General features: G+C 36.1%; 1 protein-coding gene and 1 long non-coding RNA gene across 2 annotated transcripts; both read right to left on the reverse strand.

The window, feature by feature from the left end:
* Positions 1–3,218: 3,218 nt before the first annotated feature.
* Positions 3,219–7,585, reverse strand: LOC124161127. The gene is made up of 2 exons (XR_006865320.1): positions 7,374–7,585; positions 3,219–4,137 (listed from the first exon to the last, which is right to left on the reverse strand). It is a non-coding gene; the product is annotated as an uncharacterized LOC124161127 (long non-coding RNA).
* Positions 7,586–36,694: 29,109 nt separating this feature from the next.
* On the reverse strand, positions 36,695–46,833 carry LOC124160292. The gene is made up of 3 exons (XM_046536123.1): positions 46,667–46,833; positions 39,079–39,457; positions 36,695–37,110 (listed from the first exon to the last, which is right to left on the reverse strand). The coding sequence occupies exons 1-3, from the start codon at positions 46,691–46,693 to the stop codon at positions 37,016–37,018; spliced, it is 501 nt and encodes a 166-aa protein (XP_046392079.1). The 5' UTR covers positions 46,694–46,833; the 3' UTR covers positions 36,695–37,015.
* Positions 46,834–60,036: the final 13,203 nt, after the last annotated feature.

Below are 60,036 nucleotides of genomic sequence, written 5' to 3' on the forward strand. Positions count from 1 at the left end.
GTGGTCTCGCTATATTTCAAACCCTTATCGTAATTGAAAATTATATACATTAGGTGGCCATTAATGAGGTGATTCCAATGCCTTCACAGTGTCATTCAAGGTCATCCGCCTGTCGTACTGGTCTCTGCGAGTGGTAGGATGAGACTATCGCCAGAGGATATGCAGCCCCCATATGCATTAACGCATTACAGTAGACTAGTCTCCTGTTTACGTGTTTCAGCCCTCATTTCGAAAGTTACTGACCTGAGTAACGGTGAGTGTTTCACCTTCCCCCACCCCAACACCTCGTGTTTCGGTGACCTCTCTCTTGACCTTGAAGTAAAATTTTCCGGTCTATTTAGTCTTACCATTCGCAATCTCATCATGTCTTCAAGTGGGAAGATGTTTTTAGCAATTATTCAGTGTGTAAGGCCTTTTGAGTGTTCTTAACTAATATTTTTCTTATTTTATCTCTCTACCTCTCGCAAGTTGTTTGTATTTTTCGCTATGCACTTCTATATGCTTCTTCTTCTGCCATATTTCGCTATCAATAATTTTGTGGCGATATATTGTAACGATAGTACGGTGGTTTCATGCAGTCCGGAAGAACGGGCGTGAGTCATCTTGACCAATAAAGTTTTTTACCTTCATACACATTTTCGTCATTAATTTGTCCAGTTCTATGGCATTTCGTGATGATGAGTTAATGAGTCCATGATAGATGGGAAATAACTTGGTATCAATTTATATCTGAGAAAAATGAAATATTTAATTGAACCCAATAAACGTGGTAAATATTGCCATCTAGGCTACCCAAAAAACAGTCCAAGCCCATGTGCCAAAGAATAAAATTTAAATGGAATACGGAGATTCCACATATGCCAATATATTTTTTAATTTTTATTTCACCTATAGATAAATATCCCAGGTGTGCAGGAGAAGAAGATGAAAAGAAAACCTGACCTCTATGAGAGATTACAGTTGAGGACCAGTCAGGGGCAAAAAAGATGAGCAGTAGCCATCAATTTAGGCATAACATCCATTTGAATACTTTCTTTGAAAACTTGCGAATTTTTCATTCTACACTACCGCGTGCGGTACGGGTAAGTACCTATGTAAGATTTCACAAATTTTAGAAGGAAAATATAGAAAATGAGTTTTTAAATTTCATTTTACCATGGCTATGGGAAAAAAGGACCCATCTCGTACTCTTAACTGTTAATATTAAAGCAACATACCTAGTAATAGGGCAAGTATTTGTAAATTTTATGTTCTGAAAAACTTAGTCCCGGAACCTTTATACTAAATGTTGTTTCCCTCTCTACATTGAACTGTAAAACGTAGATTAGTTATTGCGATTTTGTAAAGAACTATTTTATAATCAGGGGGACCAGTGGCGTAACTGGGAGTATGCTTTGGGGGGAATGAGGGAGCGTGGGAGGGGCGATCCCTCCCCCCCCAGGCAGGTTCAGGAAAATTTTTGAAAAATGACATGTCTGGAAATACATTTTACGTCATTATGGCACTTTAAATGTAATTTTATGGAGATACAGTTATATTGTGTCAAAACTAGACAATAGTTTTAAATATTGTTTTTATTTCTCTCAGGCTTTGGGGGGAGATCCATCCCCTCATCTCCGCCCCCATAGTTACGCCACTAAGGTGGACTATTTATCGTAAATTGTTTTTCTAAGTCTAATTTATTTCAAGCTATTTTAGCTAACTGGAACGCCATTACCATGTAACGAATGTGATATGACTTGAATTACAACTTTTATTTGCTAAAAACACATAAAAGTAGATCGACCCTAACGCTCTTTTTCGCATTATTCTCATGGTGCCCCGAACTATATATCAGCTTATTTCCAAAGTGAAGATTGATTTCCAACATTAATTGCCATTTTACCGTTGTCTGGATAAGTTCCATCATTGGGTCTTGCATGTAAATGTGGATTTTCAATTGCGATATCCACAATCAATAACGCGGAGAGCTTATTTTTGATTATCAGTCAATGAGTTGAGCATATTTCGAAACTTTAGTGGAAATAGCATGCTCTCCGATGTCTGCCCTTAACATCATACCGCTTTATATGCTTTGATTTCTCTAGTAAGGCACGAAATTAGTTCCGGAAAAAATTTGATGGACTTGTCCAATATTATTCTTTTTTACCTCCGTCAAAATCTGCTGCAAAGCAATTCTATTTTGCGATTTGCGAATAACTCCTATTATCGCCTTTTTTATTTGGTGAATCTATAATTTTATATACTAACTCAAGTGTGCACGAATTAATTTATCCTTCCACATATCCTTCGATAGTTTAGATTGGTAATAAATTGTGACGAACGTCGTCCAAAATGACATCCGTACTCAGCTCCAATTGTTTGTCTGCTTGTAACATATTTCCCATTCCACGTTCTCACGGAGAAATGGACGAATTCACCTCACGTTCGCATGTACATGAAGTTGGTTCTTTATTGGGCTTTCATTCGTCTTCTCGAATTTTGTGTATTCTATTATGAAAAGTTACTCCGCTCTTTTCCTTGTACATGTTTCTAAGGATTTCAGCTTAACTTTTTTTAAATAACTGCGGTTTCTGTATTGCTCATTGGATTCTCTCCTTTTATGGCCGGTATCAAGTTAAACGATCGCAATTTGCTTTCGCGGTGCAATTTCTTGCTTTATTCACTTGCCTATTTTTGTACAAAACACTATTATCTAATACTTTCCGAGATTATGGACCAGATATTTGACGATACCTCTGTACTTCAAATAACACCATAAAGCTTCTGAGAAAAAAAACCTCGGCAAATTTTCAAATTTGTTAGAAAATGCTGAAATGGTCATCTACCCTGAAAATTCAAGATATTCGGGTAAGAATCAAACGGGTAAGACAGAAGAATAGATACTAGTCTCAACGTTCTGATTATGGAAACTTATGCTACAAATTTACTTAATCAAATTACGAAAGATGGCAATATGGTTAGTATCGAAGACGTAAATGGATGTAGACGAGCTGAGACATATGTTGAGAGATACGGGGCACTTGCTCCCTTCACTTGAGATTAAATGAGACATTTGAATACAATGCAATTGAATTACACTGCAGTTATAATATACCTTAGGTTTCGGTTGCAAAGGAGATGGTTTTATTGACTGATTAATTGGTGAATAGCAAATTGGGTGCAATGATTATATATGTTGCTTCATATTACCATGAAAAATAATAAAGAGCAGTCCATATCTTTTGACATCCCGATGTAGCAGTTAAACCAGCAATTCCATTTATTTATCTTCCATTGATGAATAGGTACATCAATTCATCACACAAGTATCACAAATCATTCAAAAGAATTTAACACATCTGACTTAGGTATAAAAATACAAAAGCACTTTTTCCTTGTTTTCTGTGCTATCCCACCCAGTGGGTAAAAAGTAATGTTCTTATTTGATTAACCAAAGAGGGCTTTCCATTATTCTCACCGTATGTATTTCACTCCACTTTTGCTTACAAGTCCTGTTGAGGATTAAAAGGTTCGTATCATTATGACAATCCTACGTCTCATCATGATATCCACTAATACTTTTGTTTTCCTTTTGAAGTTCTCAGGAAAAGTTTTTAAACTGAGATTTTTATATCAGTGAGTTTGGAGCCGTATTAAATGTTCAGTTACTTCTTACTGACATATCGGTGTTGTTTTCGAATTTTCCTTCGTCAATTTATTGATTGTAACTCAGAACATTTATTTATCATCACCCCAGTTTCGTGCATGATTGGCCACTACCGAAAACCCACCACCAAGACGTGAACTATAGAATATTTTCGCCACGCTTATTGAATCCGTTTATATTGTCATGGAGAGAGATTCTACTCTTATGGGGTGGATTTTCCAGGTTTTGTTGGGAAATTCTCTTGATCTAGTGTTGTGAGTCTATATCATAAGTGACATCATGGTGTTCATATTTCGGACGGTGCACGTGGCAGGTGATCTCCGGTAGCCCTGAAGCCGAACTCATCGGCTTGGTAAGAGAGGCTCACTGGTTTCCCTTCAGGACTGGTGTAAGCGAAGAATCCTCTCTTGACGGGCACTTTTGTGTCACCAATTGACTTAAGGAAGCCTTCTTCACGTTGTCGAAGACCGATTGCCGGGGCCGTGTAGCTGAAAAGATGAGAGAGGAAATCAATATACGTATTAGAAGTAGGTCACTGCGGTTGAGACGTAAAAGAAGAGAATTTGAAACATAAAAAAATGAATGTTGTAGCGGAGAGCTAGAGACGAGAGGAAATAAGGGTATGTTGGCAGTGATTAGGAAGTAACGAATTTGTGAAATATCCACATTTCGTTTTTACAAATGGTGCGTTATCTTCATTAGGAAACTCTAAGGAGGGAATCTTTTTATCAAGTTTGAAAATACCTCAGCCAACTCGCTCTGCGGCGATTTTTTGGAGGTTTAGTTAGAATAAAGGACATTTTTAATGGTGAAAATAGGCAATAGGGGTAAGTAGGCAGTGATGAGGAAGGAGCTAATTTGTGAAATATCCTTGTTTAGTTTAACAAATCGTGCGTTACCTTCATTAGGAAACTCTAAATAGGGAATGCTTTCTTCAAGTTTGAAGATTCTTCAGTCAACTTATTTTGCGGCGATTTTTGGATGTTTAGTTAGAATAAAGGACATTTATAATGGTAAAAATAATGATATTCTCGATTCATTTTTTAAATAGTTTATATCATGTATGCATGTATTTCAAATAATACAACCATATGTTTGATTATTATGTAGGCTAGAAACACCCAGGATAGATTACCATACCTATGAGTCGAAACTTCAGGTAGTACTGTGGTTAGGATAGTTTAAATGGAATATTTTCTTGCCTCTCCTCACATTGAATTTCATTCGGCCCGGCATACGGCTTAGTATTCTTTAGTAAATATATGGACCCTTTTATTTTTCCTCCCCTTTCCGCACGTTATCTTTCATTAAAATTGGGTTTTGATAATATCAATACAGCATTAACTCCATCCACATCCTTCTCCTCCTTATCTCCTCTGAAAATTTCCTCTGTTCGCCGATCATCTCTTGGCCTTACTAATTCTTTTTTTGTCCACCTCATCTCACCTTTTCCATTCTCCTTCTTAGGCACTGTTTGAAAAACCCCAGCCTATTATTGTCCTCATTCCTCAGCGTCCATGATCCCACCTATAAGGTTCTGCTCTCCGAATCAGACTGTTTCACACTGTGATCCTCTCCTCAGCTCTTATTTATCTATGCACTGCAAAACCCTCTTCCAACCACTGACTGACTGATTTATACAAATCTTTGAGGTGAATGAGACGATATACGACAAAAATTAAATCAAAAGTCATATCGTTTGAAATCCTAGGAAAAATTGTCTCGACCCCAAATTTTCTATTTCAATTCGTTATTGTTTATTACATATGAGCCTCACAGAGTCGATTTTTCAAAAGTGTCATTTCAAGAGTCTAGACCACACGATATATCCAATTTGAAAATAACTTTCAGGCCGATCGGGTTACTTTTTTATCGGATTTTGGCCAAATTGAGTAATCTCAATATTTCTTGAATGATTACATCAACAACGGAAGAAGACACGGCCTTGTGTCTTGGGATTCAGCTAAATTTGTAAGAACTGCTAGATTGACCAGAAAAGGCTACAGGCATATCTGAAGCCTGCGAAAGTCTATCCATATACGCCTACACACATCTCAAATTTGATATTCTCAACACCGCGCCTGTTTTCATATTAAAAAGTTCCACCTGCTCAATTCTGTGCAAGTCGATCTTTAAGACTCAAGCTCTTTGCTCTCTGGGCTTTCATTGCTTAGCAAACTCCAGGTCTATAGTAGGTAAGTAAGAAATGCTTTGAAATCATAATTCTTACAGTTCATTTGGTTCTAATCCGCCCCAAAATCGTGCAGTGAACTATGACGCCTGATCCATGTATGCTAAACACGTGCTTGAGAATGGCTATCGCAGCCCTCCGGAAATTGCAGCCCTCAAATTTCAATAGACAATAACAATGATTCTAAAGTTGATTTATTTGAGAGTCGAGAAAAATTGAAATAGTTAAAGAGTAGCATCTCACTATTTCGCATCCATCCGATATCATTTGACTATTGTGGCCAAATTTCAATATTTAAGGCTGTCCTCCTTTGCCTGTATCTCTTTGTTTCTTTCCTCGTCCTATCATATGGCCTTACGTCTTCCCAGCCGAGAGAATGCTTTTAAACTTGTTAACTACGTTTGTAACTAATCCTTCATAATTTATCTTTGTGATATGAACCTGAAATGTAAGTTCTCTGAGGGTCCCTGGTGTTTGAGATTCCACGTTTTTCCTTCAATTCATTGCTATATCCTATTATCCTCCAATTTCTATTCTCTTTAAAGATTGTCTTAGCTTCATTTTTTGGTATCTGACAGTAAACAATGGTGTGTGCTTAATTTTATTGTGTGGACATTTGGACAGATTGGATTTATGTTACTGACGCACTCTTTATGTGTAGTGTATACCTCGTATAGACGATATCTTGCTTCGGCTAACAATGACATCATTTTTTTCTTCTCCCCTCTCCAAAGGGCAGTTACTAAGGCTACCTTCATATTACGTTTTATCATGGCAATAATGCGTCTTGCGATGCAAATTTTTTCACATAAATGGTAATGAAATGTTTAAATTATCCATATAAAAGACTGAAAATTTTCACAAAATGAATTTGATTTCCAACCGGCTTCGATACAGTTCGCATTATCATAAGGTATCCAGATTACCTCATGTTGATCATAGGAGCAGTTTTGGCAGAGGAAAACCTTGATTATTTGTAAATTAAATTATTTTTTGTTGTGACTTTCGTTAGTCTCTTGATCAATATGTTATGTCTCCACCATGTTAACATTACGAAGGTGAAAACACTTCGTTGTATTCCAAGAATATATTTGTAACACTAAACCGGTTTCAGTCGCGTCGGGCCATTTCCAAGAGCACCATATCCTTTTTATTGCACTTCTGAACATGTGAGGTATCAACCATAAGCAGTATAGTGTATTGAATATGTTTTTCTGTGTGTTTTTTTTGCTACTTTGTCGTAACTATTCCGCAATTGGGGCATGGTGGCACAATATTTGTTACCGACGTATTAGTGAGGTTTTACTTCCCATAAGCGTTAGTTGAGAACAATATACTACGCTGAAAGTTATTATAAGGAAGTATCAGTGGAAATAGTCATGGTGCCATGCATTTTTTTAGGAAAGATGAGACACAGCACCCAAGTCAGAAACCACGGTTTAGGGGATTACCTTATTAACAGGTTCTACTGTAAAAGGTTTAAAAGTCATGGATTTATACTCCATAACTAACTACCAGATTAAAATGGCTCACTCGAATAAGTAGGATCCGTCATCAGTCATCTTGAAGACGGTGAACACCGTATCCGTGGCACCACTGCTCCCGGAATTGCTTCCTCCAGTAGCCGTAAGCGCTGCGGGTTCCACCGGCGTGCTATCCGTTGTAGTCGTGATCGGAGCCGGCGTTGTCGTCTTAGTTGGTCTCGGTCGCGGTCGGACTGGGGGCGGCGGCGTGGGTCTCGTAGGGGGCGGAAGCGTTGGGGTTGGAGGAGGAGGCGGTGGAGGCGGAGTTGTAGGCCTGGTAACCACTGGAGTTGGCTTGGAGGCCACTGGTGTTGGCTTGGAAGCTACGAGTGTCGGCCTGGAGGCCACCGGCTTGGGTTTGGTGGTCGATATGGGCCTCGAGGGCCTCACGGGGAATGGTGGTGGCTTTGGGGCCGTAGGCAGGGGCCTGGCGCCCCCTCCGCCGCCCCCAAGAAGCGAGGCTGTGGACACGGGTCTCTTTGGGGAGCTTGGACGTGGCGTGATCGATTGCGGCCTGTTCAGGGACGGCCTCAGGGTGGACAGACCAGCGGGCAAAGGGATGACCGGTAGGGGAGACAACTGCGCCTTCACCGCGACCCTCGGCTCGTCGAATTGTGTGAAGGTGTACTGAGCAGATGTGTGGTCGAAGGCCCCAACAATCAGAAGCAGCGCCTGGAAGACGAGACAATATCTATATACTATTCGGCATTATCATCATCATCATTAGTCAACAATGCTAGGATTGGTTTGAAGCAGCTATCTATTCCTCCCTCCTTTCCACTATCCGTTTCATAGCGACGAATTACAGTGGTCTAAGGCTCCAACAATCAGAAGCAGCGCCTGGAAGACGAGACAGAATATCTAGATACTATTCCGCTTTATCATCATCATCATTAGTCAATGATCCTAAGATTGGTTTGACGCAGCTCTCCATTCTTCCCTCTTATCCGCTATCCGCTACATAGTGACGCATTTCTTCTCTTCTACACCCTTTATAAACTGTCCAATGTAACTCATTCGGGGCTGTCCCTTGCCCTTATTTCCTTCCATCTGTTCCCCTACGATTGTTTTCATCAGGCCATCATGTCTGATAATGCGGCCAAATAAGCTCTCCCATCATCTACTTAAGGTTATTAGAAGATTTCTCTTCTATCCCACTCGTCATGGCGCTTCCTCATGTCTTACATGGTCGATCCATTTTATCTTCATCATTTTTCGGTAGCATATAATTTTGAATGCTTCCACTTTTGACGTCTCTACTGTTTTTTACATCTAAGCCTCACTTACAAGAGAAAAATGCTCCAAGTGATACCAAGCTATTCCGCAAGACGCCTAAAAAGGCTTGTGGAAGGGGGTATTAGGACACCAGCCATCGACATATAAGATGCAAATGCTCAAGCAAAATTTCGATTAGCATTTATTTAAGTTCTTTATGGTTCGGGGGAAAAATGAATTTCCATATCTATCCGTTCGGGAAAATATCTCTCTAAATACCGAGTCCGTTGGACCTGGAAATATAGTGGGGCTCTTATGATGTTCTTCGCGCTGCTCTTAAAGATATCTATACTCAATTGTCCAAGCAATCGAAGCCTAGCATGCAGCTTTGAAACTGTAACTTTACGCTCGTATCAGTTTATGGCGAATCGCGCAGCTGTCCTTTGTATTTTATTCACTTCACTGATTAAGTCTTTTTGCACCGAATCCCATATGCTCGCTGTATACTACAGGTGTGGTCGGACTATATTATATATCTAGGTGTGGTCGGTCAATAGCAGGGAGAGGTAGAATATGGGGTTATCGTATAAAAATTGTGCGGTTTTGAAGATGTTTTAAATGAAAACAGATTTACTTACAGTTTATATTTTTCATTTTTCGAATTTGTCGTCTCAAGCAGCTTTTCATATAATTATTTAATTTTAATATGTGCGCCCTTAGTCGCTCGGCAAGTGATACATTTTCTCGGGCTCGTTATTAGTCTGCTTCTAAAGAGAGGTGTCAAGGGGACTACAGCTTAAATTCCCTTCCGACGGACGGAGTGTTGCACTTCTACAGTCCTCAAGGCACTTAAGCCGCGATCGGATTTCCTCTGAAAAATTCTTACACCGTATTCCTACTATTTTTCTATGAATTACTGCAACCGCAACATTCTTTTCGATGCCTCTACTACAAAAACGCTCAATAATGGCCCACCGAATCAAATCAGCTCATCTAGTAGCCCAACAATACGAATCCGCTCATCTAGCATTGTCCGGAGCATCAACGCTCACCTCCAAGCTTGGAGAATAGGAAATGATTCGTATTGTTGGGCTACTAGATGAGCTGATTTGATTCGGTGGGCGATTGTTGAGCGTTTTTTCAGTGGAGGTATCGTTTTACGATAATCCTGTTTTTTTTCATGTTTCCAACACTCCTGGGCAGCAGTGCTGAAACAAATGATTAACAGTGCATGAAGTTGATAAATGATTTCCTGAACTAACCTAGGCTCTAGCGTCATTTTTACCATAACTTTTAATGCTCATAATTATTTAAATCATACTTGTATAAATAACTCTAAGCTATCTTTCATCACTATCAACCGCCAGCAATCTGAAAATGTATGTGCCGTAGCTCACCACTCCTTTCTCGTATCACTTTATCTTTTATTACTTAAGTTCCTCTTGAATTCTCATAAAATTTAATTCGATTTTTCTACATTTTTACGTTTGCTTGGGTCCTCTGTAGTGATTGTAAGTCAATCACTCAGTGATTCAGTCCAAAGATTGCTAAGTATATGTTATAGTAGAGCTCACCCAAGTATAGCGTAGGAATTTTCACTTCATCACGGTCTAGCGACAGGATCCTTTACTATTATGCAAAGTACTCAAAGCAAACTCCGAGTCAACTTGCAGTTCGAGTATTTCGACTGCTAGATTGACTGCTCATTTTAATCACAAAATATTAATACGTGACTTATTAATTTTTAGGGGCACAACTTATTCACATTTCAATTTATTTGGAATATAGTTGAAAGTATTTGCATGGCTTACGTCATACTTTTTGCATAATAGTACAGGTTTGGAGTTTCAATTTTTGTGTTACCTATCAGGCGTCAACGCCAGTAGGGTGAACCCCACACTCCCGTTCCGTTCATATGACCCGACTCATTTAAAGATATCGAATGATGTCCAAGGCTATGTATTTTCTCAGTCCGATGTTTTGGAATTAGCTTGACATGGGTTTATCTTCCCAGGAATAATAAGTCAGCATTTCTTGTCGAGTAGTTTCATTTTACTCTGTTATTACATTATACAATTAGTTGCAGTGTAAATGATTATTCGCGTTACTTGAATTTTTATGATGTAAGTATTTTATTATTTCGCTTTATTCTTGCTTATATTTTCATATTTATACCTATTTATACATGTGCATGAACCAAAAATGTCTGATATACAGTAATAAAAAAACAATCTCTAATACTCAGTGTATATATGTTTCATAGAGATCTTAATGGAGAATACATCACTGAGAAAGCAGTAAAAAATGTAATTTACACCTTAACGACATCTATTGCATGTTTGAGGAAGTTTTTTCCATATTATACGGTATTTAATACCATTGTTTAATGTAACATCAGCTTTTCAATGAAAAATTAATGCTATCCTTGAAGATTACGTAGCCGTAGATATTGAATATCTTCGAATGATCAGAATTCATACCAAGTGGTTGTCAATCAGCTAAATGACAACTCCGCAAGTTTACCTCGTTAAATTCATCGAAATACTTATATATACCTTCTGAGTTAAACGCTGAAGTACAATTTCTCCGTTCTTTATGTCTCTATTTCTCACTCTCTAGCATTTGGCTCTGTTTAATTCTTTAACTTGGCTTTGCTCATTCCATCCTGAGTCCTTCTTGCCTAATCCCACGAGCTCGTCCCTTAGTCTTTCTCTAGGGATTCTTTCCCAACCTCCTTTCCACTATACTTCTATCGCAATTTATGTGTCCGATAACATGCTAACCTTGATCATCTTTAATGAATAGTAATCCACATTTCGAATTATTATTTACATATTCTTTATAAATCTTCTGGTCGCTCATTCTCTTTCATTCTTGCGTATTTTCTGCATTATTTTCCAGTAACATTTTTCACATTCTTCCATACTTTTCGACCAGCTCTTCTCATTGTGCATGCTTCTTGTCCATCGATATCCATTGCCCGTTTCTGTCAATTTGATGATCTCTAAACAAAGTAGCGACATTTTATGTTGGATTACATTTTATATATGGCAAGTGTTGCACGCTCTCATTGGATAGAAAATTCCTCTTTTTTATATGACTGCCAGGTAATGTCTCTCCCAAGAGAAGTTAATTATTCTACGTCCTCCATAACATTTATTTGAGGTGGACGTTGGTCGCTGTTTAATTTCGTTGGCATTTAGTCCATCGATGCATGTGATCTGTTCTTTTTTCTACACTTATTTCAGGGAAAAGTTTAAATTCAATATTGATTATATTCTTATAGTTAAGTAGTATTTCTATTTATAGCATATTTTGCTATTAAAAATTCTTTATGTATGCATTAAGTTTGATTGCATGTAGTACTTTATGCCTATTTCAATGAAGTTGTTTACTTCGTAGGTCTCCTTTCCTGACCAGTGAGGGGAAGATCTAGTTTCGAACCTAAAAATTCCTCTACATTCTATGGATAAGGATTCATATCTAAACTAATTTCTCACTGAGCCATTGGCATGGGGATGTCTTTAGGAGAGTGGTCAAATAGTAGAAGTGAGTATATAACGCAGTAGTAATAGATAGATGTGTATTCACCTTTTACGTATTCCATTTTCCTGTTACCCATCTAGTATCCATAAGTGATGGTGGAGCACAGGTCTATATGTACCTTCCTTGAATGAGAAGGCTAGACAATCAAATGGCGTCAGAAAATTAAACATTATCAATTCTTGCTTATTTCTGAAACCAATCGATCGGTATATTCGCTCATATATTTGGAATTAATTTTTTATCACGTAACTCTATTTCGTCGTCTTCTATTGTCATATAAAATCGATGCTTTGTATTTCGGTTGTCAAAACGTATTTCAGTACCTAATGTTAAACTCAAAATCTCGAGTTATGTGTATTTTTTTAATTTTAATACTCTTGAAACTTCTAGCATTCAATTTTATCTTTTCCATTGTTTTCTTACATCAAATTCTTAGTTATTTGATCATCTATTGTCTCTTTTTTTGGCATTTCTCCTATAATCCGAGAGTCAGCACTTCTTATAAAAATAGAGAGAGAAAAGGTTGTATTTCTTCTTTTTTCATGTCCGTATTAAAAGCGAAAGGAGTTTTTCTCGAAGAACTCTCTACTTTGGCTCACATATTATATTCTATATGAAGCTTTATTGCGGCATCTCCGTCTCCCCTAGTGGTATCAGAGAGTGTCCCCTTATCCTTGGAGTTATAAAATGATGATCCTAATTCTCTCTTAATCTCATCCTTAACGATCGCAACCTCACATGCCTCTCTAAATTCATTGTCTTTCTTGAAGAAAGTTGTTTCGATTCCAATTAGAATTTATCAATTTTGATACATGAGAACAGAAATTATAAAGTAAATAAATTTTTAAAATAATTTATCACAATTCACACCATCTATAATTGAACCTGAGGACTTGTCCAATACCCGACGTCTCAAAGTTTTCATCAAACCTAAATTCATTGGTTCGCAATATGGTCTTGAAAATAAATTATTTCTCAAAAAATTTGCAAAAGGACGATGATTTGTATTATAAAATTGTATCTTAAAATCATATTGGTCAATAGGCTCATCAATCGAACTCATGAGCTATAAAGCAGTCACTATCATATGCGTCGCTAACCAACGATCTTTGATCATTTTCCATTGTTCTAATTCCGCCATTGGCGCTTTAATTAGTGCTTTCTTTTGTTCTAATTCAAACATTAATTCTGGTATGATACTGTTTCCGATACATCAATTCAAGTTGAAGATTTTCTCCAAGCTTTTGTTCTGAAAAATATTCAGCATAGCATCCTTCTACTTCCAAATGAACACCCACCCTTCACAATGACCTGTCCTTTTCATCAACATCCCCTGTTGTTGCAAATGGGAAGATTTATCAGCGGAATATGTTTTATAAAATGAAACACCCTCAAAATGTCATAGAGCTTTCTAAAACCGATTAAAATTTCATTGAATTAATTTAGAGTATTACTAGTGTTTTTTTCAACGTTAATATAAATTTCTTCCACAGATTTGCACCTTAAAGCATATTTTCACATTTTTATCTTTATCCTCCCAAGACTAAAGAATGCGTTCGCCTGTAGTGCAAGGAATTTTTGCGTTGAGTCTCGGTAACTTTAGGGCAGTTAGCCGACGCAACCTGCCGGCTTTTAGATTATTTTTGGTCCCAGTTCTCCTTCTTGGTTTCCATTATTGTTTTTCTCCTATTGTCAATAGGGTAGTTTCCTTTATCAAAGAAAACGAAAAGCATTGATTGCGATTCGTTACCCACCATTAGTGCATTCAAAAAATACAGAAAAGAGACAGAGCGGTTTTAGAAAGAGCGGTTTAGACGAATGGCAATGGTCCATTTTTATCCTCATTTGAAAAGGGCCAGATTGGCGCCCATGCGATGCCACTCCACGTAACGTCACAGGGACCTAGTTTCTATACGAGAAGATAGGAGTTATACATCGTCTGAGGTTACCAATGCATGCATGAGGCGTAGAGCTCAGGGAATCACTTATTAAAACTGGCTAAGGTCGAAAAGTTTTCTTCATTTGATAAGGTATTAATAATCCTTATTTAAGACAAGCGCTACCAGCCAGCTGGGTACTCAGCTACCCGCTAGCAGCCTGCGTCGTATCAGCGCTAAGCCTCGCCTCAAGGTCACCTCACAGGGGGGCAGCGGGAACCAGAAATAAGTCTCACGGAGAGATTTCCCGGCATTCATACTTACGCGTCGCGTTTTCGCGCGCTTGAAAATTTTCACTTTTCATTTAATCGCGAAAAATAGATATCGTCATTTAAAAATCTAAATGCGTGAAATACGTACTCCAGGTGTAATAATCTTTCGTTTTAGGCAATAAAAAAATAATAGGAAACCACCCTATTCATAACCAATCACGAGGTTTATTTTCTCATGGAGACCATTGACTCGAACGCAACCATGTGATGCCGTATATATTTCCGATACCTTATCTAAGCATCATCTTTAAGCACTGAGAAATGTTCTATGGATTTGAGCTGTTAAATGTTGGCCACCATGTGAGAAATGACCAACTGGAGAGCAGCTCGGGATAAATTCCGTAGACATGTAGGCCGGAAAATGCCTGGTGATTATCTCTTTGATTGCTGCTATGTTTCCTTGATACTTGCTGGTCAATGAGGTACTGTGGTGCTAAAAATGAGTGCGAATACAACTATATATCAATTAAATGTATTTTCAAGTAATATGCTGAACATGATCGTAATTAAAGGGCTATAAAATCTACTGGTAGTAGTTTAGAAAAAAGTAGCTTAGGATACTCCGACGGTGGCATAGAAATATTTTTGCGTTAGAAATTATTACCATGTGTTTAAATGATTACTCTCTATAACACATCGTATGCGTCCCAAGAAAAGAGTCGATAACATCGAGAGAGTTGTTAAGTGCACATTTATAAATCTAAAAATTGGAGCCTTGTTATGATAATCATGCGAATTTTCATATGCATATCGTGGCTCCCAGCAGTTTTTTAAGTTTTTTGGGAGGATTATTTGTTTCTAATAATTAATAGAGCGTTAATCTCTCTCTTAAAGTGCCATTTTGATTTGAATGGATGCGATTGCCTTACAAAAGTAAGTTTTATTCTCCGAATGTAAATATTATATTAGTAAATATTTCTCCCAATGTAAAGTAATGTATATATAAAATTGTAAATTAATAATTCCGAAATACAAAAAATGTTGGTAGTTTAGGCTTATATTGTGAATGGATTAAATATTTGTGTGTATTTAGGCCTCAGGTTTGGTCTACTTTCTTCATGTTTAATGCGAAGTCATTTAGTTCTCTCCGTAAGACATTCGAGGTAACGGAAAGCTGTATTCGTCTGAGGTCTCCCGTGCTATTAAATGAATTAAAAAGGGGTCACTAGCTCTGCTAACTCTAGCGGAAATACTAAGAAAATTTAGATGAATAAATGCAGTGGATGATATTTTCAAACCATTGCGTCATTCTTCCTCTGAATAATTATAATTAGGTTTAGCCAAACAAACTAGCCAAAAATCCTGCTTCAATAGAAACTTCATCAGATGACCGTATATTTGAACTCAAGTGCAACTAAAGATCACGCTGCGATAACAATTCCTGATCCTAATCATGTACACCATAGGTTTTGGTGACGTATTCTTCATCTTATAAACCTACGTCCTTATCTTAATATTCTCAATGCATATAATTGAATTTTGCCTAATTAATCCAAAAAAAAAATTATCCAAGCCAACTTAAGGGTTAAACAATTGAGTGGGTGAGAACTCGTTTAAAACTAAATCTATTGCATTGAGATTTTCAGGGTGCATTAAGTATACACAAGTAAACATTTGCTTACATATCGAATTTTAAAAATTTTGCCTCAAAATTCTCTCAAATATAAATTTATAACATCTAGGGGACAGGGAAATCTATGGAAAATTCAACTCTATGCACTTTGAAAACATTAAGATAAGGACAAAAGTTTTAAATAAAAAATACGTCACAAAAAACGAAAATGTGATTGGTTCATTTGTTCAGGAATTGTTGTCGCAGTCAACTCGTAACCTTGAGTTACATTTTATTTCTCATCTGCAGTCATCCAATGAAGTTTCTATGAAATCAGGATTTTAGGCCAGAAATCATTTCAGGTTCACTTCATGAGAAAATGAATATCCGTTGTTTATATTCTTAATTCTTTGAATATACACCTGCTAATTGAGAAATAGAGTTGCTATGGAGCGGTATTTATGTTATTTTAGTGCAAGGTCACCCGCCTAAGGTGAATTTGACGATCTACTAAATTTCCGGGTCATTATGGTGGCTAACGCTTCCACCAAATGGACTCTCGAAGCTAAGTGTCGAGGAACTTTTATCACATTCCGTGATAAGTAATTTATGGCTAAAGAGTCCTTCTCGCCATATGCTTTTACTATTTATAGTGACACTTTTTTCCACTGCGATTCACCCAGAAAGTTTATCATTCCGTAATTTCTCTTTAATTTTAAATATCTATAATTTTAGTACAAGGAGTTGTGAAATAGAATATCAATAGCAGGCATGCAGTGCAGGGTAACTGATATTTGAAGTTCTAATTCAAGCGTGAGCTGTGATGCACTTGGAATAATAACACAAGGTACCTGTAACTAAGCTATTTTTTCAGAAATCAAGGTATCTTTATGCTTTACACGTTTTTTCATAACTGGCTTCGTCTTTTCTTCCGCTTCGTCAATGGAATCTTGTAATTGACTTTTAAACCCACTTTCCATTCTCTAAACGGCTTGAAATTTTCGCGCTTTCTCTTGTCTGATGACAATTTAATATTCATTAATAAGATATATTCCATTTTTTTCTTTGCTCTCCAATTACTTACAAAATTTCCATTGGGGAAAATGTTTTTTTTCTAAATTGGTGGCGCTAGTCATAAATTTTGAAAAGAAATTTATGTAATGAATAAGGTTTAATCGATTTCATTATTCACCATTAAAAAGTATAAAATAAAATATGATAAAGGTTTTTATATAACTAAACTTATGTAAACATTGCATACCAATCCTTATTCTCCTATTAGGTTCATGTGAATACATTTCTATTGAATCTAATCATCACCCTCCAATTGATGTATATATGTTTTTGCTATTTATAGCTTTGTATGCTCTAATTGGAAAAAGCGTGTTAAAAAAAAAACTTTTTTCACTTTTATTGGTTAGTAAGCTCAATAATTTATCAGCTTTTACTCGATTACATATGTTTTAAATTTGTCAAATGGATAATTCCAGTACAACTGCTAATTATAATGGATTTGTGAAGACGGAGTTTTTGAGTTTCGGACTCGGTTAAATTAATTAGATTACTAGGTTGAATTCCATCGATTGATTGGTAAGACTATGTTTTTTATACACAAAATCTAACTGGTTTTGGATTGCAAGGATATAAATAGATGAATTTTTCCTTTTGACATGAAAGTCATCTGAAATTGACGACGACTAAACAGTGATCGTTTCGTGTTTCATCTCATCTTCAAGTTCAAATTATTTATTTAATTTTTGACATACTGGATTCACTGATATTTGGTGAATAATTTATAAATAAGTTTCCCCTAGAATTTTAGCGGAGGTACTTATCTATTAATACTATTTTCATCCATCAGCTTTTTCCAATCTTATCTATATATAGCCTTCTGATGAATTAGTAATTTTAACACCAATGCTATGCATGGTGATAAAATAAAAATGTATTCCCTCTTATAGTTTAAAAGTGCAACGAAAACTTTTTAGACACATATTTTATGACACTCATAAATATAAATCTAGGGTTACATTTTCATTTTTTAGCTTATCGATTCAAGTATCAATTCATGTATCAATTTATTGCTTTTTTTTAGTTTGTTGTATCCTAAAATTACGATTTCCCAGATTATGATGGATGCTTTAACTCCTACCTTATACTTTATAGGTTTGGAATGACCTATATTTTTATTGCATCTCAATATTTTTCTCATGCCTTTTTATTTTTGAGTCGCCCTCCTAACCTTGAAAAATTCTTAGAAAAATACTACCGTTACCGCAGCTGGTGTTTCATTGTCACTTTTTGACTGTTTTTCATGAATAGATATGTACTTTTTACACCTCAATGCTTTTTTTAGGTGATTTAGTAAATGTTGCTAATAATCAAAGTTGTTTAACGCACCCTGAAATTCAGTTTTTTGGCCATCACTTATTTTTTTCACAGTCACTCACCATCGTTATCTCCATGAACGGCGCCATGTTGTCCGGCGATAAGTGGTATTCCTCTTGCTGGAGGAGACTGGAGACGTCTTGTTTTCTTGGGTGTTCTTCCTTTCCGAAACAATCAGAGCAGAAAGTCTATGTAAACATCTCACTTCACAGTCGACAGATATTTGAGACTTTTAAGATCTACTCTCTATATATAGCGGAGTGGTCCATTGGCAGGTGGGGAAGTGTGTCTACTCACCCTCTAAGGGGCGAAGGAGGGGCGGGAAGAAGACACCTAGGCTAGGAGTTAAGCTAGTTGGGAGTGGAATGGGTGGGAAAAATTGGCTTCCTAAAGTTTTCTTTATTGTCACCGTCATGATTGTCATAATCATTATAATCTGATTATGCTGGCCGGAGTGTCCTTCCTCATCTAAACTTCCTTTCTTCTCACCATGTTTGTATCCTTTTATTGTTCCCTAAGAAAAAACATTTTTATGTCGTCAAGGTTTTCCTTCTTTTCTTTGATCTTCCTTTACAAATTTCGTTATGTTTTATTCTGACTTTTTTAGATGTAAATTCTTTATAAGGCCATTAGAAAGTCTTTCAAAAGAATCAATGCAAAGTTATTAATTAAGTAAGATTTAAGTAAGAATTTTGGTCTTTTCCCTCGGATATAAATCTCAGAGAACGTTGCATCTATGGATAAAATACCTGGATAAAATCTAATCCCTCTAATGATCTTATAAAGTTTATGCATTGTTTTTTTTAGGAATTCATTGTAAATTTTGGTAAATATTTTTTATCAAAATCTTTTCGGGAGAAATTTGGATTTGTGTTTTCTAGAAAGGTAGCGAGGTAACAAAGTGGTGAGAGCGCTTTGCTACTGAATGGAAGGTTCGAATCTCGAGCATTGCCTTTGAAGACAAAAGTCCTCGGAGTTTCAGATGGCCCAGGAAAACACCAAGCCCCACGATCCAGAATTTGCGGCATTCACTTGTTGGTAGGCGGGCTCTACCCATGCCTATCCATATCCATCTTCGGGTTCACTGACCGGGCCAGGGAAAGGGTTTTAATGGCGTCCACCCTCAGGATATTATCCTAATGTTATTTCAGTCACCTTCGCCCAAAAATTATTTTTCCTTTAAAACGTCTTCACATTCAGAGCGGGTTTGGACTATGCATTTGGTTATCCCTAGAATTTAACATTGTGATAGCACAAAAATTTTGAACCACAACTCTGCCAAAAAAATTAATATTGATAATCCTGCTAAAGGTAAATTATAATTAATTCTATCGAGCAAACTTTTATGTACTAACCTTACAGCTTTAACTTAACTTTTCCGAAATGCTAACACGCGCTCCCACGTTGCGGATTGATGTATGAATCGCCATCATCACGCAATAGTTGGTCATATTTACTTTCTCCCCTCCATCGAATCCTTCCTCTCTTATTATTGCCTTCATCGACTCTTCGACGCTTCTCAAAACATACTCTGATCTCTTTTCCTTACTTGATTGACTTTCTCCAAACATCTATTCCTTCCGAGATACAAATCTTCTTTCAGTTTACTCTTCCTTCGTCAGGATTAACACCTCAGCCTATGCAACAATCAGAGGGAAAAGATTTGTCAATGATCAATCCATTTCTTCCTAGGCTTCTCTTTAGGATTTGTGAACTTCCCTATTCAAAATATTATGTGCCTATCTATGGGTAAAACCCCCTTGGAGCTCCTTTTAATTCCATTGATCATACCTTTCTTTTATTTTCGTAATGATTTAGTGGTGTTACTATCGTGTGATCTTTAAGGATTATCTAAAAGTAGTTTTCTTATTTTCCGCATCGAAAATCAATTCATGAAGCATAAATACCAGGATAAGGATTTTTTTGCGATTGATTAAGGAATTTTCAATAAATTTGTCGCTCTCATTGATTTCATGCATTTTCAAGCGCTATCCAACTAAAAACTGACAAAGGATATTTTGTGTGTGGTGCAGTTAATGGAACCAACGTTCTTATGCAACAGGATTACTACCGAAATCTACCCCTTAATGTTCAATTTGATTAGTAAACTCACACATCTTTTCACTTCGTGTGTTAAGAATGAAAATTTTATGAGGTAAATACTTCATATTCCTAAGATAGGTGAAAGCATGCTGAATAAAAATGATATGTCTTATTTTCATCCATAAATTTCCTATGAATAGCTCTTAACTAGGTAAAATCATGCATTAACAAATTTATGTGGTGGTGATTATAACTAAGCTGAATTTTTAGAAATTACTCGTCTTTGATATTTAAAAATAATATCATCAATTATTCAATATTTTATTGTTTAAATTTATTTTCTAGAACCGTCGCTACAGGTATTTATTTTTCGGTGCTTAATTGTGACAAATATTTATGATCATGGTGCTGTTACTATAATAATTATTTGAATAATATATTGAAATTCCCTTGATTTCCTTTGAAAGTCTTTACTAACATGCTTTTTTCCAAAGCATTAATTCTTAATAACTTAGTACCTATCTATTGACAATTATCAAAATTGTAGTGAAAGTTTTAAAGGTATGCATAAGATGTGATTCCTTATCATCCACACATGGAATTCATGGTAAGCTTTTGATAGACTGTAATTTTTAAAAATTACTTTACACTCAAGAATGTATAAAATGCAACATTCTGAGTAAATCGTTAATTTTCATGCAGGCCAGCAAAATCGAAATTTGAATGCTGACGTGAAGTTTCCTTGGTGACTCAATAACGCATTGTGCTACTATGAATGAACTATTGTGCAATTATGAGTGAATTTCTTAGTGAGAAATATTGGATTTGAGTAGTTCTTCCACATTCTTCCATGACCTTTTAGCCAAATTGGTTAACGCATAACGTAGAATGTGGCTTATAATTTTTCCCTTAAAATTTTTCCCATTATCGATGTTATTAGGTTCACATTACTCTGTAGTGGATTAGACAAAATAAATTGTAATGACCAGAGTTCTTATCTTGAAAGAAAACTCATCACCATTCGATTAAAATTTGAGTTAAAACTAAAGTTCTGATGTGAGTAAAGAATTAAAACTTTGTCATTTTCTTGCTATTGCTTGCTTTTAATAGCTTTATTAAGAACTTTTCTCATTTTTAGTTGGTAAAAATAATCAAAATCTCTCTAATTGCGTGGCCTGATGGAGCCTATGGGCTAATATCACTCCTCCAGATGTTCTCCGTATGACGTCATTATTGTTTTTCAAGGAAACTCCTCGCTAAAGATTCCAAAACCTCACACATTTTTAAACACCTCTGAAGCAAATTAACTGGAATTCACATCTGGAGATCGTCAAATAGAAAGATTTGATTGAAAGCATTGATTAGACTGGGAAAACTAAATGTTAAGAAATGAAAGTCTTTGATAGAGATTTGGTTGGAGCTTCAGTGATGGGAAATAAATGGAATTTTAAAAAACATCCTACAACGCACACACTTTATAATGAAAATTCTCTATACACTTCACTGATACCTGAGAAAGCACAACTGACGAAATTTTTGATTGATCCCATTGAATTATTGCCCTGATACCATCTGAAAAATTGCGCCTCATTTAGTAATGTGGTCAACAACAACTCTTCTCTCATAGCTCCATACGTATTATAGCAGGTAAAAACCTGACATGTAATCACGTAATTATTTCTCCAAAGATATGTTTAGCGGACCATGCATCCTTTTCATGAATTGAACAGCTCAAACAATGTCATCAAATTTTCTGCATTTATTATGGCATGTCATTTCAGTTTGATAAAATAAGTTTCGCCGGTAAAAACTCGAAGGGTTGGATTATATTTTTTAAATATTTTTGTTTGCTCTTATGAGAGCAATTTTTGCATTGAAAACCTATCAGCTTATAAAGCACCAGCGCTAAAAAGCTATTGGTAAAATACAGCATGATTAGTTACTTAAACATTCTATTATAGCTTGAAATATTGGCGTGACTTGGTGGAATGATGAGATATTCAAGGTGAAGCAAAAACCCAGTACTGTTACACAAAATTTTATTGCTTTCAAATAGAGGTGCAAATCAGCGAATAAATGCATGTGGAAAAATACTCAGTTTTTGATTCACCATGACTATTATAAGTTGTATAAGTAAGCTTATGAAGTTGAAAAACGTTTTGGGGTATTCTCTAGAGGCCTCAAGCTGCAATACGACCAAACATGTAAAAGAAATAAGTATGATACTACGCTGTATTATTTTACAAATTGCTTCCTTGTTTTTTATTTTAATATTGAATAACTTGATGAGAGGAGTTTTCATGGCACATTCAGTCAATCATTGAATGAAGTATTGCCCACCCTACTACCTGATTTCTGTCTGCATTTTTCTCCTAAATTAAAATAATTCAAACCGGTGAATTGGGATGTTCCAAAAATTCAATTGCGAGACAAAATAACGTTTTACAAAGCAAAATTTAGCAAACCTGTGAAGAAATACTTTTGTTTATCATCCTCACCCTCCAAAATGTTTCGTATCCTCCAGCAATGAACGTCTCTGCTTGAAACGTGAGGGAAGAAGTATTTTCGAGGAATTCCCATTTAACGTTGCGGTGATTAGCTAAAACCCTCCGAGTGACATAACGGAGATTTTCTTTGGAGGAAATGTTTAGAAATCGTACTTGGTGTCAAAAGCTCCGGAAAAAGAAGTGATGGCTAGCCGTAGTATCTCACGGTCTGAAGTGGAGTTCAACGTTTTTATGCATCACAAGGACAGGTGTTCATTTCACCAAAATCCAAACATTTAGGATATCCATTTCATCTGTAATCTTTGACCAAAGTCAATTCTGAATGCCAAATCCTGCTTCAGGAACGACATTACTTGTAGTTTTATAGCGTTTTACAAAGCAAAATTTAGCAAACCTGTGATTAGCTAAAATCCTATAAAAAAACCTATAAAAATATTATCATAGTTTTCTTCCGATAAAGGTAGGTTTCCATGGGGAATTAAAGGAGCAATTCGTATCCTCCCTTTCCTTCCAGCACTGCCCTCTTCAATTCACTACAAGGCCTAATCCCTTTCAGTCTATCTAAAAATCCTATTCTCTTCCCTCGTTTACCTAACATTTTACCCTCTAACACCGTGTTAAACTTCCCATCCCCGCCAATTACTCCCTCCATCCATACCTTCTGTTTCCCCCGTAACTCATCTAAAAGCTGACTTTCCTCACCCACTATGTCCAGCCTTTCGTCTTCCTCCTCCTCTCTGTCCATTTCACCTTCTCCATTCTTCTCCATGCCCACATCTCGGATCTCTCAGGAGCGATAGGATACCCAAATATGTATATAATGAGGGAATGATTGAGTTTCTTATAATTTGGCCCATTAATTGATAGATAGCCGCAGCATTTTGATTTCTTATAGCACTGCTATTGTAATGCATGGCCAGATTTTTTCCTTCTAAATTGTTATGTATATGTGTGTTAAGACTGACTACTGTATTTTATGCCCGTATATATCATTCCTTTAATAAGTATTAGAATCATTGGGCATTCAATATAAAAGTAATATGACGGATGTTTTTTTTTCTAATATAAAGGCTCTGTATAAGTCATATTATGATTGTGGTCCTGAAAATATACTTGAAGATGTTTTTAACTTTTAGTTGGTATCAAAATTCATTCGGGTAGTGGCTCCCGAACTGAGAAATCATTTTCATCCTCTGTATTCTTTCTAAAGACTTTTATCTTCGATTTTTCAGCAACTTTTCAAGCCGAAGAAAATTATTTGTTTCATAACTATTTTTTTCAAGTTTCAGATTAAGAAGATTAAGGAAGCGTAAACAAAAAACGGTATTTGGGGAATAGTTATAGGATTCTTGTTCGTGAACAATAATAATTTTTTCGCATTTATGTTGTATATCTGCATATATTTTCGGGCTTTTCTCTGGTTAACACCTATATTTGTACAAATTAACACCTATATTATTATATTTGTACAAATATAGGTGTTAATGTCAAAAATATATCGAGTAAGTGCAGTATAGGATATCTTTGCTTTTCGGGAACCACTACCGCTGTTCTGTGGAGGGTTACCATCAAGGTCGTTGATCTTGCCAGAGTTTCACGGAATTCCTCGAAATTCCCTCTCTTTTCTAAATAAAAGCATAACGTGTTGCGTGAGATTTCTTTTGTTTTGGCTTCTCCTCGGAAAAGGTTACTCTCAGCCTGTGCCATATTGGAAATATATACGTTAAATACATATTTGATAATAAGACATTAGATTATAGTGGCTTTGTTTTCATAATAAGGTGATTATACATATAAAATAAATTTTAAGAACTAAATATTCATTAATTTCGTTAACACTAGGAGGACGGGAGTTTCGCGCTACCTAGAAGGACGGCTAGGGGTCATTTGACCCTTAAAATGTATTTTGGAATAAAACACCTAATTTTCAACTAATATTCAGTTTAATCGTATTAATTGTTGAATCAGTTCATTATAAACACTATTTAATATTAATAAATATTATTTCCATCGTCAAAAGTTAATAACAATTATTTAAAAGAATCATGATTAAAACCGTATGTAGTAGTCGATTGCAAATCTAATAATGAAAATACATACACTCAATACAAAAGTTGTGTTACATGTTTAAACAATAGGCGTACTGGGCTTACAAAATTTGCACAAAAATTATTAAAACTTATTACTTTGTTGTAAATCTCAGACTATTTTTTCATCGCTGTTTCCACAAAATATTTTTTGCGCTGAATGCGTACATTGGACGATATATTCACCTACATCTAAATCTACACTCTAATCCGCAAGCCGCTTAAAAGCGTGTGGCAGGGGGTGTTAGGACACCAGCCATTTGCACATGAAACGGAATTTGGTAAATGGAAAGGAAATTGGTGCAATGATTCAATTTGATGACATTTGGCACCTTTTTCTTTTTTGAGCCCGTGGAGATATGGCTGTTGGATTTGGAGACGTGTAAATAAATTGATACATGCTATCCATTATTTCTACTCCCGCTTTGTTTTTATTATGAAATAGAATGGTCTCTGGTATTATTTTATTCGTTTCGGAAATAGTGTCGTCTGAGATCATGCTGCTGAGTAAAAGTACATTATTGTTCTAGTTTGCCTGATTCTACGTAAGAGTATGGCCATATTTGAACACTCGCGTTGAATGGATTACATGGCTATTTTAGGGGTCATGGATATTCGTGCGTCACGCCTGATTTTTTCAGATCATCCGTGCAAGAGAAGTTTTCCATTTTTTATGATTTCCTGCCAGCTGGATGGATGGAAAATAATTGTTACAAGTTACATTTATTCCTGAATTCTTTTATGTTACGGCCACTTTAGTATTTTTTTATTTCCGCTTGATTTGATGGCCATCATCATTGCCACAATATGGAAATTCATTTAGGCTGTATTTTCATTTCACATCTGTCAAAACCCAGTACTCGATTCCAAATTTGTCTGGGTTATTTGGAATATGCCTCATAAAAGGACAGCTACATTTTGTTGGATAGAGCTATGCATTTGCTGTTACGCCACAGTCGCCATCGGATTCACTATCTTTGACTTCGTCACTTCCATTACACGCAGATGCTGATGGATTGATCAGAATGTCCTTGAACTGATTTGAGTCGCGAACTGAATGATTTGAATCGCGACGATTCTCTTCTCTTGATATATTTCTCGACTTCTTACTTTCTTACTCAACTCGCTACTGATATGCATGCGAAAAAATCTACAAACGAAATCGCATTATGGTAGAATCTTCTCCAGTTGCATAAGAGGTATAGAGAGCTACAGAGCATTAGAAATTCATACAAAAGGATAAAAATTTCAGAAGTAACGGTAATTGCCGTTCGGAAGGCAAGATTCAACCGCCAACCGTATCCTGATTCGTATCTTCCAAGAACTTGCAGTAATGCTTCTTCTCCGACCTACGTGCGGATTCCAAGGGTAGGATTTACAGTAGAATTTTACAGTCCACCCAATTCCTCCGCTCTCTCATAAGGAGACAGGATTTTTCCTCAGGGCGCAGCGTGCAGTCAAACCGCCCCAAACCCCGACGGGGTCAGGCGGCACTAATACTGGACACACTGCAAAGGGGCAAGGCCAAGTAACAGTGCCGTCAGGCCAGAAAAATTAAACAGTTATTCGTACACCTGATGAGGCGATATTGAAAATAATGTCTCTAAGAGCTCTGAATCTTGGCCGACGGAAAAAAAAGTCATAGGATACGTGACGATTTTCCGGTGTGGATAATACAATAATCATTGAGCAATAAATAAAACAAAATTAAACCATCATAATTACATGAATTTACGCAATCAAGGATTGAAAATGTTTTATTTCCCTTTGCTGTCCGAAAAATTGAGCACAGCAAGTCGCTATGCTCAGGTTTTCGAATACAGATAGGAGCCCTTGGGACGAAACTGGCATTGAACCGGGTACTTCCAGGTTCAAAATGAAGCAAATCATCTACTACACTAGCCTCTTGCTGATTATATGATATACATCGCACTAAAGTGCCCACGGACAAGATAATAGCGCGAAAACAAGTTTTGGGTCAAATGACCCCTAGCCGTCCTTCTAGGTATAACACGTCATAAAATTTTAAAACAAAATATTATAGTTGAATTTTCACTTATTTATCAAAATATAGATCAAAATGAACAAAGTCAAAAAGTCTCAAAATTTAAAAAAATATTTTAACAAGAGAAAAATAAATTTGAATTCTGAAAATGGGTCAAATGACCCCTGCCGTCCTTCTAGTGTTAATGTTACTTTGAATTTTTGACGCTCTGATTGTATTTCGTTTGAAATTTGGATTATAAAAATATGTAAATCATTGTTATTATTCGGAATCTTGGAGACATAGGGTTACATTTGATTAATTAAGAGAAAATAATTTCATGTAATTTTTTCATTAGAGAACGCGTGACTTATTGCATTAGAAAACAATAGATAAGCTACGAAACTCATGCTATGACAACTTTGTGCGTGCATGAACGTCTTGAAATCACATTTTGAGGTGGGTGGTATGTTCAGGATGAGCAGTGATTCGATATGGCACCTCACCATCAGGGAATCTTCCTGACTTATCAATAGAACGCCATTTCATCACCTGTCGTATAGAGGTGTATCAAGATTAATTAATAAATTATCTCCTTTTGGGAAATTAGCCAAGACGTTTCTGCGCGGAGATAACTTCAAATGCACAAAAGGTGCTTTGTTAATGTACGTTAAATGGCAGTAATTTTTATTGATCTATTCAATATGACTCTTGGAGTTTATGTATTTAAATTGAAATGCAATTTTTTGCAACATTACTATCATATAAGACATATTCATGCTAAAGTTATTATTATTTATTAATCAAATTTAACTGGTAACCATGAATTGTACTAGCTTATGTTTCATTATGTTCTGTAAATACATTGTCGTAACCCTTTTCATTGTTTATGCATAAAAAATATGTACTCATTTCTATTTCAAGCTCTGATGATGGTTTATAAATAAACCGAAACCTCTGCAATAATTGCATCTCAATTAACCGTAGGAAGACTGAAAAAAAATTATCGCGTAGTAGCCTGACTGGGTCCAATGGACCCTCAAACATTTTTTCCACAATATTATTAGTTTATGATGAATTTAGGCTGAGTTAAGTGATGGTTTCCATATTATTTACTTCCTCAACATATTTCTTCACCACTTTATTATTATTTAGTTATATTGTTGGAAGACATTACTGCAGCGAAGCATAATATTATTCCCTCTACCAGAAATGTCACTCCACTTTTACCATTTTTATGTATGTTCATTAGCACAATTACATTAACACAAATTACAAAACGGATTATTTGTCAATGACTAATAAGTCATAGAACAAATTGAATGAAACAAAAGTATGATACATTTACAAATGTTATTAAAAACTGTTATTTTACTACCAGCACTGATTGCATAAAATTTCTGAATGCTCTTGGCATATTTTTTGTGCCCATCGTGAAGAGGATGCTCATGCATTTCTATCTATTTTGTAATTTCACTTACTTACAACAATTATTTTCCTAGGTTGCTGAGGTTATCAAGGACTGTGTCACATTTTCTTTTTCACGATGTAAATTCTTCCTATATTTGGTTTTCTCTTGGATTTCATAAGATTTATGAGATAACACTTTGTTGGGAAACCCTGTAGGCTGTATGGCATTTATAGACGTGAGCTCGGGTGGAATCCCTCGTTTATTTTACCTCATGATCTCTACAATCGCTAAACCTTTGAATAGTAGGCGGTCTACTTTCACATTTTATGTTTCTGGCTGATTAGTCCCTCAACCATGCCTGTAATAATCTTTTCCCTTGATTGACCTCTTGACTTATATTAGAGTCTCTACCTGTGTATACTTGGATATTCCACTTGTATGAATCACTACTACCACTTGCAGCCAAAATTTTAATTTTATTTAAAATTTTAATTCCATACTTTCCTGGTTTTGATGAAACAAACTCTCTAAAGGTACAGCGCCCATGGAACATCAATAACTGTTCGTCAACTGTCATGCAGAACCTTGGCACGTGTGCATATTTCAAGTATTCATTTCACCCATCAAATATCTCTCTAATAGTCTTCAACTTAGTCTGCCTCTGCTTTTCTGTCGCATTATCAAATCGAATAACCCGCAGTATTATTTTGACTCTATAATACTGTTGAATATTGGTAGCCAGTTTAGTTTACTCCAAAGTTGTGAAACATTTTCATTTTTGACTTGTAAAAAAGATAAATACTAGCAGTCCCACAATCTTATTTATTTCAGAGTAATTTTCTTCATTCTACAGAGCTTGAAAAACTGAGTGTCGTTGGTGGACGCAAAATTAGCAAAAGTAGGAGACAGAATAAAAATTCCGCACGGCACACAGGATCTGACGCAAAATATTACGCCTTCGCATTCTACCCATTTTAGTGGCATGAGGTTTTGTTTATCACACCTCTTTCAGATTGCGTGAAATAAAAATTTTCTCCAGATAGGAATTCCCCATTTTCGTAATTTTATCATCTTCTCAGCAAGATGAAGAAAAATCGCCCAAGGGTCAGTTCTTCTCTATCCTCATTCAATATTTTAGGCTTCATGTCCACCGGAGTCACTACTACCCTCCTCCTGTCAGCGCTGTATGTTTAGGTGCTGAACACGTCCTTCTGCAATTTTTAGATGAACGCACTCCAAATTTGTGTCACTATTACCGAGCCTGTGGATAAAGTGATCATGAAATTTAGCAATTTTTCATTCCAAACTTTATTTAGGTATAAATGGAATAATGGAACATTGTTAGTGTTAGTCCTTTGTTGTGAATTGAGGTAAAAATTAGCCAAGCACTGTCTCATATTATGTTTCTGATATCATTAAGCAATTCTAAGAGCTCAATTATTTTACTAGAAAAGCTAATTTTTAGAATTATTATAAACAATGCTTTTTTTATTATTGCCTCAAAAATATCTTGATAGTTATTTTGACTGTAATATCCAAAAGGCGACGCCGATTTCTTAGCTCCTCAGCTACACAGTATACCAATAGTCACTCTATGAATTCAGTCACATCGATACCACACAACACAAAATTTGGTACCACTAAGCATCCTGTAAAGATAGGAATAATAAAATTGCTGTATATAGTGGTAGATGAAAATCAATGCACCACTTCATCTAACTAATCCATCGGAAGAGTAAACGATTTGGTAAATGTGGTAAATACTGAAGTAGTACATTAGAATGAACGAGTATATTCTTTTATATAACCCATAAAGGTTTTTCTTACCATGTACGGTATCAAAATGTAATTATGGAATTCAAATTCTTCAATGTCTTCAGTCAGCTAGTTGGAATAAAAGCAAATGTCGGCAGGCAGCAAGACCACTCCTGCTTGCGATCGTAACTTCTGACTGACCACAACCAAAGCACCTCAGACGCTAGATGGGCGGTCTCACATATTAAATTGACAGATTATGGGACTGAATGTAGATAATTCACACTGTCTATGCGTCAAACCAGAGTAATTTGCAAAAACTACCCATTACGAAACGATGTGGATACATGTTTCTGACCGTATCACTCTAAATGTGACATTGTAAGAGCATATGCAAGGCTTCACACAAATCCATAAAAATTGCCCACTTATTGGTTATTAGTATCGCCTACGACTTTGTTTATAACTACATAAGCATTGAATCTCCAAAAACTACAAAGTAAATAAGAAAATTGCTTATAAGTTGAAATGAATCACCCATAGCATTGAAAATAGTCGACTGGGTCCAATGGACCCAGTCCGTCCACTATGTAACTTTGTAGTATACTATAAAATGTAATGAGCCCATTTTCGTTATTTCTTGCTATGTTTTAGAGGACATACATTTAGGAAAAGTCACGGCGTCAAAATCAGTTTCGTGCATTTTTGACATATTTATAAACTTTCAAAACTACCAACTGGGTCCATTGGACCCAGTCCGTCGTTCTAGGGTTAAAAGGCCTAAACTCCCATATTTACATTCAATATTAAATATAGAGGCGAGGAAAAGGAAAAGAACCGATTCTTATTGACTTCAAAATTTAGATATCGTATTTCTCGGAAACTTTAGATCAATGGTTTTTTGATACCGTACCTAATACGTCATTTCCATTTTTCTGCCTTCAAATATGGCCGAAAGAGAATATTATTTTCCTTTTGGCTTTCCATCATGTCTCCATCGCCTAAGTTTTTGTACGTCAATGTTTGGAAGACGCACGTGTTATGAGGTCATCGGATACAATTCTCACGCCAGCGGTTTGTTTCTTCATAAGCAGATACGTGGAGATTTCGATGCCAAAATATTTTTATCTCGAGAAAATCAGGTCGAGCTTCTCCAAATCCTGTTCCCGATGCGACTCCTCATCTGGAATATCACGACGCTATTGCAGCTTTGTTGTGAGAAATATGGCATGAGAGCTAGAAAAAATCACTCAATATATGGGCAAAACCTTGAGCGTGCAACTTTTTAGGCAGCTAATTAGAGTTAAGCGAATGAAGGATATCAGGAAGAGAATTGTGATGGGAATAGCGAAGGAGGCGTTCATGAATTAGAAGGAGCTTATGATACTAGCGTCGTGTGAGTTCGAATAACAGGCAAGTGAATAGTTTGGTCTGGAGTGTACCGCTTTACGGTGCGGAAACGTGAACACTTAAGATGGAAGACGAAAGAAGACTGGAAGCGTTTAAGATGTGGGTGTGGCGGCGAATGGAAAATGAAGGGGACGGAGAGCAGGAGGAACGAAGAAGTGCTGGATATGGTGGGTGAGGAGAGGCAGCTCTTAGATGAGGAATATGGAGGAGGGAAAATGTATGGATATAGCGAGTACTTAGCGCGGAGGGGGTATTGAAAACAGTGTTAAAGGGGAGAATGTTTAGTAAACGAGGGAGAGGAAGGAACATATTAGGATTATTTTTAGATAGAATGAAAAGGATTATGCGTAATTGTGTACTGAAGAGGGAAGTACATGAAGGGAAAGATAAGGGAGGCACCCAGAATGCTTCTTAAGTACTTTATGGAATCTACCTTAACCGGTAGAATACTTTAATAATAACATTACTCACGTACATACCTTAGTTCTTGCGTAGTCTGTCAATAGGTCTATATGACCTCGTTGTGAGAATGGAAGCATTCTTCGATGTATTCCATAAAGTTTACTATACATAGTTCAAATACTTTGAAAGTATTGATGAAAGATATATTTCCAGCTATCTCCCTAATATGGCCCATGTATTGGAGCTCGGTGTGGGGTGTCATTAGGTAAGTATCAAATTGCGGAAAATGGCAAAAAAAACAACTACAAAGACATCAATTTAAAACTGTTCTGCCATGCCAGTATTTTTAGTCATAGATACATCACACTTGGTAATGGTAATCAAATTTCAGCACACCAGTTTTATAACTATGCTTTACTCATGGAATAAATGCCTTAATTTGATTACCCCGGCGATGTGCTAGCTGTTGGTAACCTGCAATAAATTCGATGAAGGATTAAACCTATTCTAAATATAATATCTTTAAAATGCATCATAATCAAATTTTTCATTTGGTCTGACTCAATCAGAGGTTTAGTACAAAAAACTACTGTTCCGGATCGCTTTGCAGCAGGAGGTAATAAATAAAATTATAATAATTGTATTTTAAAATCATTTAGATTGCGAATAAAGAAATTCAAGATGTGGCAATACCATCCCAGTGATTACGCATAGGTACATTTCATACCAATAAGAACACTGAGCTGACAATACCTTTTCTTTATGTATTTATCCTTTAGTCATTTTCTTGCATCGCCGCAAAAGTTTAAAAATAGCCTAATTCCAATGCTGTAACTTGCTAAAATTCGTAATTATTTCAAATGATTCTTATCGAAAAGATTTTGAGTTACTATATTATTTTTGTTTTGAGTTCTTTATACTTATTGACAGTAATCCGCAACGCTTCTGCTTCATCATGATACTTTTTTCAACGTACCAATTATTTGGAAAGAAGACCATGGAATAGGTATACAGATATATATCCAATGGAAAATTTAATATAAAAACTGGTGTAATTTCATGATAGGCATATTAGTAAGGATATGGTTTGCTGCCCTCAAAATGAAATCTACTGCATGGAAATCAATACCAAACACTTTCTATTACGAGTGGTCTTTGGAAGAGAGATGAGCCTTACCTTCGCATGCATCATTTAGGCTCAGAAATACACACGTCGCTAAGCTCGTTGGTATTGAATAGGTCACCTTATCTCATAGAGTCAGCAAAGAGCTGCGCTAATATTACTCTTCTCCTGCCATACAGACAGAGTTATGATGATTTATGGCTTCAGAAGCGGATGTGGTCGAATGAGCGTAGAACAATAACCCCATGGCTCTGCCAGGCAAAATGCATTCATAAATTCATTCTCAAATGGCTATCTTCTTTCCCCGTTTGGCTTTAGTATTCTCGTAGTTACCGAATAAGGAATATTCTGACCTGGATTGAGCATATGCGTAGGTATTGTAGCTCTTGATAGATGTGCAACAAATAATTATGTTAATGGAATATCAACCATGTTTCATTCAAAGTCCCACAGATTTGGCGGACTGTTAGTTGCTAATGCACGAGAATATCAGTATATCGAAGCATATGGAATTAACTCTTTAAAGTAGAGAGTAGTGGAGAGATCTAACAATGAATGATATATTCAAGGCAAAATATTTGGATATATAGTCCATAGAACGCCTTATTAAACATTATCGTATACTGGCTTTAAAAAAAGGACTCTCCAAGTGTACTTACCGCCCAAATATCTTTGGTGTAGAGTGGTAAAGTATTGTTCAAGGTAAAAATAGGGAGGGTAGATATTGCCTACTTTGCCCACGATGGAAATATAAATATGTGGAAGTGATGTAGTTATCCAATTTCACAGGAATAACATTAGATTGAATGAAAAAAATAATTAGTTTGCGGCGATGAGATTATTTAGAAAACCGACATTAACCTTAAGACCCGCATTGAAGAGGTAGTTGACGATTTGCTATTGCTTGTAAGTCAGCTTGGTGCCTACGAAACTCGGCTGAAATAAATTGTTGGTATGTATTAACCAAAAAATATAAAGCTTTCAGTAAATAAATCAGCTTAAATGTTTATGTTAATACAATAGCATATTTTTAAACCCAGAGCCATATTCTGTAGTTTAAAGCTCTGGAACTAGTATATTCAGCATCTTCAAGACTGAGCTCCTGCTCCTTATCTTCTTCAGCTTTGTTGCAGCAATACCTAGTTTCTTTGCAGCAGTACCTAGCTTTCTAGTTAGTCAAATCCTTTTCCATATAATCACTAATGATCCATATCTAAATCCTAACCGTTAAGAGATAACTCGTGTTGCTTTAAGCATTTTTCATAATACCGTCACGAAAATTAAATATAGCTTTTGAAATTTAAAGTAAAGCACCTAGCTGATTCGAGAACCGGAATTGAAAACCGGAGGCTTCAACCGGAACTAGAAACCCTAACAGAGAACAAAGAGCGAGAAACTGATGCCAGGAACTTAGCTGGAATCGAATCAGGCAAAATAGTTGCACCAACCCATCTTTAGCTACAACTTATTGGAATGTATTATAATTATAATAATATTTACTCCAACATTTTGGTTTTACAGCTGGATACAAGATAACAAAGAAAAGGAGCTTTAGTTGGTCTTTAAGGTCATAGAACCAGAATTGAGCCACCATCAAATAACAAAAATGTATGCCAATACAGGAAAATAATGATGCCGTAAATAATTCATGATTGTTTTAAAGATACAACATCAAAGTAAATGTTCAATTAGTTCTTGTGATAAAAGCCAGTCTTTGGCAAGTCTTAACATTTTACTTGGTGTTTTAATTTTTTCTAATTTTAGCAGGCAGTAAAGGAAATAACTTTGGCCCCATGTAAAGAAAACAACGTTTATAAAATGTTAACCTTGGTCTGTTTGTTACCACACACGACTTACTCCTTAAATTATATTTGTATTTATCACACCCACTCGGCATATTGTCACTTCTGGCATAAAATTTTTTAGGACTTTGAATGAATGCCTTAGTGGCAACAATTTTAGGGGCACAAACAACGGAAATGAATGTTCATAAGATTTTTCGGACAACATTACCCGAATTATTTTTTTTGTAAAACGAGTGCACACATAGCTTCCATGGTTTAGTTCCCTGGTGTTTTATAAGACCGTGCGTGTAAGCCGAAGGTGTTGGACTCCCACCATGTCGGTAGTCTTTCCTCAATTAGTCCCACCCAATTAGGAGAGCCACCTTTTAGTTCTTGCACGCGCCACCGGCGGTGTTGCTTCTGTGCAGTCAACCCCGTCTCCAAGAGGAAAAATATTCCGCCATTGTCTCGAAGAAAAATAGAAGAAGTGACTCCTCAACTTTCAAGGTCCCCATTCATTTATGGCATATTTAATAAGACTCCTACGGTGGGGGATGGAAAAAATATATGTGTGATATAACGCTATGAGGAAGCGGTCACAATGAGCTCCTGCGGAGCATACCTCTTTGAGGGATAGAATGGCGCGCTGCGAAGCCAACCCCGCCCCACAACCACCTCACCCCACATACCCGGAATCCTTTCATTGTTTTAAAAATGCGACACGCGAAGCGTTTTTCCGTTTTACGCTATCTCAGATCTGAGCAGTAAGCTGGCTATTGAGGGGATCGGAATACGTACACGCGGATCGCTGCGCGTTTGTTCTCGATTCTTTTGGGTGAGGGAGAAAGGCGGGAACCATCTGCCATTGACCATTTGGTGAAGGGATTGTTTCAAGGTCGACCATCGTCAGCATAGTGGGGTTGCCTGCACTGAAAACCTACATGAGAAACCCATGTTTGAAGTACAGGATGTAGGATGAACCACTCCCGGCTCAACCGCCGTATTTAGACTTTTTTGGAAAAAATAACTTTTTTAAACGTGCATCATTTTTTAATTGTCGTGAAATAGTTATATATAAGAGCTTTATAAAGTTTTTCATGTGTCACCTTTATGAAAACAATTTCACCTGCGAAAATATTTAGGAAAATTTGTCAAATTTGACGTAAAATCCAATTTTACTACATTACGATGCATACCCATAAAATTTAAAGTTTGTTCCTTGAATTAAATGTGATTACCTTGCGGGAAACTTTCCGATTGAGTGGTAATGATACGTCGTCCTAACATTATTTAAAAATAGGATATAGATAAAGGATTAAACCTCACGAAAAAATGAAATTTCACTCGGAAAAATAATGTAGGGAGGCGTTTTGAATCATACACCATTTATTATAATTTAATTTCTCTTTGCATTTTCTCTATTTTTTGTAATAACATTCTAGTGATGAGAATTCTTACGTTGGACAAGTAATTATTCAAAAGGTTTCTGGATATAAAAAAAATATATTTCCGAATCACTAACTGTTGAATGGAAAAATATTTGTTCGACATTATCCGCATTCAAATCTTATTTCTTCAAGAAATTACATGTATAAATTACGCTATAAATTTTATTTCTGACGTGTCCAATGCATTGCGTTTTGATGAGAAAGTTTTATTATAAGTTTTGTGTCAGTCTTAAAGCTATGAGTAACTCCTATTCCTATACCCCTGTCTATAAATCACCACACTTTTTTCAATCAATTTGTTGCTCGCTTGAAGTTCTTTAAATCCATTTGAATCTGTTGAGTCCAAAAAAAGAGGAATTTTTTGAGAAGTACAGGGTATGAATGAGTTAAAATTACTTGTACAAATTTCAATTTCGTTCTATTAGTTCTGATACACATTCCATTTGGGAAAATAATCTAAATTAGTAATGATACAAGATTGTAATTTATTGAAAAAAAAGCAGAAAATATACCTGAAATAGCAAAAAAAATCTGCTCAAATGGTCTCGTTCAATATTTATACCACATGAATGTCAATGAATAATGGAATTCATCTGATTGATGCAAAATAGCTGTTGACAAGCAGTTCATCATGCAACGGACATTCTTTGAAAGCATTACTAGCTGGAAGTATTAGAAGCATTAATTTATGAGAATACCAACGCTTCCTGATATGAGCACTTTTATGAGAAGGTTGAAAGTCTTCATTCATCATCCCGTGACAGCTCAACGCCATATGCTCGCTCCTTCTACGAGATGACAATGACTGCATCGCTGGATTTCTCACGACCGGCAGGGGAGCATAACAGAATCTCCTTGGTCAGAATTTCGTTCGAACCGTAATCTGAAGGAAAGAAAATGGCCCATAAGCCTATTATTAACATGTAAACAATTTTGCACTTATATTTTACTCGGCACTAGGCCTGTAATACATTATGATCTGACAATAATAGCACCATTTTTCGGATGGAATTCGTTAAAGGAACTTTGCGACTATTTTAATTCTCTAAAGTAAACATAGAGAGCCACAATTGGAAGAAAAGTGTTCAACCATGCGTAACATGGACAAAAATCAGAAAATGAATGAATTATTATCTTAGTTACTAGGGTATTTGTTAGTGGAAAATCGTTGCCATTTTCACGAAATAATTTATAGGTTTATCCGTTTCACTTGGGACAAACAGGTTTTATTTAATTGATTGAAATGTATACATACGATAGCTTACTCATTATACTTATTGTTTTTTCCAGAACGTCTTTAATTGTACCATTAAATGCCACATATCTTTCAGTTCCAATATATGCGTATTGTTTTCCCTTTTTTATTAAATAATTTATATTTTGTATGTTGAAAATTATATGTATATATTGTATTCATATGTTAATGAAAGTTCTACGTCTTATAATTCACTGCGAAAGCAGCTCTCTTGAACAAAAAAAAGTCCGTACTGGAACCACTCTTCAAAAATTTTCGCTGCATTACATATAGTTATAAATTGTTAAAGATTGATGGATCTTTTCATAAAATGGCATAAAATGTGTTTTACTCAGAATAAGATTTTTGAGTCGATTTTTCTGCCGTCAAAACATTAAGTTTGTAGCTGTACATTTTTCTCTAATTTTACGCACTTGGAAACTCTTTATTTCCATTATCTACATAGCTTTACTCTTTGATTCAGAGTATGAGGCGGAGTGCAATATATAGCATTCAAATCACTTTTTTACTCCTATTATTACTTATCCTATTAATTATCCATACACCACAGGTAATACAGAAATAAACATTGATTTTTCGAGAAATTGATTTTAAATCGAAATTTAAAGCTCAACTATTAAAAAACAATTGAAATGTAATCTGGGCTGAAAACTGATCGAAAACTCGCTGGTTCTTTTTTGAAATAAAATGCATTTAGCAGAGAAACATGTGTATCATTCAATAGAAACATATTTATGTTTTTATACTTATAAACTCTCTTATACTTATAAACGAGTTTGTATCAAAATTTTAACATCATGGCTAGATCTCAAATTCCTTTATCTTTGACTATTTAAATTCGTATTTTGATTTAAATCAAAATGGATACGACGAAGTGAACATCAGAAGGGCAAAAGTGTGGATGAGGAGAGGCAGTTTTAGGATGAGATATAGAGGAGATAGAAGGTACGGAGGAAGCGAGTAAATGTGATGCGATGAAATTCGGAATTGTCACTACCGTCCTATTGTATCGTCATACATCCCAATGAAAGATTTTAACTAAGGGTGGCAAAATTAGAAAAGCTCTTTCATCAAGAAAATACTTCAATTGGTCAATTTTTTATTTCAGTGGAACCAAATGTTTCTAAGTATAAAAGTTTAAATTTTGTTCGATTAAATAATACACATTTTCCGTGCAAAATGCATTTTATTTCAAAAATTGCAGCGTGGAGGTGATGTTTAAAACAGTTCTATAGGGTAGAATATTATATTAGTATAATAGAATATTAAACGAGGGAGAGGAAGGAAAATAATAGGATTTTAAATAGAATAAAACGGAGTAGGTCTTACTGTGAACTGAAGAGGGAATTGCTTGAAAGGAGTGTAGGCTCCCAGAATTCTTCTAAAGTACTCCATGGAAACCTACCTTAATCGGTAGAATACTTTAATAAAGAATGATAATTCGTACCTATGGTATCTTCTGCGACATAGGCCTTACTGTGAATTGAAGAGGGAAGTGCTTGAAGGAAGTGAAGACTCCCAGAATTCTTCTAAAGTACTCCATGGAAACCTACCTTAATCGGTAGGATACTTTGCTAATATAATGATAATTCGTACCTATGGTGTCTTCTGCGACATCCGCCGGTCCTCCATCTCCGGCTGTAACGACCACAACCCCAGCGCACAGCTCCGATAGCGGACTATGACCGTCGTCAGCAAGGCTGTAGGCCGCACGGTCAGCATTCTTCTTAGCCGCTGCGGACTGAGGCAGGGAAGCCGCGGCGAATGCGCTTGCGATGGCCGCCTCTTCAGGGACAGGGCCGCTTGGGTTCGGCCACCTCGCGGCACCCGGCGAGGCGGACACGGGCGAATCCCTGAGGATGGGGGCGAACTGGTCGAAGGGAGGGCCTTCGGGGAGCGTGGGGTGCGGGCGGGGGCCCTCGGGGGCGGCGGAGGCCTCGAATGGGATGCTCAGCAAGAATATCGCCATGATCACCTGAAAACAGGAGAGAGAAATGAAACTTAATTTTTTTCTGCCAGTCAATGTATTGGAATATCGTAGTGTTGTTCTTGTACAAAGGAAAATCTACTGTATAAACATTAGTATGTATATAGTAAGTATGGTTTCGCTAGTAGCGGCCCACGTTGCCCTAATGACGGCGTTGGGAACCCCTATCCCCTTCCAACCATATCCTCACACCGGAGCGTCGGCGGGATCCCTATCGTGGCGGCGGTTCTTTCCTTCCTCTTCAAACTCCTCCCCAGGATGACAGTAAGTCACGGAATTGGTTTCCGGCCCTGCCGGTTGTATTCTTCTAAGGGTCCATCCTTGGTTCTCATCCGCTGTCATTCCAAGTCCAAAATTTTTCGTTGCATGGCGAGTAGCTCTAAATTGTTGGTGATCAATGGCTTTTTTGATAAAATTATATCAAATAATTTCCACTCAGAACAAGATTTTTTGCGACGAATAAAATAGACTCTCCGCTGTCAAAACATTGTGTTTGTAGCAATACATTTTTCTCCTATTTTACGTAACTAGGCACTTATTTCCATTTTCTACATTGCTCGACTCGTTCATTTAGGGTTTTGGGCGGAACGCAATATTTGGAATCAAAATTAAGTTTATTAACGTTTTTGGCAAATTAATCGAATTAAGTGCCAATATAATTGCAGGTAATACACAATTAAACATCGTTCTCCTCATACAAATCTCTTGCGTTGCTATGTTCCAGAAAATCTCTACTTATACCGTTGAATTCCACCAAACCTTCAATCTCAATATGTACGAACTATTTATAATTTATTTTATATTTTCAAATGAAAATGACCGCGATGGGACAGCTATTGGATCATGAAATAAATGATTCATTGAATCATTCATTTCTCGAGGTAACAACGATGGCTCAACGGAAATGAATCGTTGCCTTGGAAGAGATGCTTTTAACTGAATCGTATACATGAAACGGTATTTAGGAGAGGAGAGAGGAGGTGAGCAGTTTTGGCCATTTTCACCTTTAACGATGGAAATGAAAGGAAGGATAGAGAGAAACCCGGCGTCGGTATTAGTCTGCATTTGACGGAATACATCAAGTGGACCACTGTTTCATGTTTCGTCCAAATAATGGAGTAGCTTGCTGGAAGTTTCATCCAAGCAGCATTGAAGTAGAGATCTGGTCACCTCTGGAAAATACCCAACACCGCCTGGATTTGAACTAGGGACAGCACTTAAGCAATCCTCTTTAGCAATCTCAAGACAAAGCTTAGGAGCAACAGTATAAGTCAGTTTTTTTTAATGAATTTAGTGCATGTGGAATATAAATCATCCGTAAATTTCACAGAAAGGTCAGGCATTAATTTATAATGGAGTTCGAACTCGTTATTTTTTATTTAGGAGACACTTAAATGCGTACCTTTTTTATTCCTTTATATTTACCTACAATCCCGAAAAGAACATGAAAAATAATGACTGAATTCCTTGCCTTCCTCTGCCTACTTACATCTTCACTCGTGGTGAACCATTAGATCACCTTGACAATGATTCTAGTTGATGATAGCAGTTGAAACCGAGGAAAGATAAAATTTCGTGTATCATTACTAAGTGATTTATTTCGCACTATTGTAATCACTGAAACCTTTAATTTGCCTCATTTCTTTCAGTTCGTTATTTCAGTGTAACACTTGCGTTGTATTTTAGGGAATTTTCGAGTGATGGAAGACTGTTTTGAAGTTTTGCCGAAAAAATACATCGATTATTATGTGAATGTTAGCATAAGTTACGGATCATAACTTAAAGCTAGCAGATCAAATCATTTATTTATGTTATCGGTCTTATTTAGTCCTCCAATTATATTCGGCGCAACTCGCGAGTAATTTAAGTTTGTGCAACCAGTGTCACTCCTTCGTTTGCTGCTATCTTTAATCATTATTCCCTTTTCCTGCAATGGCCATTACATGAAAACTTTCCCTACGTTTAACATGGCGTCGTTATCACAATAAAATGCATTTTTATATGTTAATGCAGTAGTCTATCACCATAGCTACTTAAATGTTCAAAACACACATGTTTGCACAAGTTTTTTCTTGAACGATAAAATAGACATAATGCTAGAATGGAATTATTAGCCAATGCCATTCTGTTTCTTGTTTTTGTTCGGAATTGTTTGTTTAATTGGGGAACTTGAGCCTTATTTATCAATTTATCTGGTTCATAGAAAACCATTCCTGTTCTTGCTTGCTATTGGTAAAATAATTAGTCTACGATCAGAATATTGGCTGTAATATTCCCAAAACTCGATGAGAGGGCTCACTTCCGATTTGCTTCTCGCAAGCCATTCGTTTGTGCATCTCCGGGGAGAATAACGTTACTTATTCCTGAAACTCAGCAGCCCAATTATGGGACCATTCATTGCGATGCGATGGCTCAATAGGTAGTTTTTTCACAATTGCAATGCCAGTCACGTCCTGCGAAAACTTGTATGCGACTACCGTTGGGGTTTTTATGAATAACACCCCAGGAAAATCCAGGTCTTATAATGGAGGTCAAGGTATAGCTTCCTGACCCGCACGAAGTTACTTGAATTCAGTGCAAGAGATGGTCCTTTCACTCTTCGTGACTGCCCTCGCCCTTCAATCCTTCCCCTCTCCTCACACTCAATTCTCAGAGTTCCCATACGACTGCCTCTTCCACTTCGGATTTTCTTAAAAACCTATTACGTGCCACAGCAAGTAGTTACATTGAAAAAAGATGAGATCTTAAACTGAGAGGCACCCTTTATAATATAGGATAGCTTCAAAATATATTTCAACTCTGCTTCATCGGCTGCAGTTTTTCCTCGCTGTAATTGGAAATTGGAACTTAAAAATAAACAGTAATATGCATGCTCTAATGGCAGCAGTTTACCAAACTCGGAATAATTATCAGTGCCTAATTATCTACGTAATTTTCATGAAAAACTGACGTAATATTCGTTATAACATATTAATTATTATATAAATGAAATGTGGACTCCATTAGGCTTAAAGTTACTAGCATCTAAACGCTGTAAAGGAAATCGTTTAACGATAAACTTAGGTTAAGGTTCAAAAGAAGTCAAGTTATTGGATAAAATACTCATTTAATAAAACAACATTTATAAATTAAACTTTTTTAGAATCGAATTACCCGTATTATTTCGACACTAATTTTGGTTCTAATCGTTATGGATGTTTTCGAGAATGGCATTGCCCCTTTTCAGTTACATTCGGAGAAAGTAAGGACACTTCAATAGTGCTTTCTCGACATGGAATGATCGCAACCAGTAATTGTGCCAACTAGATCAAACGTGCGAACTTTGTATTGATACAAAGAATATTACTCCACGAACACCTACTTTGGAAGGAGTTAAATTTAACTGAGTTCTTTCCAATGTTAGTTATATGATTTGTCTAACTAATTGTATGTGCTATTCTCAATTGAGTTCCAATAAGGATTGTGATAAATGCACGCATTATTTAATCTACCGTTGCTATTTGTGTGACTTAGGATCGATAACTGTGCGTTTGAATGTGTACCTTGATACCCGTTTGAATTTAGATACATAGCTCAATTCTAGTGCACCGATAAGTTTATCAGTCAGTAAATTTAATGGTTTTCCTCTGAGTTAAAATGTAACCTAATCATTTTTTATCTCCTTGTTAAATAATTCTCGATTCAATAGGGCGAACAGGATATGTTAATATTGAATCCTCCGGAACGAACGCTCAGTATAAAAAGATGGATTTCAAGTAAACATGTGGAATATTAAATTTTGCTCTCATTTTTCACACTGAGAGACTTGATAAACCCTCTTTGATTGATCACATGCTTTTTGGGTCTGTAATTGGATAATATTATAGCTAATTTGACATATTACGTAGTTTCTTTGAAGTTTGAGGTCTTGAAATTGCGTAGAAATCAAGTTTTCCTTCCTATTATGTTGTGAATTCTCGCAACTACTTTTCCTTACCTCATATTTTAAGAAATTAAAACACATTTTAAGTATATTTAACGATATCTCTATGAGAGAGAAATAAATACTTCATCTTATACGCAAGGTAGCTGTGGTTTTGTAAAATGTTCTCTTGAATAGGGTCGGCTTTTAGACTACATTTTTTTCACCAACGCTTATAATTTTTTTGGTAGTGGATTTCAATTCGCATTTGCATCGATCGGCTAGAATGATAAGATTCTCCTTCTTGTTTTGAGGTTTAGATAACATGAACGAAAAAATTGTCGTTACGGACGAAATGCATTCGGGTTAATCTTCTCGTTGTATCCATCAAATTAATTTTTTCCTTTGTACGAAGGCCATTTATTTCATTATATGCATGGCAGCTATTGTTTTCGATGACATTATGTAGTCTATTGTATTGTGTCCGGCTGATGATACCCCCGTGAAATTGAAAAAATGAAAAACATGCCGGGCGAATAATGTAGAGAGCAAACAGACAACAGTGGCGGTGTGTTGTGACATCTTGTGGATTTGCGTGGCCAATTATGGAGGCCTTGACCTAGCTGTGTGCTGATTCACCATGTCGTCTGGTCAAGTTCAAAAGGAAATCATTTCTTCACTCATAAGATATAGAAGCTCTTGAGGATATCTCGATTTCGAAACGGGGAAAAAAACGAGAATGTTTGCAAATATTTGGCCGGAATAAAAATACATATTTTGTTAATGCTTTTTAATTTTTTTAAGTACGCAGTTAATTTTAATGTAGAATCAAAGATTTACAATGTGTTACCCCAGTCGTGTACTACTTCCAAGTCTGTGAAAAATATTTTGGAAAATGCATCATGTCAATGAGTAGTCGATCAATCAGTCAATTAAATAAACTGGTAGGAAGTACGTGTAAGATACGCACTTATATTGCTAAGAAATAGCCATGATATTACCACCCGAGCCATATGTATCTTTAAGTGTAAGCACAATGTATAATTATTTAATCGTAGCCTTAAACAGAACGAAGAAGCCAGGATGGTAGCTAACATCCTGCAAGGTTACCTAAAATTACACCAAAGGTGCTGTTGACATTCAATTGGGATGTATAGAGTAATGATAACCTTAAAATAGTTTTCATAATCCATTTTTAAAGACCCGTTTTTCATATCTAGCAATTTATGAGGCTAATAGCGTATGTTTACGATGACTGCTCATTAGATAGGTAAAATTCAATGCAAAATACCTTAGAGCAGCGGTTCCCAAAGTGGGGGTCGCGACCCCCAAGGGGGTCGTAGGCCGTTCGGAATGGGGTCGCGAGATACTAATAATATGGTGAACAACGTACTTAAACATGGACGACCATTTTTAGGGGGTCGCGGCTAAAAAGAATGAGCTAAAATGGGTCGTGGAAAGAAAAAGTCTGGGAACCGCTGCCTTAGAGTAAGAGGTTTAGTACAGGACGTCTAGGGATTAAGTGTTTCCTCCTGTTATGTTGTGTATTTTTATTACTATTTTAACTTGCTTGCTATTCTCTTAGAGTTAGATATATTTCCATTATTTATACCGATATCTGTATAAGAGAGAAACATATATACTTTGAGGAAAATAGTGGCATAAGTCGAATAAACCATGATATTACAAAATTACTGACACAGAAAACAGATGATCATATGACGAGTTCCTTCAAAAACCACTCACGTTTTCTGCGGTAAGCGCGAGTATCAATCATGCGTACCACGTGATGTGGGGAAATTAAGCATCAATGGGCTTGAAGGTTAAAATTTTGCACGCATAAAAATGAAATAGAGCATGTTAAAATATTCGTAACTTCACTCAGGAGTCTCAGGAGACTTAGATCTCTGAGCTTCATTTGAATGATTTTTCTTGGTACCCAAATACCAATTGTGTACCATTCGTTAGTCATATGCAAGTCACTTGACACAGTATAACGTTACCATGGATACGCTCGAGGTATGTTGGGACGCTTGGGACCAAAGTAGTGTCGTCTCCCACTCTCTACTTATCTTATTCTAGCACAAATAATGCCATATGTTTGGTTGCTTGTCTCGTTTCCTCATAGCATACATTTTCCCTGAAATTCATTTAACTAAACCATTTTCAACAACCTTGTGGCTGAAAGAACTTTTAAACTAAGGCTTTCGGAGCGATTAGATTAAGTTTTTAAAAAAATTGAAACTGCCACTGAAAATTTTCGTTTTGAGGCTATTGAGGTGTTAGGTTCACTACTAGTCGCTTTTATTCACACTTTATGTCTTTGGGTTATGTTCCCCACTCTGGAAAATATTCCAATCGGTTGATATTTGGTCTCCCTGCTTCACAAGCAAGACGAAAACTAAAAGAAAATATTCAATCGGGACTTATCAACAAGTATTCAAATATTTTGCTTAGACAATATCAACTTTCACATAAGGCAATTGAAACTTCCTTTTTCTCTCACAAGTTATTATACTAAAATGATTTATCCATAATATATATTCAGGAAAAAACGGACGAATCAAAATATTTACTTTAGGTAAAATGAATAGTTTTTTATCGCAAAAACTTAGTTAAAAAGGTCTTTTAATGTAGTTAAAAAAATTGGGATAAGGTTTCATGCCTCATCACGTAGCCCATCAACTGAATTTACGCCTTATCATGCTCCACAAAAATTCTAATTTACTAACACTCCATGGAAAAATAAACTGGTTAGTTCACAGCAATGTTGTCAAGGGAAAGATTCCTTGTCGAGTTCTGAAGACACAATAGCTCGCTATACGCAGTATTGCTCTTTGCCGGCCGCTCAGAAGCAACTCAATCTTACGAAGGTCTTACTACGCAATATATTAACTTGGAGTTATTGTGTGAATGCATAAAAAAGAGGATGAACTCAAAAATGTTCCTTAGCTGAGTACTACAGAATATTGTAACCACCCAACATCTAAAAATGCATGAAGGAGAACAGAACTAGTTCTAATTGGGTCGATGCATTTGTGCACTAACCGTTCCTATCCAACGAATTAATATAATACGCTCAATAACTCGTACGGGATATTATATCGCGTAACTAACGAGGTTTTTAGATATTAAATTTCTATTTTTCTCTGAAAATTCCTAATTCAGACCTCATGGTGCATTACTTTAACCACATGATGCATTTGCTCACCAAATCATTTCGAATACAGATTATTAGGAAAACTGCGTAAAAATCTTTTTGATCTGAGATAGTGACTGAAATCGATTGCACTCACCTCTAATAATGCTTTAAAGTAATCCATTTCAACGGCAGCAGTTCTTCACCGGCTTTCCTCAACAAAGCTTTCGACCTGTTTCTACTGGGGCCCGACTGGTACGTCTTCGAAACCTCCGAAAATGGGGAAGCACAGCAGAAGAAGGTCTGTATGCAAAAGACCGAAAGATTCCAGCCCGCTTCCTCCGCCGAGCTTATCTTTCTCTATCGCTATTTACATATGAACGCGTCCATTATCTAGAGATGGACGTGGGGGTCATTAAAGGGTTACCAACCTAATAGTGTCCGTTGTTGCCCTTGAAGAAAAGTGGTCGCATTTAAAAAAATAACTTGTATAACATTCACTCTGACTTTGAAATTCTATCATCGTATTGAAATAAAGTTTATTTGTGGATCCGAGAGTAAGGACTCAAACTTAATATGAGCAAATGCACTGCGACACATTCCTCGAGGGCACTATCTACATATATATGCTGTAGATAGTGTTTGCATAAAAGCGACATGTGAATTTAATAATGTGAGATCTACGATAACTTCGAACCTATCGTGGGTAATGAATTTAAGGAATATTTTTGGCGGAGCTGTAAAGAATTTTGGATTCGTCGAGTGGATTGTGGAAAGATTTTCGGTTGAAATAGTAAAATAGAAGTGCTTTTTCGTGCTGACCCAACCACGCCTTGAATATGCAGCGTGCATAAGGGATCCAGTACAGAAAGACTCAATCGATAAACTTAATAAAAAACAAATGAAAGCCGCGTGATTCGTCAAAAACTGCCAAGGGGATATAGAAAGCGTTACGCAGACCTTAAGCGAAATAGGCTGGTTTCCGCTAGAGACTTGTAGGCTGCGCGCTAGGCTTAGATTTCTTGAGCAATTGGGAGTAATTAACTTTTTCAGAGTTACGCGGAGAACGTCACATTTGAACCCCACGACATTTCCAGTTTCGAGAGAAACTATAATCGCGGAGAGATATTTTTCTGAACGGATAGATATGGGAATTCGTTTTTCCCGAACGACAGAGGACTTTAATGAATGTGAGGCGTGATTTCGTAAGAGAATATACTTTCTATACCTAAACGGCTGATGACTTAGCATCCCCCAGAACAGGTCTACTGAGGCTGCTTGATCGGCAATATGTAGATTTATACGAACATACCATCAATCTCAGGAAGTGGATGAGAAAGGGTGGGAATTAGGTGCTTTACTGTAAACAGAAACAGATAATAGTATCGGTTAACAGAAATGTAAGCCTATTTTCAAGGGATATAATCCACTTTACAGCTTGAAGCTCTTACTCTAGAATATTTCTTAATATTGTTCCAAATGCTTGATTTTTGGGTGGAATCACGGTCAATTTCCAGAGTTCCGTTGTCACTTGAAGTACTGTTAGATATCACTTTTATTCGTACTTTAACCTGAAGAGGAGAGGAATATCATTCGCCCTCAGACTACTAGTATTCCTTTTAACGTCTAGTATTCAGCCCAATTCGATACAAATGGAATCATTATATAAAATTGAATGCAATGGCTGTCAACAAAGTACGGTATCGTTGAATTCAGAGGAAATTGTGAGATTTTCCAGTTAAAACTTGATATTCAGGCCATTGCGACGGGTGGAAGAATACGTTTAGCAAAATGTTTCAATTCGTATATCAAGTGCTTAAATTTATGACAATAGGTTGATAATTTATTTAGTATATATAGTATAAATATTAATTTTATTAAGTAAAATTAACATTTATATTTTAATAAATTACGTTTCAGAAGAATCGGAAAAACTGAGAAAAAATAAAATTAACACTATGGATTCTCGTGCACTTCCAAAAGCCTTAGGTAGCTAATTTAGGCAATGAAATGATTGTGTCACATGACTTTTTATGCATATGGTTGCAAATCACTGAATCGTAAGACATCTAGAGGAAGTATTTCAGATTTGTAGCCATTCAGGGAAAGTAGTCAAACGCATTGGACCAGTCAAGATGTCAAAAAGAGCCTTCGTAGGAAAGTTTTCGGGCAGCCTTGATTGTTCTATCCAAAAGGTATTTTGGGTTACTGAATCCAAATACGAGGTTTATGAACAAAATGTCGTCGTACGACATGGAATTTGCAAAAAAAGAACAGAAATTGTTCCTTCTTAAGCCTTTTTGTTTATAACTCGTAATCTTTGAGGTAATACATTTTCAGCTCAAAATTGAAGTGTGTAATATTTACCAACTAATTTTATCCAGAAGATTTTTCTCCAACAAAGCGTTTAGACTCCTACAAAAATTTAAAATTGGATTTTTTCTCTTATCTTCGCAAAAAAAAATTTCCCATTAATTAATTAAAAAAGCCTATGACGGTGGAATTTTGAGTAAAAATATTTTATTCCTACTTTGAATATGGCCTTCATTTTCTCTCGAAATTCCAAATATTTCGCAATCCGCAAATCCAAAAGTTTGAAAAAAGTGGAAGTGTATATTTTGTAACCTCCAAAAGTGCTCAAAAAATTAACGCCAAATGTTTTAAATGCTTTAAGAAAGTGAGTGTATGATTTATTGAAATCTTGAGTACTAATAAATTACCAAAATTTATGGAAATATTCTTTTTCAGTCCCAGTTACAATTCGTGAATTTTTCTTTATATAGGTTATTATAGCAGTAATTCCATAAAGCTCATGGGTGCAACCGATGGCGGATCTATGGGGGGGAGGGGCTATGAGGGCTATACCCCCCCTTGGGTATCCAATTTACACTAGATAGAATGGTATTTTTTCCGACCCCCACTACTGCTGGAATATTTAACCCGATTTAGCCCTCCCATGTCCTTATTCTGGATCCCCCACTGGGTGGAACTCTGTTTTTTAAATAATGAATTATATTTGCGGTGATGCCTCCCCTACTGTGAAAAGAACATCTTGACTGGACTATCTATCGTGTATATTTTGTACCTCATTAACTATGTTTTATTTTACATGTAACATGACATTAGCTTTCACTCAGTAGGTTTTCGCAGGTTTTCTACGCCCCCTTCTTGTGTGGGCGTTCTCTTGCAGTGGGTTTTTTTGGCTGCAGGATATTTTACCCTTATCCTCATGTTTTTCCCCACAAACAGAAATCTTTTATGCACAAAAATTTCACGCATACTTGTTTATCTTTTTTGACAGTTCACAAATAGTGTATATTTTATATCTTTCGTATTGTAAAGGTTTATATACCATTTTTTAATATCTTTGCATTGACGCTATCGAGGGGTTAGGTGGGAGAGGGGACTTTTTAATCTCAACCTCGCCCAAATAAAGACATATTATTATTATCATCTGCCCACTCCACTTTTCCCGTTTAGTTACTCGATAGGCAGTTGCTACATTGCTTTAACTCGGGTTTTCGCGGGAAACGCAAATACCTTCTCTCAACTGATATGGCTGCGTCTTCTGGGAAAGAAAATATTGCCTTTTCCCTTAGCTGCCATATCCCTCCTGTTTGTGAGTTTTTCTCGGCCGTGAAAACACTCAACGGTCTGAAAGGACACTTCTGTCTCACGAGTTTGCACCTGCGTCTCACTCGCATCGATCGCTTCCGTCTGGCTGTCTTATTTCAGCCCTATATCCTCTAGAATCTCTTTGGTTTAGCTCATCGATCGTGGGAAAAAGAAACGAACGTAGATGTTGATTTGAGGAGAAAAAACTCGCAAATTGCATCAAGGGGGAAATTCGACACTGAAACTTTTATTTTTGGGAGGAAGCATCGGGGAGATAGTTTTGCTGATCAAGGAAGTATGGCAACTAGTATGCAAGCTATTTCATAGGTGTTGCACTTACTGACCCCAATAAAATGATATGGTAATTAAAAGTATTCTACCTGCTCAAATAAGGTAGGTGTCCATGGGGTACTTAAGAAGCATTCTAGCAGCATCCTTTTCCTCTTTATACTTCCCTCATAAGTTCACGGTAAGGTCTATCCTCTTTCAATCAATCTAAAAGTCCTACTCCCTTCCTTCCTCTTCCTAGTTTACCATTCTGCACTCTAACAGCGTTCTCAACATCCACTCCCCGCTAAGGACTCGCTTTAGCCAAACCTTTTATCCCCTCCGTATTTCATCCAAAAGTTGCCTCTCCACACCCACCATGTCCAGCACATCGTCGTTCCTCCTCCTCTCCGTCCACTTCACCTTCTCCATTCTTCGCCGCACCCACATCTCAAATGGCTTCAGTCTTCTCTCGTCCTCCTTCCTAAGTGTCCACGTTTTCGCATCGTTAAGAGCTACAATCCAGATCACACTCTTCACTAATCAATCTTTTTAACTCTCACATAACGATCCTCTTATGGTATGCTTTGGTATATTTTCTATTCTTCTTTAAGTATGATGCAATGTCGATTCAGCCATTCATGTATGTCATTTAGCGCTCTTGGTCACCATTCCCGTTATTGCTTCATTGCGCATATACCTTTTTCGTCTTATTCACCAAATCATTGTTCCTTAGCCGTGTTTTTCTCTCTGCAATAATATCCATCCAGGGTCGAATTATTTAAATTTTTTACCTTTCGACTATCGCCAATCTCTATTCTTCCGATATCATAAAATTTTCATTTAGTTTTCCTTTTCGTCCACCTTGGTCTATTCTCCTCCCCCCACGTCCATATTTTAGAAGTCTCTAGCATTATCAATTATAAATTTCCTTCAGTTAAGCTGTCATTAGCAGGTTACTTCACAAAAATGTTTATCCATAAGTTTTGTAACTTCTGTAATCACATTTTTGCCAAAGTAAAATATTTTGCCAAAGCAATCCATCTCTTTTCTTCCAGTAGCCACCTAATTGGTTTTAAATTCTTCTATATTACTTTTTTAATAGAAAACTGTCAGATTTAGTATAAGCTACTGCGATTTTTTACTTTTCCGTATGAAACCAAAAATTAATAGCCAAAATACGAAATGGGCGTGCTTGACGACTCTGAGAGATTAGCATAGCATTAATTTCTTTATTTACTTGAGTGCCATAACACATTTTTTGTTTAAAATTGAATGAAATTTTAATTTATATTAAATTTAATCTTCACCTAACAGGAGAAGTTTAAAAATGTTAACGAATGCATTTGCTGTGCTTAATTTGATTTTTTTATCCAGGCCCCATATACAAATAGAAGTTGGAGTTTCAATGCTGCAATTTCCAGCTTTTGGTTCTTTCGTGCGCCACCTTGCAAGCTCTTCTGTAAAAGTACTCTGTGGGTTTACTCCCGCCGAGAGTGAAGGTAAGATATTGGGTATCTTCGGATGGACTTCCAATTTTTGGAACACATTTTAATGCAATGGGAATTAATATATGTAGTAGATGTTAGTTTCTTCATATTAAATCATTTTCAATGGATGAAGAAATTGATGATGAATCAATTGGGAATCACATACATGGGATGATAATGTACAGCATTTTAAGCCCGATATAATTTTTCTGTGTGTACGATATATTAAGATCATCGTTTTGTTGAGTTTTGTGGTTGATTTAAAATAAAATTGCAATGGTTTGTTCATAGTATAATATTAAAGCGATGACTTGGAAGTTTATGATCAGCAATAACACATACAGCAGGAAATTTTGACTAAGTTATGGGGCTTGAATATAATTCTCGATTTTATGTTCGTAACTGAATTCAGGAAGGCATCTGGCCACTTGAACAAACAATAAAACAAAAAAATATGAACAAACCGTTTCAAGACTTACTAGCAATTGGTATAGCTACCTAATACGCGATCAATCAATTTATATTATTATCCTTGAAAACTAGAGTATATGCTCCTACGCTTCTCGAAGTTGATTTTTTAATGTATCCATGCCAAGTCATAACATTACCTACTACTTTCATACAAAATTTGGCCCTGTGTAGGTGAAATTTGTGCGGTGATTTTATTGGAATGTACTGGCTAAACAGGTAAAGCTTTTTTCTTGCGTAATTGTCATGGTGTACTTGAATTTATCACGCAAAGATTGAATTATTTTCTCGGACTCAATTGGTGCGGTCCAAAATTATTTTTCGAATAATATCAGTTTTATCTGTTCCTATTCTAAAAAAACATATCATGATTTAATTCAAATGTGGATATTTCGTGCTTGAAAATTAATTATATAAATATCCCTCAGGTCATTTAAGGTAGTTTTGTGGTCTCCCGTTTTCTGTCAGTCATGTGATGAAAGTCATTGAGAGACTAATTCTGCATCTTTCTAATATTTTCGAAAGTCATTCTATTTCGTATTTTGTTGGAGGATGAAGCAATCATGGAAAATTTTAGTAAAGCGTGTATGGTTATAGAAAATAATCGCCACAAACAGATTATTTAATTGATTTTCTTCACAAAGTTTCTTTTTTTGGTGAAAATATACCGTAATAAACTGTAAAAGCGAACTTTTGAAAGCAACCTTCATAATTCTTCACATAAATCACCAAAAGGACGAATCAACGGTCACTTTTATACTACATAGGTACCATAAAACCAGTGAATAACCCGTCATACGTGTAAACTCTTGCAACCCTGAAAGAAGGCCGCGGTGCTCTGAGCATTTTATACGCTCCTTGTGGCAATATATTCGGGTGAATCCGTGGGCTATATGAGCCCCCAGCTTTTTCCAGGTTACGAAAATTTGCTTAAAATTCCAAATTCACGGAAATAATAAATTTAAGAGCGTTTCCCACGGTTCACACTGTCTGAAGTTCATCTAACGATTAACGTTATCATGGATAACGGATCATTCGGAAAAGAATGCGCGAATTATCAATTTTTTTATTAGCTAGTTTACTATTCATCAAGGTAATCGCCCATCGCCCATGGAAAGGTAATGTCATGCATTTTTTCTATTGCTTTCTATCACTAGCCGAGAAAAATCCAATATTAGCTTTAGTAAATTTGTTCATTATTCAAATGTTTAATTAGATGGTATTATTGCAGACATTTTCTGTGGCTAGATGTGGATTGCATAATAGGGTAATCTCCTTCATCAAAGAAAACGAAAGGCATTGATTGCGATTCGTTACCCACCATTAGTGTATTCATAATACACAAATAATTTGGTTTTTGAAATACCGGTTTAGACGAATGGCAAGGGTAAAATTTTATCCTCATTTGAAAAAGGCCAGATTGGCGCCCATGCGATTCCACTCCAGGTGACGTCACAGGGACCTAGTTTCTATACGAGAACATAGGAGTTATACGTCGTCTGAGGTTACCAATGCATGCATGAGGCGCAGATCTCAGGGAAACATGTCTTAATAATCACCTATTAAAACTGGCTAAGGTCGGAAAGTTTTCTTCGTTTGATAAGGTATTAATAAACCTTTTTTAAGCCAAGCGCTACCAGCCAGCAAGGTACTCAAGCTATATAATAGATATAGTCATTTAAAAATCTAAAAGCGTGAAATACGTGCTCCAGGAGTAATAATCTTTCGATTTAGGCAATAAAAAAATAATAGGAAACCACCCTATTAAGTGTACTGCTCTAAATTCTCAATTCTTTGCGGTTGGAGTTACCTTAAGAAATGCTTGCAGTTATAGGGTTTTAGTTTCCTAAAAGCCGTTAATTTTTACGCCATTATTTTGTTAAAATGTTTATTTCATCGTCGTTGGTATGATGCCATCATCATTAAAGTGGTAATCGTGGCACTTCTTAATAGACCGCTGTCAGGTTAGGCATCTTTGTGTTTCCTATTACCTATTACACAAAATGTATTTTTTTCTCGTCCGTGTGGTGCAATACTTTCACAATTAAATAGAAGAATTAATTCCTACTTTTTCCGGAAAAAAAGTATTTTTTTGTATCAGTGCGCTATGAATACTACGATAATTCTTTTATGAAGTCTATATTTAAATCATGTGTGCAATATGCCTCGCGTTTAAGCTTTAAGCCATGGGAGAAATACTACAGTTTAATAATTAATTTTGGTCAGGGTACTGTGCTTACATTTTATTAAAGCTTGTTTTCTGCTTTTTGTACAAAATAATAGGTAGGTACTTTATCTAGTTTCATTTTATTGATTTCAGTGGTAGATAAATGAGGAATGAAGGTCATAATGTTCCTAAATACCATCACGATGAAATTGCATCTTTTCCCCGTTTTTAAAATAAGGAAATATAAATAAAATTAATAACTTTACTTGACATGGCTAATCTATATTTACATTTCATTCTTAGTTTTTCTGGTCTTATCAGTTAGTTTACAGCGGAAATGCCTATTTATTGCTGCCAGTGTTCATTCATCGAGCATCACTCATGTTATGGCTAAAGTAGTAGTGCCCTTCAGGGGTGTGATTAATAGTTTTCCCAGGTAGTGCTTTGAATGACGCTCGCACAGCTGTGCCTCGTGGCTATCAACTTTTATTTCCAGTCTGTTTGTCTACTGATTCATCAGGAGGTATAGAATTCGAAAAACAGGCAATATTTGAATTCGGTGAACTTAGCGCTAGCCGCTGTTCATTTTAAGATCCATTTTGAGCATGCTGTTAGCTTTGAAAATTGCTTCTTGATGAACATAATCACATATTAAGTAGTGGACCTTATTTGCAGATCGACGCGAAATTTTCCTGTAAACTTATTTTAGGAATATTTAACTGTTGAAATTTTCTCTTTGCTAAATTCGCTTACGTTTTTCAAACTTTTGTTGTGCCGTTAAAATTCTCCGAATCATTGGAGAGTACCACGAGTTTTACCTCCTCAATTATATATGAATATTTTTATTATCATGAAGATTGTGTGACATAGATGCATAATATTTTGAGATATTCTAAGGCCTACCTTCTAATGTAATAACTGATGCTGAGAGATTCATTAACTTCATTTCTGTCAGTTATAAATTATAAATTTCTTCAATTTCTTTAAGAGTATGCTAAATCTATTTATCCATGTGTGATAGGAAAATTGGAACGCAATATTCTTGGCCGTTAGAGTTTTATGCAAATGTGTGTATGACTATGATAGAGCTGGTATGGTATTTGGAGGAGTTGACTGACAGCTGAGGTCATTTGCGCCATGAGGGAAAGGTAGGTAGGGAAGGGTGAAGAGAAACCTGGCGTCGGCATTAGCCTGCTCTTAACGAAAGGCGCCAAGGGATCCACGGCTTAACGTCCCACCCGACGGACGGAGTGTTGCGCTTGAAATACTCTCCACATAACATTCAAACAGCCTCTGAAAAATTCTCTGCCACCGCCTGGATTTGAACCCGAGCCCACGGGGTGGGAAGTCAAGACCAGCCCGATCCCTTGCTGTGATAGAACTATTAGGCCCATTTCACGCACCAATCTTCAATACCAAGTTTAATTGAGTTAAACTACAAGAAATAAAACTATTAATCAGCAGCAAATATTTTATGCATTCCAGAAAAATAAATACAGCCTGAATTTCAGGAAAAAATCCCATTAAAAGACAATTTTTAAATATCTCTCCTAATATGTTTGACCAAAAAAAAAACGGGTAATTTAAGGTAAATTGGATAGGTAATTTATTTACTTTGATATTATTATTCTAAGTGAATTGCAGCACAGTCTCCTTCTATCACTCACCAGTTTTAAGGTATTGTTTCCTAGTTTTGAGCATTAAAGGTTTTTTCCCAGCATGCAACTACCTAAAAGCATTTTCCTGCCGTCTTTTTGATGAAATGGTCTTAAAACAATACCAGAAAGTATCTTAGTCTCTCGAGGCCGTAAATAGAGGTCTATGAATTCAATTTGTTTTTGTTCTCTTTAATTTAATAATGAATCATCCTTTAGTTTTTATCACGAGCGAATTTTATTCAGGAAATGTCCTTAGGTAACCAGCAACAAATTTATACGAGAGTGGAGTATCCGAGACCATGTTTTAGCTTTTAAAAACGTAAGGCATTACTCTGGTTTACGAGCCATCGTTGTGTTTCATTCATAGAATCGCGGTTAGGGATTTCGCCGGCTTGAGGTTCCATGTGCCTCTCTGTGGTGAGAATGGATCGCATGGCACGTCAACACGTCCTGAGTACCAAAGTTATAAACACATCGTTTCAAGGATATTTACCCAGCAGCCTAAGGCTAACCAAACATCTGCGGGAAAAAAACAGGAAGTGTGAATTCGATGCATTCAATGGTCAATCACTTTCTCATGGTTGATTCAATTCTACGTTGCAGGTGCTAAGATCTCTCCGGAGGACTGTTCAAGTATAGGTGCTTCTAGGAAGTTGCTCCACTTTAAAGTCTATTTATGACTTTATAAGGAACTCAGGCCTAGAATTTCATAGCTGAAATATGCAGAAAAAATATTAAATTTAAAATACTCGACTGTCTCGCGCATGAGTTATCTTTCATTCTTACCCCAGTGGTGGTATCACTTTTGAAAGGTTATGAAAAACACGTTTTAATTACCGTAGGAAAACATTCCCTTCGAGCGATAGTAACATTTTACATGTATTGAGTTATAGTATAGTATAGTATTAAGTAAGGGTGATGTCGTTTGAATAGTGCCTTGGAAATTTCCGTGGTTCATTTCCCGGTGAACGGGAATTGGAATTTTTCCTACGGCAATTAATATGGATTTGGCTTATTTCATCAAACCTGTCGTTAATCCTTCGTTGATCGCATGACGTCTACCAGACTCGGAGTCATTTTCTTTTCTTTACCCACATCGTGATTTCAAAGCTAGTAAACTGTCATTCCTTGTATATTATTATTTTATGCTTCTGAATTAGTCTCTAATATGATTTTATGCATCGTCGCATTTCTGGAATTAATGCGAACATTTTTGCTTTTGGCGCCGGGTAAACGCCACGCGACAACTTGAGGTACAATAAGTTATATGGTAGTTCCTTCGTGATATTCATTGCAAAGTTTTTAAATGCGTTATTAGCAACTATTTAAAGCATTAAATTTGGGGTACGCGACTTTTTGCCGTACAATTTATGATTGTAAACATGTTAACATTATTTAGGTGTAATAAAACTATAAGAAAACGTGTGTTAAGTATTTTATTAATATGAATATCTCCATCATTTTTATGCATATATTTGATGCCCATGCATGAAATATAATATTATATGAATTATTTCTTGTAGTTAAAACAGTTATTTCTTCTGGCATGTATTTTGTTTAACCATTACTAAATGGCGTCTGTGAGACGCCGCACGACTAATTGCGTTCCAAAATGTGACGTCACAAACGGAGGGTTAAACAATCCTAGATACAATCAGCATAAAACAATGGATCTAAGTCAAAATACACTATTCAAATTTCCTACATAATTTTATAGCAAAGCTGTAATTCATCGATCCATTTCATGTAAAAAGATCTGGTGCTTTCCCAGCATATACTGGTAGTGAGGGTTCCTCGGATCCCCAACTTTGTATATCGAGGCAAAAGCAATTAGGAATTTCTTTAATTTAAAATTTTACTAGTCTGTATATTTCTTGTCTACTTTTAAAACATCCTCATTAAACAGGAATATGGTATTCTTAAAAATGTAATGATCTTCTTTCTTTTACACCAAGAGGTTATGAACTCTGAAAAGTCATTCAGTTTACTTCTACGGGATTAACTTATTAAAAGGCTAGATTATCTTCTAATAAGTGTGAAACTGGCTCATATTTTTTTCCTGGACGGAAGATTCTACAGAATGCATTTGCCTTCATTTTATGTGGTAACTTTATTGCCTCCTGTTCTTGCACCACGTATTTCTCCGGGCATGGTCATTTTCATTACGAGTGGTGTACTCAGTCAGCACTAAAAAGACTAGTAGCAGTGACAGCTCTTAAGTTGACTATTTGTTCATGCATACGTATAACCTCTGTGCGGGATTGTAAGGAAACCATTTATTTCTCAGTCAGCAGGATAAGAGTGGCATTAATAATATAACATGATCCCATCTTTCCCCCGTTGACGGTTTTCGTTGCTGTATGTCAGCGTTATGTATTACTATCAATCAAGGAGCACCATAAACCAGCTTGAGGCATCCCTCGTATACGAAAGCTAAGTAACCTTCCCCTCATTTCCAGCTGCAAGTTGAAGTTGAATCTTTCTCCTTGTCACATCGCTTTAAATGCGGCGACAATAAGCCACGGGAGGTACAGATATGTTGTGTGCATACTTATTTTCGGCCATCAATTAAATTTCTTTATTTTCTAAGGAAATTATGCCATAATTAATAACAGAATGAACAGCAAAATTTTATCTAATCCATTTAGATTTCTGGCGACCTCATTCTCGTTCTTTATTGCATTCAATTCATTTGTCCATACCACGTCGAGCTCCTTTATTTCTGATATGCTGTAGCGTGAATGCAAAGCCATTTAAGTGTAAATAGGAGTAAGCTTTCGGTAAGACGACGCCATTCTGCTTAGTAAGATACAATATCTTGCTTTGCAGTGAATGGCACAGTTCATTGTGTACCAAATGGTAGTGGGGCATGATAGTAACACTGATTACTATTTTCTATCAATTGCCGTATAATGGTTCGTTATTTACTGTCTGGAGGTTAATATTGACTGTGAAAATATTTGTCACAAGTTTTATTACCCTTTCAAGAAAAATTTACTGTCAAAAATAATATATTTAGATTTATTATGGATTGCGTTTTAAGATTACACTCTAGAAAATAATTTTAATTTATGAATTATTGAAGTATTCATTATCAAAATAAAGCACCTTATTCTTCAATTTGCATTTCAATTACGCCGTAGCCGTGTTTTTGCTGATTTTATGCTTATACTATATAACCTGCGGTAAGGAATTCAATCAAGCAGGTAAATTAGGTAATAAGGAATAAAAATGTATGAAATTTATTGATTAAATGCTAACATTGTAGCTTCCACCAATGAAAATTATGTATTTAAAATATCATAAGTACTTAATATTTTTACAAAAATATTTAGAACTTTTTCTGTGTGACGACTAAGGCTTGAAGTATTTCAATTTCTGCTATAGAAACATTTCAATGACCTCACTAGGGTTGTTGTAACAGAGAAAATGGGTAATTTTAATCCATATAAAGGACAGAATGACCAAGTACTTAATGTAAGGTTAAAAATATATGAGAAGAGAGTCTTTATTTTTCTCTTTGTTATAAATTCATACAATTCACAAGTAGATAAGCCTACATTTATAAAAAAAATCTGTCATGTTTCTTTGCAAAGTATTTCCATGCCGTTAATCCGGGAAGGGCCACATTAGCCGCACTTGTTTCCACTTGTATCCAAAAAAGTCACTTGCTTTTCCTTCAAATATAGCCTCCCCAGCCAGTTCTTTCTGTCGAATCTGAAATATTCGTGTGAAAAAAGTGTTTTATGGCTGAAGTGAAGAAATTACACAAATGATAATGCACAGGTAATAACGGGCCTCTAACTCTTCAGTAATGGTAAAACTTTTATATTTTGGCCTCTTAAATAAAAATGTACGTCAA

The sequence above is a fragment of the Ischnura elegans genome, chromosome 6 (assembly GCF_921293095.1).
Source record: "Ischnura elegans chromosome 6, ioIscEleg1.1, whole genome shotgun sequence".
NCBI lineage: Eukaryota > Metazoa > Arthropoda > Insecta > Odonata > Coenagrionidae > Ischnura > Ischnura elegans.

What these genes read in the sequence shown, in the direction of transcription:
- LOC124160292 (XM_046536123.1), bottom strand. Translation starts at nt 46,693, where the DNA reads ATGGATTACTTTAAAGCATTATTAGAG. An exon ending in ACTTTAAAGCATTATTAGAG is followed by an intron (nt 39,458 to 46,666) that starts GTGAGTGCAATC and finishes TCCTGTTTTCAG; the next exon opens with GTGATCATGGCGATATTCTT. An exon ending in TGTCGCAGAAGACACCATAG is followed by an intron (nt 37,111 to 39,078) that starts GTACGAATTATC and finishes TCTTTCCTTCAG; the next exon opens with ATTACGGTTCGAACGAAATT.